The following is a 72,089-nucleotide window of genomic DNA, read 5'->3' on the forward strand; positions in this document are numbered from 1 at the left end:
TCAGATCAAAATGTTGTAACTTCCGATCCGACGGGAAGAGAACGTCGTCCAAGGAGCGAAGTCAAACAACAACGAAGGACTCGGCGAGGCGAAAAGTTCTTCACAGTGAGCGAAATCACGTCGTTGATTCCAATCAAAATGTTGTAACTTCCAATCCGACGGGAAGAGAATGTCGTCCAATGAGCGAAGTCGAACAACAACGAAGGCGCCGACGAGGCAACTAGCAAACTCCCGTCGTAGCTTCGGTGTTTATGATCAAAATGTTGCAACTTCTGATCCGACCCCGACGGGTCACATGAAGAGAACATCGTCCAAGGAGCCGGGAGCGAACAACGAAGGTGACTCACTTGGCGGGTCAGGTTCGGGTTGAGCCGAACCTGAAGCGGGTCGGATACGGGTCCAAAAACCGACTCGTTTCCAAAAAAGAATCGAGTTCAGGTTAGCCCAATAATGTCGGATCAGTTCCGAGTTCAACTCGAATCCGACTCTTGACCCGAAATTAACACCCCCACACATAATGGTGTAATTACGATCATTAGGCTGTATAAATGTTAATCACTGAGATCACGTGCGCCGTCGGCGGGGTAGTGCGGGAGAGAGAGCACAACTTAGGCACGATCGTGTGCGGACTTTAAAAATCGCGGCAGTCGGCAATAAGGCAATAACGGTCGCATATACCGACCAGCAGTTTTATTTAAGGAAAGGAAATATTAATGAGAGAAACAGTGGAAGAGAGGTGAAGGGGGTAGCGGCACATGATCTCGCATGTTTTCTTCATAATTACGATAGTGGAGGGAGTGAGTATTGAATGCTGCCATCGTGCGCTGCACATCGCTTCCCGTGACAGTTCTGTGCAATTTAACCGGATTCCACTACTGCTCTGTACCCTCTAATATTGATTTTCAAATCCAGGCTGCTTATTTTAAAAAAAATTTCTAAGAGGTGAAGCTTTAATTAAGATTTAGTTTGGGACCGATTTATTATTGTTTCATAAATCATTTTTTTAGTACAAAATTTTCGCACTAAAAAATTATTTTAAGACGTAGTAAAAAATCCGCCCTAAACGAAGTATTAGATTTTGTTTGAGACGGATTTTTTACTATTTTTTAAAGTTAAACTTTTTTAGGGGTGTCAATTCGAATCGACGGGTCGGGATCCAAATGCGAGTTTACTCAAATCTAAATGGGTCAATCCGAACTCGACCCGTTTTTTACAAACTGGTTGGATATTTTAACAAATATCGGACTCACGCGGTTGCCAGGTTGACGCGACAAGACCCGGATTTAGGAGATTTGGTTGAAGAAGCGTGAGCTAAGCTCCCATCGCTACTTCATGTTTCTATTCAAAGCCTTCAGCATCGAGTCAACAACAGCTGTCGAAGTCCACGAGTGCGGGCAAAATGCAGTCGACGAGTCATGATTGGGGGTAGCAGGCGGAAATCCGAAATGGACTCCAACTTTCGGGTCATTGTCAGGTTGATTTCAGGTTTCTGAGTCAACTCATACCTGACCCGTTTTTTAAAACGGGTCAAAAATCTGAACCGGTCCCGTTCACTAACCGGGTCAACCCGAATTTGAATTTTTTCGTATCAAGTTTTGGGTGGTGTCAAAAATTGACACCCCTAATTTTTTTTAGTATAAAAATTATTTTCTCACTAAGAAAATATTTAAAAAAATAAAAAAAAAATTATACCAAATAAAATTTCAATTAATAAAATTAAAATAAAATAGACAAAAATAATTTCATCTAAAATGATAATCGGGCAGATAAAATAATAATCTCAACTAGTATATCATTCTTCTTATATAAAATTTATGATAGAAAAATGATAAGATGAAGAAAAAGCAATATTTACAAAAATTCGTTGCCAAATTCACATAAGATGTCATAAAGATGGTAAAATAATAAATAAGATTAGTCCAAAAAAATAATAATAAAATGCAATCCTCAATAAATGAGGAGCAGCTTCTTAAGAAGTTTAAAATTTTCATTCAAGAGGAAATATAGAAGAAGAATTGGATAACCGAGAATTAGAGCAATTAATGACAACAATTAAAATCAGTGCAGGTTTAGGTGATTATAATATAATCAATTAGCAATAACCTGATAACTAACCTCAAAATCACTAGTGAAGGTCTAAAATTTTGCAAATATGGAGCATGCCATGAGCTAAATCAAATAATTTTAATATGAGGGGGCCTGCAGAATGGCATCCATGAAGCAAAATTAAGAAGAGAAGAGAGATAATGTTTGAATATTGAACTATTAGGTTATTGTATTTAGCTTTGCAATTGAATTGGAGTTTGATCTTAGAAGAATAGAAGAGCAGCTTAAGATATGTTACCATATATTATGCTATCATCAGGGGTGGATTCAGCTTAAGCCCAAGAGGGAAATTGCCCCCCCACCCCTAAAAAAAATCTTTATTATGTATTTCTTTAGATAATTATCCTTCTATGTCTATTTTTTAGTTTTTATTACAAGAATTTTTAAGCAATTGCCTCCCTAAAAGATTTAAAAGATTATGATCTTTAGACAATTGCCCCCAACATAATTAAACATATTATGCAAAAGTGTTATTGGTAGAGAACGGTGCACTAAATACAAAAATAAATGGTAAAGAAAATCTAAAAATATCCTTACAATCAAAATTTGTTCCGGGGTCGAACCCCACCAGGTGGCGCTGTCCCCTTGAACCCCTGATATATTTACGAAGCGTACGACGATCAAGTATATGAACAAATAGTAGTCGAGCCAAATTCTACACTTTTACTTATCAGTTTGCCCTCCCAGAAAATTAAGGCTGGTTTGGCCCCTAGCTATTGTGTTCACGCTCTATAGGAACTTTATCCTAATAGTTAGGCTAAGGTTTTATTTGTGACAACTTTTAGTCATTGCATTTTCAACATTTTATTGAATTTTTGTACTAGAAAGCTGCTTTTGAAAGCATTAAGAAAGCCTTCCCAAACGAAGCCAAAGGCTTGGCTTGGGACGACTTTCTTTCTGCTTCTTAAATCAGCTTTTTAATACAAAATTTTTAATATTTGTACTAGAAAGCTGCTTTATGAAGCATTAAAAAAGCCGTCCCAAATGAAGCCTATAAAACCTAAGTTTCATTTGATAAAAAATCAAAGAAAAGGTGGTTGATAGTTTTATTTTCAAGTGAAATTTTACGTGTAGGATGAACCATATTATTTTTTTATAATGAGAGCTTATGTAATTTTGAGATTAATCTTTTAAAAATTATTCAGTTATGAACAAAAATGGGCGATAAAATGCTTGTGATGCAATCATTTATTCCGCTCCAAGTTTGAGAGGTGAGAATAAAGTGAATGAATGAAATATTTTACTCTAGGGTTCGTGCTTTTATCCCATAGTTGAGAATCAACCCCAAAAAGGAAAAATTATTATCTCCAGACAAAAAACTGAAAATCCGGGCGAATACCGAGCGATATTGAGTACTGTACCGAGCACGGTACCGAGCTCCCAAGTGACGTGACGCTTTATTATTAGTCTCTGGACGCGTTCGATGTCCGGACACAATAATTACTCCCCAAAAAGAGTGGCTAATATATCAAAATAAAGATATATAGGATGGGTTGGGGGAGATGGACCAATTTGAAATTATTTGGTTAAGAGGAGCATTAACATAAAAAAGAAAGGTAGGCATTAGCAAGATGATCTAAAAGCTCCGTAAAACTCATCTATAAATTAAAAGGATTATTAGATAAGGAGAAAGAGTTGTCTTTTCCACTAAAACAATTTTAGAGAAGGTCTTGCTGTAATGATAATAGTGTATATATAGTTTCTTTTACAAGTGTGATGAATAAGGAGGTTTGAGCCAAATGTTGTTGTTATGGAGAGTCGACTAACGAGTGATGTTGGGGATGATGAGGCGGACTAAACACTGCAATGATGAAAGAAGCAAGAAATCCACAATGAAAATTGGGAGAAATAAGTACTGTTCTCTCTTCTCTCACACTCTTTCCTTGCTTCTCTTTTCACATGCATTGGACTCAATGTCTCTACTATCAAAAATAAAATAACCCCAATGGACACAATCCTTCAGTAAATTAAGAAAGAAAACCGTCCAGTCCGTCTCCCAGCATTGTGGCGCTCAAAACTTTGTCTTGATTTTTCGTGGTGCCATATATATACTGATGCAGGGCTCTGCTAACTGTCGTTTAGCGTTGGGGCGCTCGAGAACCCATCGTTAGGGTGCTCGGATACGTAGCATCGGGATGTTGTATGAAAGAAATGTTTTTTTCAAGACCACCATCGATCTAAATCTGCTTCAGTATACCTGCACAAGAACCCAAGCAGGGGATAAACCCCCTGCACCCCCCAGTATATACGATAAGTTTTAAGGTTCAAGACAACATAATAATCAAATTGACCAGCACAATCAAATTTCACATATAAGTGAGTGTGTTCTTAGTATTTGCTCAAGAGATAATGTGGATTTTTTTTAAGCATCAAAACTTGCCACAAAAGCATGAAATAAGTTTGTGAAATGATAAGACTCTACTCTAATAATGATGAGGAGGATGAAAGAGACTAACCCAATGAGAATGGCCCAACTTACTATGTTGCATCTAGGTCATCAAAGTTACAAGTTATATTATTACTCTTCATTAGCCAAATACAAAATTCAAAATCGAAAAATGATGCAATAAGGAGAACAAAGCAATATCTACAAAATTTTTTTGCAAAATTCAGATAAGATGTCATCAATACTCTATGAATTTTTTTATCAAATAAAATTGTATCCAATGAAGATAACATGAGAAATTTTTATTTAATAATAAATAAGACTAGCACAAAAAAATTAAAATAAAAATAAAACAATCAATATTTAAACATCAAGAAATGGATAGCAACCTCTTAAGAAATTTAAAATTTTCATTGAAGAGATTAATTGAAGCATTAAAGTGTAGAAGAAGAATCACAAAAGAGGGAACTAGAGCGGTTAATGAAAACAAGTACAACAACATCAAGTCTTTTTCCTATTATCTGGGGTTGGCTACATGAATCCTTTTGTTTTTTTTTTCATTATGTCTTGTTAAGAGTCAAATTTTCATTTAAATCTAATAAAGATAAGTCATTTCTAATATATATATTCTAATAAAATCTTTTTAGGTCTACTTCTACCTCTCTTAACATAACTCAAATCTAACACATCTACCTTCATAACCATGTCATCAGAAAGTAACAGTTTTATGTGCCCAATCCATCTAAGATGACTCTCTCTATGCTTATCTTCCACTGGAGCTAAGCCACCCTTCTCAGGTATATGCTAATTAATGAAAACAAATAAATTTCATTGTTTATTTGGGTTATTATTTTATATAATAAATTAGCAATACCTAGCATAAATAATTAAATAAACACTAGTTAGATGCGATAACATAATAATCAACCTCAAAATCATTAGTAAAGGCCTAAAAAAGTGCTAGTATGATATATATATATATATATATATATATATATATATATATCAAACACTATAAGGAAGATATAAAAAAGTCTAACAAATGACAAAGTCAAAATTTTAAAGCAAAAATCATCAAAAAAGAAACAACACAAGATGAGAGAGCAAAAGCCGTCCAAGCTCAGTCATTGGCAAGAAACTATCCGCACCACCCCAAAGCTAGACAAGGGCTATCCAAAGGAGGAAACGAGTAACAACTGACACAGCGCCAAAGGGTCAATTAAAATCTCATAATCCATACAAAGGCTACAAAACAGAGCAAGAGAAAGCACCACCAGTGGTTGCCAACAAGCCATAGTCAACCAGATGGGAACAGAAAGTCGTCACATCATTGCTCGGACCACAAAACACAAACCAAAGATAGAAACCAACCCAAATGAAGCAGAGCCCGATGAAGGCAATGAAGGCAATGAAGGCCAAATCCAGAGAGAAAATCATTTCTTTTTAGATTTACGACGTCTATTTTTACCACTCGAATTAGAGACACCATCATTAGCAATTTGGAGAATATGTAAATCATAATTATCTTGAGATTCCAATTCTTTCATATTAATTTCTCCCCCACCATCATAAGAATTACCATTATTTAACAAATCACCATGCATCACCACATGATTCCTTGATTGACACGCTAGATGAACAATTAAAGCATCACTGGACATAACGAAAATCGACACTTCAATAAGTGGCACATCAATAGAACAAGCCTCAACAACATGATCAAAACCATCATGAAAAGAATCAGAAAAATGAGAGGGATCAGCCAAAGCATTACCAATCTCACCCCGAACAACAGGCACCTGCTCACTCACATGTGGAATAACCTCGCAGACATCATGCGCAACATCAAGCTCGCCCACAGGTGAAACAACCCCACTATCCTCAGGATGGACAGGATCATAAAAAACAATAGCTCCACCATCACAGACATCACAAACCACAACTCCACCATCAACATTAGAGTCATGAGTACTAATAGAACAACCCTCAGCAGCACCAACATCATCTGCCGGGGAATCGATGGGACTATGTAAAGTGTTCTCCAGACAAGTAGTGGTAATAACGCCCACATTTAATGAATTACCACCCTCCCCAGTCAAACCAGAAGCCAAACCAATCACCCCATAACCCAAAAATACATTAGCAATAGGAGTAGAAACTAAACATTCACTCTCAGCAAAGTCATCTTCAACAACATTATATGAGGTAGCATACAAATGACATTTAGGGGTAAAACAAAGAAGAGAAGAGAGGATAGTGCTTGAATCTATCAGGTATTGTATATAGCATTGAAACTTAATTAGATTTTGATCTTAGAAGAATATTAGAGATCTATTATGCTACCATGTTCACGCCATAAGTTGGATATGAGGTTGAAGGGACATGCATATAACAAAAGTTTTTGCTTGTTTCTTTGAACTCATTGCTAGCCACAAACTTCGAGAGATGAAAGTCACGGAGCCCAATAGGAAGTTATCATAATACTTAGGCTAAGGCATCATTTTGGACATTTTTTTTTATTGATTTATAGTACAAAAATTAAAATTTAGATTAAAAATTCATCTATTTACATAAAATCTTTAAACAATACTTACCAGTGCTAAATTAATAATTTCTATTTGACCACTATTTTTTTATTGCTTTAAAAGAATTATAAAAAAAAAATTATTTACCATAGCAACTTTGAAAAATTATTTTTTGTGCGATAATTTTATAAAATAATAAATAAGTTATCCCAAACAAATCTTTTATTAGCAATGATGAAGAATAAATAAATAAATATATGATTTTAATATTACATTTATAGGAATAAATTTATATTTAAAAAATACAGTATCTTTTTAAATTTCATCCTCATAAAAAATCTATTTGTCATTTATTAGTTAATTTAGGCGTTAAACATTTTCTATTTTTATTTAAAGCTTTAAAAATTAAATATTTTCTACATCAAATTAAACTTCTTAGACATTTTAAACTTAAAAAAACCGCGACGAAAAAGCGCAGAAGGTGGCGTTTCCCGCCGTATCAGCCTATACCAGGCAGATCGGCGCACGGTTCCTGCCTGGCCCAAAAAACATGCCGAGTTGTCCCTATTATCTCCACTGTATTTTCGCAGCAGAGCAGGTCGAACGAAGCGAACTAACCTCACCGACCGGTGAATCACCCCCTCCAGATGGCTCTTTTGCCGCCATAATTCGAACGTGGGAGGGGACCACAAAACCACGCCCCCTCCCCTCCCGCTTTCGCGCCATAATTCGAACGAGCCGTCCGATGAACCGATCCCTCTTGCCGCGTGGGTGGGGCCCACGCTAAGCCGACAACCGCCACGTCCCGTACGTCGCCGGCTTCTTCCCTCCCGTCGAAGTTTGCATGTGCTAAGCTCTGCTCACAATCTTGCTTTAATCAAAGGTACAGCGTTAACAAGAAGATTACGAGCCACTAATGACGCTCGGAGTCTTAAACGTCGGGAAAAAATGATTTCTGGCCATGCGATCTGAGAATTAAGGGACTTTTAAAGAGAAAAATAAGATTAGCACGCCATTTAATGTTCATCCGATGGCTTAAATTAGACCGGACGATATCTGGTATTACGGGCAGTACGAATTGTAGCAGGAACGTGCGTGGCGTCGAGTCACGTGATAAAGTGGGGACCACGGGCCAGCTGTTCTTTTCAAGCGGCGTGGGAGCAACGGTCCTCACGTGATACGTCGTGCGAGGCTGCTCCTCGATTAAGAAAGTAACAATGGATAAAGAAAAGTCAAAGTGAAAACAAATCCCTCGTTCTATACAGATTTATAGCAGAAAAAAGAGTGGAGAGAGAGAGAGAGAGAGAGGCGCCAGCTTGCATGGTACTTCATATATTTTAATTATGTATATATATTCCGCTGATGGGGTTGATCATGCTAATTAAAGCACGAATAATTTATGTTAGAAAATCGAAATAATGTAGGAAATATTTTAATATGTTAGTCTTTTTTTTTTGTTAAGAAATTACAAAAATCTCAAAGGAGAGGCAATCTCAAAGAAGAGACAAAAACATCTAAATCTAAAGGTTGCGAAAAACAACTTCAAAAAATAAGAGAAAGCCCAATTGAGAAAAGAAAATTAGGATATAAGACTCGAGAAATGCCAAACCTACTAACAAAATCACCCACAATGAAAAATCATCACCAAGTTGCCAAGGAGGAAGAAGCCGAAATTATAGAAGTAGAACCCAAATGATCACAACAAAAAGATTAATACACACTTCCAATCATCCTATATTAACATTACATTCAATAGAATAAAGAAAAACACAAAAAATATATCCATATGTAGAAAAAGGTGAGCTCTAGATAGAAGAATCTGTCAATACCATACATGCAGCAGAATAAATGGATTGCCTCCAAGGTTGTCAAAAACAAAGCAAGACCATCCAGGATGAGGGAGGAAGGCATCACATCATAGTCCAAAACATCCAAAGGAAACAGATGTCCCAGCCAGCACAAACCGAAAAATTAGAATCACATCAACTAGAAAAAAAAGATATGAGAGCCAACATATAGTTAGAGAAAAAGATTAAGAAACTTCTCAGCATTTTTCCAACAAATAAATTTTGGCTATGATTCTAATCAATATCAAAATTGAATCGCCACAAGATTGAGAATTTTCAGACGTTATGTTATTCCGTTCATGCCATATGTAATAAATAGTAGTATAAATAATTAGATAGTAACAATTTTTTGTGCTAGAATAGAACTTAAGACTGGGAGAGCAATGTTATCATTTCACTGCGTGGTATTCTATGTAGGGTGTCAAAACGGGTCGACGTGTCAAGTTTGGGTACAACCCAGTTGACTCGAGTCCAAATGGGTCGATCCTAACTCGAAACGGTTTTGTAAAGAGGTAAGGATTGTCAACTCAGACCTGCCCGGGCAATTTTGGTATCACAAGCATTTGTGGGCGACGTGAGCTACAGAGCCATCTAGCTAGGCAAACTGGCGAAGGGTCGAACGACCGAAGGCTCAAACGCAACGAACGGGGCAAAGCTATTTTGGTCTCGTGACTCGTGGGACACGACACGGGCCACATGATGATAGCATGCCTAGAAGACAATGCCAGCACAGTGGATAGGACGGGACTATGACAGGACAACGCGCACGATGACGGGATTGCGTCAGCATAGCTAGACTAGTGCAGAGTGCGGATGGAACTACGTCAGAGGCGCGATGTTCCTGAGTCAACCTAGGTTAGTTTTGAGTTTTCGATCAACTCGAACCCGACCCTATTTTACTAACGGGTCCGAATCCCGAATATGAACTCGACCCATTTCTCAAACGGGTTGACAATAACCAAAATTTTCTGGTCGGGTCGGGTTTTTGAGTCGTGTCAATTATATTGACACCCCTAATTCTATGTAGATCATGCGACCTTTTAAAATTAAAAGAAGAATTATGTGAGCTTCCTTTGATTCAAAATTCGGTAAATGTTTTAAATTAAGAAAGATATTACAAGAAATAATAATTTTAATTGCGGTTTAAATTATTCATAAATTATTTATAGCAATTTTCAAGTGTTATAAAATTGCACTTAAAAATAATATGCTTTTAAAAATTTTCACACAATTTTGTAATTATTGAGAAACTATTTTATACCGAAAAAATTAGTAGTCATAAAAATGTTGATATTTACAACATTTTTAAAGTTGTCCGAAATAGTAGTGGTTTTCAAGGTTGTAAAAACCGGATAAGATAATGAATCTGAAGAATGAAAGGTTCACGATTTGATGGTTCAACTAAGGTTGAATGGGAGTTGAACTGAATGACACAATAAATTTCTAAATTATTTAAATATCATTAAAATATCATAATAGTGATATAATAATTTTGAATTAATGTAAATTTATGAGTTTAAGAAAATAATATTCATGCATAAACAATATCCTATAATTTTAATTTTAGACATATTTTATCTTTATTAATTGTGTCACTTGGAGTGATGGTGCAATATGACAAAGTAAAGTTAGTGCTTATTTAATTTAATTAATTTTTTAATTTAAGTACTTTTTATTAAATTAATTAATTTAATTATATACTATGTTGTTTTAAAAATGATTTATTTCATATAAAATAAGCAAACAAGTTTTGGAAGACTGGCATCGATTCGCCAGTGAAACTGGCGCTTCGAACTGGTTTGACCAGTTCATTGCGAAACTAATTTTGGGAATAAACCGAACCAGCTGTCCGGTTGAACCGATCGGTCCGATCTAATTTTTAAAACATTGCAGTTAAAATCATTGTAGGGCTTCTTTTATTTTTTAAGTGCCAACAACATATTTTTTGGAATGGCACATTGTAATACTTATATTCACCAATAATCACAACACATTTGACACAATAATACAATTATTTAATATATGAAGATAATATTATTTGCTAATTAGATGAAAACTAATAAATCATATTGTTGAATTTGGTGAAATTATTCTGTGCGGACGTCGAATGCCGTCCGGAGGTCAATCAGAATGACCCACGTCACCTCCTGCTTGATATTGCTCGGTACCGCTGATGTGATACATTCTGATTGGTCTCCGAATTTCAGCCTTGAATTATATATTCCGTTGAGAAAGTTTCCTTCATCCTTTCTAAAACAAGTTTTTAGTACAAAAATTTATCATGAATTTGCCCATAGTCAGCATTCGAACCTTACAAACTTTTCAAAAGACCTTATAATGAGAGAGAGAGAGAGAGAGAAAGAGAAACCATGGGCAGGTTTTTTATAAGCTCTGAATTTTGGTGTTGCAAGGAATACATAATAACCCTTAATGGCTTTTACATTTCAGAAAGCTTTTCAGATCATTCTTCGATCAGCAAGTTTCCTGGCGACCCATTGACTGCATATGAATATACACAGTGTTATTCAACATGAATGAATACATTTAAGCATCAAGAGTTCTAAGACTACAATTATCTAATCCTTTGACTCGATTAAATTAATAGACTATAGGCTTCGTTTGGGACGAATTTATTATTATTTCTTAAAATAATTTTCTGATGCAAAAACTAAATTTTTCGTTCTAGAAAGCAGCTTTTAAAAGTAGTACGAAAGCCGTCCCAAACAAATCATAAGACTTTTTCTGGAACGACTTTCTTACTGCTTCTGAAAACAATTATTGAGTACAAAAATTTTTTAAATTAATATTTTCTTACTAAAAATTTACTTTAAAAAGTAATAAAAAAAATTCCAAACAAAATCTAAATTAGGCCTGCATCATGTTGTATATCAACATATAATAAAATCTTACTTATATTTATTTGGAAGAATTTTTGTCACTATTTTCAAAAAAACATTTCTTCTAGGAACGTTCTACAGATTAATATTTCAATTATTATATTATATATGCAATTAATACCTATCCCACCAAATAAAAAAGACGCGATAATTTAATCTATAATATTTAATTTTTAATATTTTTGTTGCATCCTCGAATACTCATGGCAATAGAGAAATATAAAGTTTAGCGTCCTAATTTTGTACAAAGATTCAACACATAATTAGACAAAAGAGATGGGTGTAGCATTCATAAGAGACACCAAAACTTTTACATAGAAACTCTTGAAAAAAGGAAAAAAATTATGAGGCCTTGCAAAATTTTGTCTGGTTCTTCCATTTGGATTCTGCACGTAAAAATTTCTCCGCTCATGCAATGAGGCACGCTCAATCAAATAATGATATTCGGGTGTTGCTTGCTCTTAACTTTGAACTCTCAATTATAGTTGCATGTACTTAGGCTTTTGATAACAATAAATCGTGTAAATCTGACTACATCCTAGAGGGAATAAAATTGAGTTAGATACATTACTGATGCCAATCATTTTAAATGTACAAAATTTAAGCTAATTTTTATGTCAATATCTTTAAAATTATTCTACATATCACAATATACCTACTTCAAAAAGATAAAAAGAAAAGAAAATAAAAGATTATTCTAGTGAGGAGGAAATCATGATCAACTATTACAGTAATGCATGGAAGTGCAGAAAACCAGAAGAACAATCAAGCATATAGCCGGTTCTCTTCATGAAGCAGTAAGAAAGTTGTCTTAAACAATGCCTAAGAGGCGGTAAGAAAGCCATCCCAAGGGTTATTTTCTTACTGTTTTTTAAAACAAATTTTTAATATAAAAATTAAAATTTTGTACTAGAAACATGTCCCAAATAAAATCTAAACCTGCAAACATTAGTTGATTGATGTGCTCGTTGATTTCAATATAAGAAACTAAGTACGTGTGAACTTATATGTTTGATAATTATGTGAAAAAGTAAGGAAAAAAAAAAGAGAAGGATTATTTCCCTCTTAGGACAAGAATCGACATTCTACTTCAAAATATTCTTTGTATTTCAATCACACAAATTTAAAAACTAAAGATCACATTAATTCTTCTCATCAAAGAGACAAATTAATTACACATTGAGCAGATTTCAACAGCTCTTTTGATAATTTGACTATGCATAAAAATTGTTAAGGACGAAGATGATTTGATGACATATAGAAGCCCACATAAAAAGAAAAAAAAGTTTGGATTCATCCTTTTATTAAGTTGGAGAAGCCATTTAAAGGAGTTTACCTCAAGAAATGGATCATTATTTGGCGATGCAATCAGAGCTATTCATTAATCAAGAAAAAAAATTGATTCATTATGATGGAATGAACATGAAAGATTTTAAAATCCTGTATGCAAATAATTTAATACCTCAAAGTTTTTTGCAACCGGTTCTCAAAAGAACCGATATGCACACAAACAGATCCTTAGTGGGGTACTTTAGCTCGTGGCTAGCCCCTGTGCAGGCCAGTCTTGCCAAAGCACCCACACAGGCGACTTGCCCTAGCTAGATTTTCACGTGGCATGCACCTGTGCTGCACAACACACTCACACGGTCCGCCGTTTGCCCTCGCCAAAATCGCACGCGGCACGCACCCGCGCCGCATAACACACTCGCACGGTCCATCATCCGCCCTCTCCAGACTCAGCTCGCACGTGACACACATATGAGTTGCATAGTGCACTTCGTGATCCACTCTCGCTGGATCTGCACACGACACGCAGCCCTTGCCAGTTGGTCCACACTTGAGCGCTTAATGCTTACGGGTCAGATCAGATCAATCCAGTGGGTTAGGTTCAAATCTAAATTTTTTGCCCACTTATAAAATCAGGTCGGGTTGGAGGGAGACAGACTGGGACCCAAGTCAATTATGAATTTAGCCTGAACCCAAATACTTATTTTAACACCCCTACTCTACATATGATGCCTTAGACCAACTCATCCATCTCACTTTGTCTAGGATATGGGGAAAATCTGTCTTTAGATCATATATATGGTGGATCTGATTGGTGATCAGGTGGTCGGCAAGGTTGATAAAAGGCCTTCGGCATTGCGGAACTTGAGGCCAGGAAGTTCTTCTTATGGGCATCCTTCTTGAGGGTTTGCGGATCCTGACTTCTCCATTAGTGAACTGGTAGTTGTTCTAAGATTGATATTTTAGAATATTTTTTAGAAGGAAGATGTATACATCTATTGACATGTTAGAAAGTTGGGGGGTTTGCCTGCATATATAGCTCTCAAATCTTTATCATTTATCATCTAAAATTCACTATGTAGATACTATAACATCCTCATAACTTCGTTAACGATGAAAACCTAGATTTTGTGATGGGGCAAAGGCCAGAGACGAGAAGGCCACGACGGGGATCTTAATGGAGGTCATGATGAGGATCTCGCTAGAGATTGTCATGGGGATCTCAGAGTTTGTGACAATCTCGCTCGACAAGATTGCCTAAGTACGAAGCTGGGGATGGAATCGGTGGTGTGATAAGGGGCAAATTATTTGGTACATTCGGACATCCATTGAAATTATCACAGGTAAAGTGGATGCGTGAATATTCAATTGTATTTATTTTTTATTTTATATATTTAATGTGTCTAAGAAATTTTAAGTCAAGTTCATCAAAAGCGTAACAAAAGCACAGGTAAAATACAGTTAAAGCGTAGTAAAAAAGCGCAACAAAAGAACAGTCAAAGTGCAACCAAAGCGCAGATAAAGCACACAAAAAGTGCAACAAAAGAGCACTCAACATATCACATTTTCAGTGGATGTCCAGACATATCTCAATGTCCGGTGTCTGTACCAAATAATTTGTCGTGCAAAGGTGGCAATGGAATGAACGGCCTGCGAAGTTGGCGACAAGACCAATGACATGTAAAGACAAATAAGTCACAACAGAATTTGGATGAAATGCTAAAATTTAATTAGATGGATGATATTATTGTTGTTATTTAAAGTTCTAAGTGTTCCAAAAAAAAAGTCGATCTGAGTGTTATATATATAAATTGTGAACTTATGTGTTAAATATATAAATGGCGAAGTTTTGAGTGCTATGTCTATAAACTCGCCTAAAAAGTTTAAATGTGTTATTTACATGCTAAATATTCTTTTATCTTGCATATTTGTTAACTAGATTGAAATGTTCGTTGGTCATGCATGACAACAATCATAGCAAAGTGGCAGATTAAATTCAAGGAGTCTCAAGATGAAGACTCATTATAATTTCCAATCAGAAAATATGTGAATCAATAGAGGATAACATCAATCCACAATACTTAAAAGAAAGCTCATCTGTCCATCATCCTGCACATTTCAGTTAGTCTCCAGCCAATATCAATAAATAGCCAGTCTTTATTTGCCTTCGTAATAACAAACACATAACTTTACCTCTAGCTACATGTAACATGATTATCCTAGTCATTGCTTACACATGTACAGCTACAATTCGTCTGTATTATCTATAAATACTTCACTGTAGTTGTATGTTGGGACATTGAATAAAAATAATACTCATGTGCCCATTTCTAGTTTTCATTCTTACCGTTCCTTTCTTTACTTCACACATACTATTATTAATATAAAAGTAATAGCTGGTATATGCACTTTTGCTTTGTTTGATCCACCTTAGCCATGGGCACCAAAAAATAAGGTATGAGAATCTTAATGTAGATTTATTTGAGGAAATGTAGCTTTATTCTTTTACTGTGCTTCCATTACTGTCAATTTTAATGTATAATTTATTACTTTCAGGAAAATGAGGAGGTTGCCATAAGCTAAAGATAACAAGTGCAAGCCGGAGAATGGGTGATTGACTGCTGCAAGCCTTTGTTGAAATATTTTACTTCATTTTGGCTATTTCTCTGATGGCCATAGTTTAGATAACTAAATGAAAAAAAAGTCAGGAAATTTGTTATAATGAATCTGAAGCCATTAAAGTGCGTCGATGTTTACTCCCATATTGATATTCATCTTAGCATGTTCATAACTCGACCAACAAGCTTTTATAAATAGCTCATCGTGAGGTCTTCACCCATATGAAATGAAATGAACACAACTCATATCAAACCTCTATAAGGGAAATCTAAGGGAGCTAGAGATTTACTATCATCTTATTTATTTTCAGTAAAATCCTTCCCTGTAAGTTGTCAGTCGAACCAGTTAAAAATCTTGCGCGTTGTCTCCCATATTTATCTTTGTAACTCTTCACTCGCTTTTTGATTAATCGGATGATTAATACTCAAACTTTGTTAGGAAGAAACCCAATACGGAATATGCATAAATTTCATGTCACTTGCAGCTTTGAGTCGAAGTTACCTCTCTTTACTCTCGCCAACTCTTCTCATTTATTTTTCTTCTTTCACCCATTTCAGCTTTTGATAAGAATTGAAGAAGGTTAAAAAAAAATCTGAGTTGAGTTTTGTGTTGTTGCTGTTATTCATCTGTTTTGACTGTTCTTTTGTGGGGTTTTGTTGTGCTTGTTGGTGGGTGCCTGGTATCTTCTTTGCTGGGCTAAGGGGTTTGTTTTGGTTGGCTTGTGCAGTTGTGGGCCGTAATTATGGGTTTGATTGCCTTGGTGGTTTGCTAGAGTTTTTCTGTCTTGGCCCTTTATTTTTTCTATATTGTTATCTCGTTTCATCTCTATTTTTTTTCCAAGTTGTATTGTTTGTGGCTTTGTGGGTGATTCCTGTCAGCTTGAGCCGTTTTTTGATGGTTTGTTGCTGTGGCTTTTATAGCTGATTTCATTGGACTCTCTCGATGACTCTTTTTCTTTTTGCTTATTTCATGTATTAGATTGAATCAATGACACATATGTTTTACTTTAAATATTATATTTTTTTAGAGTTAATGATTCTTTAAGGACTGGTAACCCCCTTTATTAATTAACGCGTAGGCTCCTAGTGGTTTTATCCAAAAAAAAAAAGTGATCAAAGAAGGTTAAAAAAAACCTGCGCTGAGTTTTGTGTTGCTACTGTTGTTTTTCTATTTTGACTGTTGTTTTGTGAGGTTTTGTTGGTATCTTCTTTTTTTGGCTGGGGGTTTTGTTTTGGATGGCTTTTACTGTTGTGGGCCGTGGTTGTGGGTTTGGTTGTCTTGGTGGTTTGCTCGAGTTTTCCTCCCTTGGCCCTTTATTTTTTTATGCATTGTTATCTTCTTTCTTCTATGTTTTTCTGCAAGTTGTATTGTTTGTGCCTTTGCGGGTGATTCCTGTCGGTTGGAGTCATTTTTTGATGGATTGTTGTTGTGGCTTCTGGCTGATTTCATTGGGCCCTCTCGGTGGTTTGTCTTGCTCATTTTCTTTTTGTTTATTTTATGTATTTGATTGAATCAATGGCTCATAACTTTTAATTTAAATGCTGTATTTTTAGAGAGCTGATGATTCTTTAAGGACTTATAACCCCCTTTGTTAATTAAGATGTAGGCCCCTATGTGTGTTTTATCAAAATGATAATAATAATAATAATAAAGTGATAATGTATGGTGTTATTCTATTGATGCAATTTAACTTAACCTCATTATCCTTCTCTTATATTTTGTGGTTAATATTGATACATAACCCTTAATCAAGTTAATTAAAGATGTTATGTGATCATTAATTAGCTGAGTAAATTTAATTTAACTCATCGTTTTAATGTTTGTTATTGATTTAGTTTGTGTGGCTCAAGTGTTTTATGTGGTATATATAAATTATTCGGTATCAAATGCTTTTATATTCTTGTTTCAGGCTTGCTTCTTAATTTGTTATTATTTTATAAGATGAATTTTTTTAGGAGTATCATAATTAAGGGTCGAAATCATATTGAGATGGACTAATTTGGAGTTTTGATCATATAGAGATGGACTTAATTGGAGCATTCATGAAGACTAAAATGCAAAGTAATATTAATGTTATAGGCATAGATATAATTTTGCAGGTGACTCCAAATAGTATAATTTTGCAGGCATATCAAAGCCCTACATGGGATCCTGGTTGGGTACCCATGCTTTATTCAGACGGGCTTAGCCCACCCATGCCTACCCATGGTGACTTTTGGGATGTTGTACCCCCACCTATACCCACCCACTTTCAATGCTTTTTGAACGCAGTCTGCCACGTGCTGATGACCTTGAGGCTTATTTCGATTGTAAACTTTCAAGCCTTTGCTATGATTGTAAACTTTCAAGCCGTATATCAGAATTTACCGTAGTTTCAGCGTGCTTAAGTGTTTCACACTACATAGTGAGGATTACAGTAATATACGATATACGGTGATTAGCAATGTAAATCGATTTATCTCCCGATGTTGAGTACCCACTTACAAGCTAGGCCACAGGTGTACCCATGCCCACCCATACCCATGGGTCCACGGGTGGGTGTGGGTATTGGTACCCAATGTAGGGCTCTGAGGCATATATACCATATTGTACCATACTTCAACAAATTATATTGTTTTGATAAAATGTATCATATGTACAGTATATGATATTAAGCAAATTCTTTCAGTAAAAAATTTTGGTGGAAAATCTCAGTGAAATGCAAATGTGGGCTTAACATTGATCAATCATGCTTAAATTTAAAGTTTGTTTTATGAGAAATTAGGCTTCGTTTGGAACGATTTTCTTTCGATCTGTTTCATAAAGCAATTTTCTAGTACAAAAATTTTAATTTTTATATTGAGAAGCTACTTTAAGAAGCAATAAAAAGCCGTCCCAAACGAAGCCTTAATTAATAAAGCATCCACATATAATAATACCCATTGATTTTATGTTTTATATTCCTTAGAAGATAGATCATTATAGAAGCTTATGTAGTTTGGTGTCAATGTTTATGTCTTTTTAGTTTAGGAACTTATATTTATTTGTAATGGATGCAACTATAAGCTATATTTTGGTTTGGTTTGGGATAATATTTTTATAATTTTATCTTTCTGATTACAATAATAATTTCTATTTGCCTACTACTTTTTTATTACTTTCAAAAAAAATTTGTGCTAATTAGTTGATTTTTTAATAGGTTTTAAAAAGTTATTTCTACTTCAATAGCTTTATAATCACATTTATAGAAAGTTGTAGCCGTCTCAAATGGACTCTTTGAATGTTTAGCAGTATTGGTACAAACTTTTATTACGAAATGTTAAGTTCATATTCGTTTGATGGATAAACCTATGTGGATTTAGGCTTCGTTTAAGATGGATTCCTTACTTCTTCTTAAAGCAGAAATTTTAATACAAAAATTATGCTTTAAAAAGCAGTAGGAAAGCCGGCCCAAACAAAACCTTAGTGAGTTGTGATACGTTTATTTGCGAAGAGAATCGGCACAAATTGATGCGTTTATTTAAAAGTTTATAAATTGTAATTAGGTTCACATAATCTTATTGTTTCATAGTGTGATCACCAACCAAAATTATATATATTTCATAGATTATTTGGATGATCATCACATTTTTAACATAATCTATTTATTTTAGCATAAATCAGATTTTACGAACTAAAAAAAATATTTATACATACTCCAACAATAGAACAATTATGATGTCTAAACTTTGAAATTTTGTGCTCGAACTCTTATTGCAATTGTTGGAAATAAGTTAGGAGGATGAGCCCGGTTAGAGTGCTCATCTTGTGTAGAAAAATTTAAACATTTTTTTTTAAAGACCTGCCATTTATACTACCCAATATAATTAAGCTGATATTCATCATTGGATTCATCCTTTTTAAAGCGCAATAGGAAGACTAAAAGGGGAGAAATATAAGATATTTCTTTCTAAGAACAAATGTTTCAATACCTCTCAGAAATCAAACAGCGTGTAGATGCTATTTCAGCTGCCGGATCAACCATCGAACCTGAAGATATCATCCTCTACACACTTAACGGGCTTCCGTCTTCATACAATGCCTTCAAGACCTCAATTCGGACAAAACTGCATCCGATTAGTCTTGATGATCTGTACGCCTTGTTATGCAGTGAAGAAACAAATTTGGCAGTTGACGCTCGTCCCGACAATCCTGATCAACCCGCTACAGACAATTCGTTTGCTCTTACGGCCTCTCGCGGCCGTGGTCGCGGACGATCGCGAGGTCGTTCTTCAAATCAACGCGGGATGCGATCTCAAAATTCGACATCTCGAGGTAATCGTCGTAACTCCACGCCGGTGGACTGCCAGATTTGTGGAAAAATTTGGTCATTATGCAGCTCACTGTTGGCATCGTTCAAATCTTGAGTACCAACCTGGAACTACTCAAGCTTTCTTGGCACATGAAGATCCACCGGCGGCGGAATGGTTTCTTGATTCCGGTGCCAGTTCTCATCTAACTTCCGACATCTCTCAGGTTCATTCTGTGCAACCCTATACAGGTAATGCGCAAGTGCAAGTGGGAAATGGAAATCAACTTCCCATTGCTCATTCGGGTCAAGGCATTCTGCCTACACCCGCTCGTAAGTTTCAGCTTAAACATCTTCTTCATGTTCCGCATCTGTCGCATAACTTAATATCTGTTAATCGTCTTATTAATAACAACAAATGTTATATTATTTTTGATATTGACGGTTTTCTCATTAAGGATTCACAGACACATCAAATCCTTCATCGGGGTACCAGTCGTCAAGGTCTGTATCCTATTGATCTCACGCCGACAACTTCGTCTCAATCGGCTTGTACAGCTTTGATGGCTGCTTCTACAAATACATCTCTATGGCACCAAAGACTGGGACATCCGGCGGCTTCTATACTTCATGCTATAGATATACCTGTTACTGTTTCAACTCATAAATGCAATTGTGATTCTTGTTCTCGTGCAAAAATGCACCGGTTACCATTTTCTTCTAATATCTCTAGAACTACTGCTTGTTTTCAAATTTTACATACTGATTTGTGGGGTCCTTCTCCAATAGATTCTTGTCAAGGTTTTAGATATTACAAGCTATTTGTTGATGATTTTACACGTTATTCTTGGATTTTTCCGCTTAAACGTAAATTTGAAGCTCTGCAAACTTTTCTTTATTTCAAGAAGCTAGTTGAAAATCAATTTCAAACAACGATTAAAGCTTTACAATCTAATAGAGGTGGAGAATATCTAAATAAATCGTTTCAACAGTGTTTAAAAACTTAGAAGATAGATCACTATAGTAGCTTATGTAGTTTGGTGTCAATGTTTATGTCTCTTTAGTTTAGGAACTTATATTTATTTATAATGGATGCAATTATAAGCTAGAATTTTGTTTCGTTTGGGATAATATTTTTACAATTTCATCTTTCTGTTTACAATCATAATTTCTATTTGCTTATTAGTTTTTTATTACTTTCAAAAAATTTTGTACTTAGTTAATTTTTTAGTAGGTTTAAAAAAGTTATTTCTACTTCAATAGCTTTATAATCACATTTATAGAGAGTTGTAGCCGTCCCAAATGGACTATTTAAATGTTTAGAAGTATTGGTACAAACTTTTATTACGTAATGTTAAGTTCATATTCGTTTGATGGATGAACCTATGTGCATTTAGGCTCCGTTTAAGATTGCTTCCTTACTTCTTAAAACAGAAATTTTAATACAAACATTATGCTTTAAAAAGCAGTAGGAAAGCCGGCCCAAACAAAATCGTAGTGAGTTGTGATACGTTTATTTGCGAAGAGAATCGGCACAAATTGATGCGTTTATTTAAAAGTTTATAAATTGTAATTAGGTTCACATAATCTTATTTTCATAGTGTGATCACCAACCAAAATTATATATATTTCATAGATTATTTGGATGATCATCACATTTTTAACATTATCTATTTATTTGAGCATAAATCAGATTTTACGAACTAAAAAAATATTTATACATACTCTAACCCAATTTTTGACCTGAAAACTAGCAATTTTTTGTTGAAAATGGGTCATTCGGGTCCTGTCGGGTTGACCCAGACCCGAAGCCAACCCTTGACCTGTTTTCAAAAACGGATAGGGTTTGGGTTGAACCGAATAGTGCCTCGGATTCGACCCGAACCAAACCCGTGACCTGAAATTGACACGCCTAGAAATAAGTTAGAAGGATGAGCCAGGTTAGAGTGCTCATCTTGTGTAGAAAAATTGAAACATTTTTTTTATAGACCTGCCATTTATACCACCCAATATAATTAAGCTGATATTCATCATTGGATTCATCTTTTTAAAGCGCTATAGGAACTTAGGAACACTAAAAATGGAGAAATACAAGATATTTCTTTCTAAGAACAAATAAATATAGTTAATTTCACTTGAGAAGAAGTTCCTTAATTATAATTATTTTTCATATTTATTAATAACTTAGCATTTTTCTTTTCCATTTACTTAAACTTTCCATCATTAGGATACACTTCAAATGAAATATATTACATCAGTCTCTCCAAAGAGCTTTAAACTCAAAAAATTACTCTTATACACACACACACGTGTCAATTAATGATTTTTTTTAAACCCGCAAAGGGGCCTACGCGTTAAAATTAAATAAACGATTACACAGTCTATAATAGGAAACTACAGCTCACTAAAGCTCGCAAGAGCACAAAATACAATGAAAAAAAACCTCCGAGCCGATTGTTCCTAAATCTTACAATTACAAAAATAGCTAAATACAAACAAGGTCAGCAAGACGACAGCACCCAAAAATAAAGGAAAAGCAAGAGAAAATCAATGAATTCCGTCTTCCAAACAACATAGGGGAGTGAAGCAAAATGCGAGCTCAGTAGTTAGTCAAGGCTTCCAGCGTCCAAGACGTCCTGCACGGACCCTCAAGTAAAATGTAGAAAGCGACCCAACGAACAAACCTGAAAATCCACATCTACGGTTGCCACCAGCAAAAACGACTGGGACGCGAGCCCCGACCACATCATTGCTCTTAGCCTCACAATCCTCCAATCGAACAAAAAAGCCAAAAATTCCCGAGAAGTATCATCAATAAAGATCGAATAAAAAATCATCTTCTACGACGACCTCTCCCCCAAAATTTCCCGCGACTATTAATCTTTGAATTACGGCTCATAACAAACTCATGGTCGGAGTGTACAGACTCAGAATCCGAATCAACATCCGACGAATCAATCAACCAATTATTTTGATTCCTAATCTCCAAACCAGAGGAATTACCCACACAGTTAGCCAACTCATGTGTCTCAACCTCACACACAGGCACCTCAACAAAATTGTTGGCATCCGGATTACATTCCTTACCATCCAGCGACGGCAACTCCTTCACAGTCCCAATCGGAACCACAGCACCAGACACAAAAACTTCAACACCACCATCCGAATCCTTTGAATTGACAACACCCAGAACAGGCGAGCCATCCGAACTATTCAACTCAACAGGAAGCACCCCCGACACCAGCGGAATCGAAGGAGAATCCACACTGTCACAAACCGAGGGCAAAAAAGGAACGGCATTAGGAGATAATAAGAAATCCTTCGCAGCCTCAGCTCGATTAACAGACTCAATACATCATTTTGAGCAACATTGATAGAAAGAGAAATGGGTGCCGTATTCGAAGGGCATTCATCCACAACAGGACAATAAGCTTCATTAACAACCTCCAGCGAAACATAATCCCCCCCACAACCAGGATTCGCATACGGCTCAACAACATCAGTAGGAAGACTCTCAGGAACTGAAACATTATTAATCATCTCACCCTCCAAACAACCCTCAGCAACTTTAATAGCATCCAAAGAAGCACAAGGGGGGTTGGGAGAATTCAGATTAATAGGAACAACAGGTTTGCAATTTCCCAGAACATGACCGATACATTTGCAGCCGTTACAAAATTGAGGGAACTCTTCAAAAACAACCTCTTGAGTATAACCTAAGGATTCCGAACCTAACCACACATGTTTCAGATAGGTTTTAGTTATACCAAGTTCAACTAATACTCTAGCAATGGACGGGCGGGATCCAACAGCAGTGGCTTCGTCAATTTTTAGAGGTTTTCCAAACAAACCACGAAGCCCAAACAAAATGCGAGGTGAAAAGAAATGAGGGCGTAATCGAGGAAATGAAATCCACACTGGAATTACAGGCGATTCTACAGCAATATCCATAGTAGGCGACCACTTTGTCAACTTCATGAAGCAGTTAAACACAATATAAGATCGATGAAAAAAAACCCTACATTAGTCAAGGTCGTTGGCAAGCTTGATCAGGATATGAGAAGAATCCAAAACCGTGACAGAGACCTCACTTTTCAGCTTCAAATTGAAAAAAAAATTTGCGAATAGAATCAAGAGACGGTCTTTTAGAAGGAAAAAAACCCACAAGAGAAAACTGAAAGGGGGCAGCGAGATCTTCGATTTCTAGATCGGAAACTCATAACGACGGTAAGCCACGAAAGGTCGTAGCATACAAATCCGGAAACGAAGGTTTAGAACCAGCTAGAGCTTCAATAAATGAACGAGAATGGGTTTTCCCACCGAAAAAACTGGGATCCCGGAGTTTCGCAACCGCCATCCGGCACAGCTCGCAAATACGCGGAAAAACCAGAAGAAAATTAACCATAATAACTAAGAAGAGCCAGATAAGAAGAAACTTCCCTGAAAATGGAAGATCACCGGAGGGAAAACTCTCTCCGAGCGGGAGAAGATCACCGGAGCCACGAGCCCTAGCAGAGCGGCTAGGGCAAAATAATTTTGTCCACTTATTGGATTGTCAATTAATGATTTGATCAGCCAACTCGACTAGGATCTGATCTGAAAAAATTTTGAATTTGGTTAATCCGTTTAATAAATGACTCAGGTGTAGGTGGTGTATTTCGACCGTTTATTAAATGGGTCAAATTTGAGTTGACTCGTTAACTCGATTTTGACTTGAAAATGATATGTTAATATAATATATTATTAAAAAATTAAAAAAATATTTTATAATTAAAATTGATTATCAAATTGGGCCAATTTTTAAATTTTTGGTCCGACTATGATCCTTGACATGTTTTGACATCTATATATATTCATCTTTATTTTCCCTAGAAACTTTTATTACATATATTTTTTTTAAGAAAAAAATTATGTTAATATATTCTGGTTGGAATGTATTTTAAATTTTTTTTATAATTATTTTTTTGATTAAAATAGTCTGTTATAAATTTTTTTTTCATGTATCAGAAAAAATTGAAAAAAAAAAAGAGGCTATGATTCTTTTTGGATGAATGGCTAGGATTCATAGTTGGATAATCAATTAAATATTCAGAAATTTTCCTACTCAATTATTAAATATTTATCTTTTTTAATAGTACAATAGATGTGATGTGAATAGTATAATACAATGATTTCTAATGTCTACATTTATACAGACCTATTAGGGATTTGTAATACCTTTTTTCAAATAGATGTACCCTCCAGGGTTCAATCATTCACAAACAGGTAGACAGCGACTTGTTTTGTTCATTTCAGATCGTTACAGGTTCTACATCATTATTTTATTAAAAAAAAATTGTGACAATAATTAAGATGTCTTTAGCTAAAGTTAATTTAGCTAAATAAACTTCAAGCACCCATGTAACTTTTATTTATTTATATATTTTTTTTTCTAACGCAACAGTACAAACTTCCAATAGTTTGGATTATTAGATAGGTGCAAATAGGTCGAGTCGAGTATTAGCTTATTTAAATTTGACTGAGCTCGAGCTCTTTTATTGAGATCGAACTCGACTTGCTCGAAAACTATTAGCTAGGCTCGATCAAGATCATTTGGAAAGCTCAAGCTTGGCTCGAGAATGATTTAAAATGTTTAGTATATTTTTTATTATATTACTCTAAATTTAATTTGGAGTATATTTTAATTTAAATGCACGGTTCGACAGCCTTAAGGGTTGAGCTAGATTGAGCTCGAGCTCAAAGTTATGGCACATTGGCACAATAAACTCCCCTTTTTTTTTTTTTTTTTAACAGAACTTTTAATTAAAAAACCAAAGAGATTACAAGAGGCTGAAATTAAAGAGAACACAATAAAAGAAAATACAATGAATCAGAAAAAATAGGCTCAATAATTGGCCAAGGCTTCCAGCCCCCCGAAGCCACGCACCGACCCTCTAATTTGGTGATGAACGATACGATAACAGCCGAGTAGAAGACATCAAAATTAAGCACCAAAGGTTGCCAAGATTCATAACAACAAGGAGCGAGCCCCGGCCACATCATCGCCTGTCACAATAAACTCACCTTGTGAAGTTTATACAATATGATAATATTTTACGTGCATCACAAAGTGTTTGTTTACACGGTAACCAACGCACAAGCAAAATCAACGACGGTGTAAATCAATTAATTAGAGAAAAAAATTAGATTACCATTCTTCTTTAATAGGGTAATTATGCCGTTAAATATGTCTATTCCAGATAGGGATTGATTTGATTAGACATTATTTTCATATATTCTGCTCCTATCTGAATTAACTTGAAAAGAACTCTAATCAACGACTTATCCATAAGCCAGATCCTTAATTTTTTTTTTTTTGGCTCACAATCTCTCTGTTAAAGTGTCCTCACTGAAAAGATGAGTGTTGAATGTATCAGATGTTAAATATTGATAGACATGTGGGTGACGATTAATGAAGAATTTATGAATTTAGCTGATTACTTATTCTCCTTAGAGAATAGGGAGATCAATCAATTGAAAAGATGAGTGTGAGATGTTGTTATATGGTAGACATTGACATATACTATTGAAGAATATTGAGCAAAGGTAGATGAGGAACACTGAACCATCAAAAGTTGGGTTATGGTGGATAATGATAATTATTCTTGTAGAGGAGGGGATGCTAAGTGAACAAAAAAAAGACAACAAGACATCAATCATTGGAAAGTATTTCGCAACACTTGGCATGTAATATTAGAAATTAAGTGATGAATTAGATGTATCAGTTTGATTGTTCTCTTGATAAGAAAAGTAGATTGAGCGATTGAAAAGATGATCGTTTGATGTCGAAGGCTAACATATGTAGCTAGTCAATGCCATATGAGGGTTATTGGCAAGTGCATGTGGAGGATCTGGTTAATTGAAAACATCAGACAACTAATGTTAGTGGGCGATCATATCCTACTCAAACAAAATAAGGCAATAAGGTGGCTCCAACATACCAATCCCCTTCTAAAAAGAGACGGGGGAGTCTTACTAAACGTTTCTATAATTCCAACACTGTTTCAATCCATCTTGCTTAATTAACCAAGGCATTGAAAAGGCTTCAGATCGAACACTAATAATCTCATCACTTAATTGCAAACTAGGCAAGACTTCTGTTATGAACCTCTAACTTGTACCTATAATACATTAAGTGGTTGACTTTCGACTCGCCGTTTTAGTGAAATTTTGTCTATTAAGCTCCAATGAATAAGGTGACCACTAGTCTGCTTAAGAAAAATAAGTATTAATTATCTTTAGCAACATAATTTTTTTTAAGAGAATTGACTCTACTAATATGTGGTTATGGGCTAGTTTAACATTTTTAAATATGCATTACATTATTGAACAAACATTAATTTTTCACCTCAGCTACTGAATTGAAACGAAAAGTTACTTGAAACCACAATTACTCTCTTCTTACCCATTGTATTGTAGGTATTTCAACAAGAAATATTCTTTGCTATGACTAAGAGCTTATTCTCTTGCAAGATCTAAAAATAATAACATTTCTTTCCTCTTAAAGAAGTTTAACATCTGATCTCTTTGAAAGAATTTTTTTTCTTCCTTTCTTTTTTCGATGATGCCCCTTCTCTTTCTTTATCTTTCTCTCATCTTTGTTGCTTCTTATTGTGAAATCTATACAAGTGAGGATTATATAATCTGTATATTGAGATGTTCATAATCTAAAACTAATGACGATCAACGATGACTGAAGACTTTTTTAGCCACTATAGGCTTTTATGATAGCCTCTATTTAGAATTTTATGATAACATCTAGTTAGGACTTTGTGGTAGGATCTCCGATTAACATTTTATGATAATCTTCAATATTAAAAAAAAAAAATTAATTGAACATTATAAAATTTAATAATATAAATATTTATGCATCATACTATTATTTAATAAATTTCATCTTTTCTTTTAAATATAATTTACCGTTAAAAGTTCTCTTAGGTTAAAGCTATCGTTAGTTATAAAAAAAGAGTTTTTGCAAGAATTAATGATTACCCGTAATTTGAGAGAACTGTGCTTAGAATAAATAATTTTGACTAAAGGATACAATCATATTGCTTTGAATATGAGTAACAAATAATATTTAATTAATTATATTATTTTTAAAAAAGTAGCTTTAACTAACAATATAAATAGTCATCAATTTCTCTCTCTTTCTCACACGTATATATACACATTAGAAAATTACTAAGAACAAAATATTTAACTTTTTTTTTTTTTTGGACTTTTGAGTCAATTAAGACCTCTTGATTAAGATGAGCTGCGCAAAGAGATCTGTATTTTGCTTTTGTCAATAACCGAAGCTCATAAATGTGAACAGATAAAACCTTCAGGAATTCCTTCTTGTCTATCTATATCAGTATAATTTACAGAAACTTGAAAGCTCTTACAGTTTAGTTCTTGCCTACTAACATCTCCTTCCCATGCAAAAAACTAAGCAGTATTAACCATCTTCTAAAACAGTAAGTAACCATCTTCCTCAATTATTATTTTGTCAATTTGTTATAAACTATATATGCAAAAATCTATAGAAAAACCTCTCAGGAAAATACAAGACAGCGCAGTGCAGTTCGACACTGATGTTTTGTCTTCTTGCAGTTCTTTAGGGATGTTAGAATACCATTCGCTGGACAATGGACGAAACTACTACGAGTTAAATGCACATGTACGCTTTCTTTAATAAGAAACTCAAGAGCTTGTCTTATTATGTGATGATACTGAAAGGAATACCACATAATTTATTCGTCAGAATACAGAATATAAGCCAATGGATTATTAAAAAAGTAATCATATTTTGGACCTTCCACAGAAGAATGAAGAGTTATAATTGAATGACATGTGAAATTAGAAAGAACAATTTGGCTTTTAGGGCTGTTTGCTTGTTCAAAATGGTATATAAAATAGTATTTATGATGTAAAATGCAGTTACTTTGATTGCAATTGTTTTTACTTCGAGTTTTGAAGGAAATAAATTATGAAGTGATTAAATTTATTTTGTTTTAGACTAAGGTTTCGTTTGGAACAACTTTCTTATAGTTTTTAAAGTAGCGTTCTATAAAGCTATTTTTACAAACAGTAAGAAAATCGTCCCAAACGAATCCTAAATAGTAAGAAAATACTTAGTTTTGTTTGAAAATTATGCACTTTGCATCAACTTTTTAACATGACTAATCAATCAGCTTCTAAAAGTGTGGAAAAAAAAGGCATTGATGAGAATTTTAAGAGAAGCTTAAAGTTGCATTAGCAACTTTTTCCTGTGATGAACAACTTGGATTCAATTATTAGGTCTCATTTTAGGTAGTGAGAAATTATTAGGTCCCATTTCAAAGAGTGAACTATTGCAATGCATAATGATTAATGATGTGAAGAATAGCAATCTAGATAATGGTTTTATATTATATAATTATGTTGATAATCACACCATATGTTTGCTCTCATGTAGCAATCAATCTAAGCAATTAATGAAGATTCCACAGATTTAATTTTTTTAAAGGCTAGTCTGGCATCTATGTAGTCCTCTTGTAAGCTTAAAGTGAATTGCACTACTAAAAGTGCACCAAGAAATTCTTTTTGTGTGAAAACTTACAAAATGGGCCTATGCATTAATATAAAAAAGGTTACAAATCTTTAGAGGATCAAACATTCGTGAAAAAATACAACATTCAAAGTAAAACCTATTGAGTCAATGATCCTAAGTATTACAGAAAGCAAACGGAATGAAGCCATGGAGGAAGTATGCCAACCCCCCAAAAAAGCCACAGAAAAACTTCAATGAATTAAGGCTCGATGGACATAAAGAAATCTGACATAAAGCACCCAAACAACCACTGTACAACAAAAAACATATATAAATTTTAGGATAAGAATGAGAAAACAATACATAAAAAAAGCCCGAGGGAATGAGCACCCAAACAAACCACAGCAGCAACCAAAACCCACCAAGAACAACTAAGACTAGGACTAGGAACACAAACCACAACCCACATCAGTGTGAACCAGCCAAGACCAACCAACCATAGAAAAAACCCTAGTCCATGACAACAAAGCACTAGGCCAATAGAAAAAAGACCAAAAGCCACATAAAATACCACTAAACAAAAAACTCAAAACATGAGAACAACCAAGAACAAATAAAAAGAGAACGTAAAAAATTTTAGCTTTATTTTTCGAAATTTTCTTCTCTAAAACTATGGAGAAGCCAATTTTTTCAATATTCATCACATTTAAATCAAAATCATCTAAAGACACATTAGAACAACCACCATATATATCCCTATCATAACGCTTATTACCCGAGAATTCCTCAATCCAATCGAAATGATCAGCAGGGTCAGCAGAATGCAAATCCATATGCAATCTACCATCCAAGTTAATGCACACAACATCCAACATTGGTTAAACATGCAAATTAATAATAGGGATGCTATCAGAAACATCCAGTCCTTCAATGGGCAATCATAATTAATGATGTGACTAGAATTAGAAGCCATGATATTACCCACAACATCATAACCATCATTCGACATACTCTTACCAATCGGTAAAGAAATTAAATGCTTACGAGAAATATGAGAAATAAGATTAATGTTGTTCGTTTGATCACCATCACAATCAAAATTTTTTAAGGAATTAGAACCAAAGGAAGAAACCAGAGGAGATTTGGCAATATTGTTAGCACAAACAAATTCAGAAGGAGGTATAAATGGAGAAATCAAAGAACCCTTTCCTAAATGCACATCATCAAGAACATAATTAGATGTTGGTGGTTGGTGAACATTAGATGTTGTCAATCGTCTGATAAATGTGAAAAATGATTGTTAGAAGTCAAGTGATAGTGGGTGATCAACCTGGTTGATCTTTTACTAGCTAGGAGAGAGATCAAGATGACGAATGTCAAACATGCATTGATCATTTATGGATGTCGGTTGTTGGCATGAGTGGGAAATGATTGATATAGAAGGTTAGAAATTGGGCAAAGGAGATCAGTGGTAAATTTGATCTTTCTTCAAATATAAAAGGTGATTGATTGATATGAGAGATGAGGTTAGATATTGTTGGCTAGTGAATATCAAATATTAATTATTAACATTTAACATGCATTAAGTGATCAGAGATGAAACAATTTCGAAGACAAGCATCAAATGTTATTGGACTAAAAACATCATACATAATTTGTTAATAAGGATTCAACAATAGTAGATGGATGAAATGCCAAAATATCATTTTTCTTAGATTGAGATAGCGATATACATTGTAAGGGTTGAAAAAAAGTGCAAAAAAAAATATTATGTTAAGATTATTCTATGAGGAAGTAGTGAGAAAAAATTATCGAGAAGAAAAGAGAGAGAGATTTGTAATGGTTCATTTGGAAAATCTATGTCTAGTTGAGATAAAATATCCTCTAAGTCTACAAGCAAGGTACAATTCAAGAGATCTCCTATTTCTTGGAGTTTTCCCGAAAGTGCCACAAGAGAAGATAAGAAAGAATTACAATATAATAGAATAATTTTTTTGTTATTATTATTTTACAATATCACAAAAGAGAAGAGAAGATAATGTGCCACTTAGGTCTTCTTAGTAAAGTTGACATGAATTAAGAATACTATTGTAGACTTTAGAAATACTTCATTTTAAAGAATCAATTTGTATCAATTAGAATAATGACTAGTGGCGAAAGGTGGAGAATTCTTAGAGGACCCATAGAGGTAAATGCTTGAAAGGGTATTGAAGAATTTATGATTAGTAGACAAATAAGAATAAAATTTTTTTGAATGATTAGATGACGAGGCTTTCATAATTGGGTTTACTATCATAGTTCATAAATCTATAATGATAACGATCCATAAAATTACAATGAGGATATGATTGAATATGTTTGCGCATTAATGAAGTGAGAAAGTATCATCTGCCCTTCCTATATATAATGAAGTAAGAAATTCAAAATTTTAGAGAATCAAAAGTTGAAACAATCGACCATAAAACTTACCTAATCACATAAGGTGAAATTAGTTGGTGCCTCTATATAACTTTATTATATATATATATAATTCTTTAATCAAATTTCATTTATTATATATTGTGGTAAGTTTGTAAATAAAGAATATTACAACCAATGTATTCCTATTAAATAATAAATAATATCAGTGCTATAGAGCTCTAAAGGTAAAATATAGTTCTTAACATGTGGATTAGTTGCACCAAAAGAAATGATTCTCTACGCCATTAGAAGAATAAGATATATTTAATATAGATCTAGCACAGATTTGGAATTCTACAAATTAGCACTGTGAAATTGGGATAATTGCATTAGTGCTCAAAGCTATTGTAAACAGAAGAAACCAATTCTCATAAGGGTTAAAAATTAAATGCACAAATATCGATATTTTGGTTTTTCCAATGTGCAACAAAACCATCAATATCCTAACTTCTAACCCTTTCCATGGCATGTAGACTGCAAGCTGTGAATTTATAGCATTGGATTTTTTAAATAATAAACTTATATAGGATATTTTTAATATGGAAATAAAATCTAATATAAGGATTTTTTTTTTTGAATCGTAACAATTAACACAATTCATCCTATATAAAAGATAATATTTTTTCCATAAAAACATGTTATATAACAATTATTTGTTAGCGGTAGATTGCAATAATATCATAATGTGTCTTATATATCAAATATTTTGTTGAGTGTGTTATACATATAAAATATTTGAAATATAGAAGTTTGAATTTACTCATACTTGATTTATTATATATAAACAAAACTCAAAACATTTTTTAGAGAGTTTTAAATGCATCCCACAATTTATAGTTGATAAATTTAAAATTCATTCAAATTAGTGGATTCCAAACACCATGTTTGCTTACGGCTCTGAGTCAATCCTAGTGCTCGTGAAGTCCACTGTCCAAGCATTCACAAACATCTTCAACTCTCTCGATTTCTATGATCTCAGATGTCCTCAAACATGAATGATCTCCATCTTCTTAGCACTCGTGTTTAGGCTTCATTTGAGATATCTTTCTTACTATTATTTGTTTAATTTCTTTTTTTAAATTGAACAAAACTTAGCACCGGCGGAACAAAAAAGTCGCGTGCTCTGCTAATGTTTAGGTCTCCTTCTCGTTCTTCGCCTTTGGTTGATTGGATTTGTTTGGATCTTCGGTTGCTTGGATCTTTGCCTTTGGTTGCTTGGATCATCACCTTCGTTTTTTTATTTGGTCATTTTTTGGCTATGGTTTTGATCTCCCATGGAAAATTAAGCATTCGGATCCAAGTTTCCTGGATTTGAAGAATCAATCCAAGTCTTTCAAGGAAGCTTTGTCTAGTTATTCTTCTTCGCAAGCTTTTCCATATTTAGTGCATTACACGCACAAGGGTTTACCTTCTTTATGGATTTCCGAAGAGGAAATCTTTGCTTTAGCCGAGCCTTTTGAGTTCGCTTTGGTTGGTAGATTTCATGTTAGACGTCCTGGTTTGAATAGTATTATAATTTTTTTCTTTTTGCTCAAAATTTTTAATGAGTTTTATGTCACTCTTTTGGATCCCAAATATGTGCTCATCAAACTATCAAATGATCTGGATCATAACAAAATTTTTTTCTAAAAGATCTTATTATGTGAACAATTATTTTATGAAACTGATTAAATGGTCACCATTGTTTGACATTTATGCTAATTCTCCCATTGAGCCTTTATAGATTTCATTCCTAGATTTATGTCCCCATCTTTTTACTCATTGCATCCACCATGGCCTGGATTCTTTGTTTGGTTTCCCCTTACAAACTGATACGACCACTGCCCATTTGTAGCTCGTATTTTAGTTTATTTGGATACCACAAAACAACATCTTGATTGTATTTAGGTTGGGCCTCAGAAGTTTGTCTATATTCAGAATGTTGTGATGAGTGATTTTCCTAGCTTTTGTGATCATTGTAAGGCTTGATACATAATAAAATTGAATGTTACCACTTACATCCTCATTTGAGGAATAGAATATAGTTAAACTGATTAATTCTACAAACCTTGTTTCACATGGATTAGCTATTGTGCTTGTTCCAAATGTTGAAGTCCCCGTCAATGTTCTTCAAGATGTTTCTTCTTCCCTTGTTGAGGCTACGGTAAATATAAATATGGGTAATGTTCTAAACATTCCTAATTCTTTTTCTATTGATCCTTCTCCTATCGATGACCCTATCCTCAAATAAATGGCATTACCCGTTGCATCTGAGAATTAATGTGATACCATGGATATTGTAGGGGATGCTAATCTTTCGAAGGATAACCCTTTGGTTGGTTTTGTGTCGGCCAAGCCTCCCCCACATTTCTAGTTGCATCATCCTCTGTAATAATGGAAAAAAACTTGACTCACAAATTTATTATTGGGAAAGGACTCTTTCATAAAACTGATGTGTCTAATGATTTGGGTGAATCTTCAAAGGCTGCTTCTCACACTTATAGGACTAATTATTATTGGGAGGAAGGAGAATTGCATTATGATTTGGTGGTTCATTCCAAAATATAAAATGTCTCCAAGTATAAAGCTAGGCATAGTTCCTTTCATGATTTTCTCATAGTTTTCAATAAGAAAAAAAAGGAGGAACTCTAATAAAAATAAATTTGATGTGCTAGCCTCTCACTGTAGATATACTATATCTAAAGCGGCTTCAAAATCGATTTATTATGATTAAGTCCATTATTTGAAATGTTAGAGGGGTGGGAAATATCTTATCTCACTCTAGGATTCGTAATCTGTGTAGAATTCATAACATCTCATTTTTATTTATTTTAGAGCCATTAGTTGATAATTCTAAATTGAATGATTGTTAGAGGCAACTTGGTTTTAATTCTTTTTTTTTTTTGCCATTTGTAATGGGAAAATAAGGCTTTTTTGAAATGCTCATATTAATTGCTCTATTCTAGATGATTTAGAGCAAGTCATTCATTATTGTTTTTGCATTAACAATGTTTTAGATTTTTGTTCTATTTGTTATGTTAGTTTCTCTAAAATTAGTTTGATTCCTTTATGACATCAAATTCATGCTTTCTTTTCTTCCTTTAGAGGCCCTTGGTTTGTTGGGGGAATTTCAAACATTGCCAATGCGTCTAAAAGATCGGGAGGCTCTCCTTCTAATGTTTTCGCTATGTAGGATTTTAATAATATAATTTTGGACTATGGTCTGGTTGACATTGGTTTCTCTGGCTCTAAGTTTATGTATTCTAATAATAATTTATGGCAAAAGAAGGATAGAATATTGTTTAATTTGATTGGGTCTCGCTTTTTTCTAACGTTGTGATTCATTATAAGAGGAGAACAATTTCTGATCATGTGTCATTACTTATTTTTGCACATAGGCAATTTTCTCAGGTCTAATCTAAACATTGCTCAGATAGTTTTGGTAATATCCAGCTACACAAAAACTCGAGCAACCGAGAGCCTGGTCCTGTGAGCAATATCATCGTCCTTTTCCAATGGTCTGCCAAATAGAGATTCTAACCCATGGACGATCCTTGGCGAAAATAAGTGAGGTCGTAGATTAGGAAAAGAGATCCAAACCGACACGATGAGGGATTCCGCATGAATGTCAAACATAGGTGACCATTTTGACAAGCTTCATAAAACAATTATACCCAAAGTAAGATTGGTGAGAAAAAATTCTACTATAATCCAAGTCGTTGGATAGTTTTATCAGCACATGGTGGCATCCAATTAAGTTACAGAGAAACCACCAAAAATTTTAGATTGAAAAAGAAATTTTATAAGATCCAGTTTAAGATGCCTATTAGAAAATTTACCAACCAGCCAAAAAGCAAAAGGAGTTGTCGATACAATGATTTCTTCCTTGGAGATTCACAAGGCCTTCAAACCACAGTGGGTAGTTGTCTTGAGATCGAGAAAGGAAGAAGAAGCGGTAGATCCAGACAAAGTATCTTTAAACGATTGAGAAGTCGCATTACCAATGTAAAAATAAGGATCCAAGAGTTTATTCTCTATAAAAGTAAGAAAAAATCATAGCAAATTTGCAGAGAAGAAAAACTTCCAGGGACGAAGGCTAGAGGTGGACTAAGCAACTAAGTAGGAATGCCCGAGATGAGAGTCGAGGTAAGCTAGAGGTGCAAAAGCGAAGAAAAATCTGAGAAAATGATCGGATAATAAGAGACGGGAGGCAGCTAAGGCGATGCCCTAGCAGAGTCCCAAAGGCAATGGAAGAGGAAAAGGAACGAGAAGAAACATTACATTAATTTTTACATCATCATCAATTTGTTTTAAAACCAAAAAATAATAAATAAATATTTCAAATACATTATATTTATTTTATATTATAATTAAAATACACCTATATTCTAAATAAATTCATCAAAATAGCCCCTACCATCAAAGCAAAGATTAATACAAAGAAATTATCCAACCCTCTAAATTTTTATTATCTTTATATATAATAAATATAAATTAATAAGATCCCATTATTTAAAATTTCTAATAGTAAGGAATTAATTTGTTCACCCCATATTATATAATTTATTTATATATCCTCATTAAAAGAAATTTCAAGCTCCACTATTTGCCGAAATGATCAGAGACCCCATTATTAATTGAGAATACTGTTTTAAAATGCACCTATATTTCTAAATCATGAATTTAAATCATCATTAAAAATAATTAATACAATAAATATTTAAATTATTTCATCTTTCTTAATAAATACATTCACTTCAATTTTTAAAATAAAATAATTTTTAAAAAAAATAGTAAAGATTTACACCTGCAAACAGAAGGACTGCACTTGCTCCTGCCATCCCTCTCTTCTTAATGGCGCAGCATGCTTGCCTCTAACAAGAAGAATCCCCTAACAGAAGACTGCACGTGTACTCTACACCCCCCTTATTTATCCTAACCATGCTGAAATTCTAAAATAAAAAATTAACAAAAATAATAATCTATCTCTGTTCATCTCTATGCATGGACGAAGACAACAACAGATAATCATATCATAATAACAATACAGTTACTATTTTACGAGAAAAGCAAATTGGAGTCAAAGATTCTCACAGTCGGCTATGTTTTATCCCAAAAAGAGTAAATTTTAGCAGAAATAGAGAACGGGAATGCTCAGCGCTGTTGGTACGAAGAAATAGATAGAGAGCAATCGTCTTCCTCAACCAGATGGTCACTCAAGCTGTTCAAGTACTTCAATTCCTTCTTCCTCTTCCCCTCTACCTTTCTCTTGCAACCTAGCTAGCTTTCTCCAGCGATCTCTCTCCAGCTTTTTTGACATATACATACTGAAACTGAAGTACTGAAAAAGAAATAAAGGAGAAAGGCGAATGATTCTTCCATTCTCTGCATCTTCTCTGTCACTTCCCTTCTCCCAACAATTATCTCCTGCAACCAAGTTACAGAAAAGAAAAGAATCCTCCTTTCCCTTCCCCGTCGAATACTAGATAGCCAACACCAACAATTCATAGTTCAATTTACACATTCCTTTATCATCTTACACAAAAACCATAACCCTGATCGAAACTAGACAAAAATAAGCAAGAAATTAAAACAAAGCAAATTAAAACGGAGTCCGGCCGCCGTTGGCCCACCCGTACGCCTCACCTTGCATCTGCACGTTATTCAGAAGATTCGGCGCCATAGCCTGAAAAAGCTGCGACGGCGGAATTCCAGAATTTTCCAGCATCTGCTCCGCCATCCCCGGTGACCCCACTGCCGCTTCTTCTTCGTCAAGCGGCAGCCTTTCATACGCCGCGTTCCCAAACGAAGCTGCCATAACCACCACCGGCCCCGACGCAATCAGCGCACCCACAACGCTTCCGCCAACCACCTGTCCCTGTCCGCCTGCGAGGTACACGGCGAGTCCGGAAGCTTCCGGCGGCGCCGGAGCAGGGAGGAAAGATCCCGATAGGGATAGTATCTCGAAGCGGCCGTGAAGGGTGACGACGGAGGCCGATGAACCGGGTTGACGGAGAGTAACGTTGATGACGGCGCCGCAAGCGCTGAGGATGCAGACGCCGCGCTGGCGGCGGGCTGCGAAAGTGGCGAGGCTTTCGGCGACATCGCAACCGGCGGAGATTTCCATCACGTGAGAGCGCAGGGCGTTGGGGCTGTCGCGCGTGATGATTATCGGTGGCTTTGGCTTATTTTTAGATCCGGAAGGGCGGCCGCGAGGGCGGCGAGTTAATTCGCTATCGGCACTTGGTTCCAGCTTCGCCGGTTCGTCGCTGTTGCCTTCTTCGTTGTTCGGTTTAGAGATTAAGCTGGGAGTTGTGCTAAGCTGGTCTTCGGATTTCGGTTGCAGAGTAATCGGGTGCGGATTCAGGTGCGGTGCGGGCGCGTGGTGGATCAGTTGCTGGTGAAACGGGAGGGAGAAGTCGCGGTGGTGGAAGGGAGGAGGGAGGTGGTGGCCATGCGGCGAAGCGGTGACCGGATCCATTATTCCAACTGATCGATCACTCGCTTAATTTCTTTTTCTCTAAGCTTTCAGGTTTAAAAGGTACGTCAGGAAAAGGAAGACGGCGGGCTGTCTGGCTGGCTCTCCCTTTTTGCCTTTTACCGGCTGGCAAAGACGAGCTTGGTAAGTAGCTTGTCGTACATGCTGGTCGTCTTCGTCTTCTTCATTGCAGAAGAATCAATCAAAGCTTCTTCTACGATTTGGGTACGAGAGATTTGTGGTTGGGGTATTAGGAGAGGGGAAGAAGAGCAGTAGGGATTGGAGAAGGGTTAGGTCAAAGTAAGAAAGGGATTAGAGAGAGAGCTAAGGCTGAGAGTGGTTTGGTTTTGGGTGTTTCTCTTTGATTAATTGATTGATGATTTGATAATACGACACCGTGCGTATGGGCGGTGGATGGGCCCACCACCGCTATGCCTGTCTGGCTTTTATCGAAAAATATTGCATCAGGAGGGAAATTTATATCTTGATAGCGAGTTTATGATAAATACTTAGAACTAATATTTAAAATTAAAATTTATTTTATTACCATAAAACAACACTTGCAATTATTATTTCTCGTGATATAAGTCTTGATTGTCTTTATATTTTTACGAAAATGACATTATTTGATGAGGAGTTCTTATTACTTTTTTTTTTAAGAAATTTTTTTTTTCGTGTTTGCAAACGCACGTTCTTAACCTTTCACTCTCAAATAAAATTATTAAAGAGTAAAGCTTCCTTCATTAATAAAAAAAAAAAAAGTAAAGCTTTCTTTTGTTAAAAATGTTTTCTTGAACTCAAATGAAATTTACCGGTGACCGGATCCATTATTCCAACTGATCGATCACTCGCTTAATTTCTTTTTCTCTAAGCTTTCAGGTTTAAAAGGTACGTCAGGAAAAGGAAGACGGCGGGCTGTCTGGCTGGCTCTCCCTTTTTGCCTTTTACCGGCTGGCAAAGACGAGCTTGGTAAGTAGCTTGTCGTACATGCTGGTCGTCTTCGTCTTCTTCATTGCAGAAGAATCAATCAAAGCTTCTTCTACGATTTGGGTACGAGAGATTTGTGGTTGGGGTATTAGGAGAGGGGAAGAAGAGCAGTAGGGATTGGAGAAGGGTTAGGTCAAAGTAAGAAAGGGATTAGAGAGAGAGCTAAGGCTGAGAGTGGTTTGGTTTTGGGTGTTTCTCTTTGATTAATTGATTGATGATTTGATAATACGACACCGTGCGTATGGGCGGTGGATGGGCCCACCACCGCTATGCCTGTCTGGCTTTTATCGAAAAATATTGCATCAGGAGGGAAATTTATATCTTGATAGCGAGTTTATGATAAATACTTAGAACTAATATTTAAAATTAAAATTTATTTTATTACCATAAAAAACACTCGCAATTATTATTTCTGGCGATATAAGTCTTGATTGTCTTTATATTTTTACGAAAATGACATTATTTGATGAGTTCTTATTACTTAAAAAAAAAAAAAAATTCGTGTTTGCAAACGCACGTTCTTAACCTTTCACTCTCAAATAAAATTATTAAAGAGTAAAGCTTCCTTCATTAATAAAAAAAAAAAAAGTAAAGCTTTCTTTTGTTAAAAATGTTTTCTTGAACTCAAATGAAATTTACATGTATTTAACACAAATTGAATAGTCAATTTAGGTATAAAAAATTCAGTTTGTAAGAGGTTGGTGGGCCAAAATAATTTGCTAGAATATTTAGGAAGATTTGAAAAGATAACGCCGTAAATTTATGAAAAAAGTGACATTCATAAATAAATGATTGTAAGTGTAGACATAATTAATGACATAAATAAGAAATCGAGCAATAAAAAACGGAGAGCAACAATCAATAATTCATGGTTGTGTCGGTTATTGGGTTTTGGTTCTTTTTTTTTTGGATCGGACATTGATGAAGTAAGTTCATGCTCGCTCTCTTGGATGGTCATGGCTTATTATATTGACAACCTTGGTGGTTGATTCTTCTGCTTGGTCTTTGGTGGTTGTTTGGTTCTTCTTGTTGTTGTTCTCTCTGCCTCCAATGGATGTCCCAAGTTTGGCAACTAGGTGGCGTTTTTGAGTTCGAATGCCTTAGGGCCTTATTTTCATTCTCTATATTTTTGGAATTCCAATAGTCGCTTTTCGTGGTATTTTCAGCTTTATAATGTATTGTTGTGGACTCCTTTGGCCTATGTTTGTACTCCCCTTTCATCTATGAAGTATAAAATTAAAAAAAATGAACAATATTAAAAGATAAATAAAAATAACTGCTAAAATTGGGTGACGAAAGATTATCAATATTATCATTCAGAGGAGATTATGGGTCATTGGAGGCATGTTAGCTTATATTTTAAATAACAATCAAAGATATTAAATCTTCTATACTTGAAAATTTTATATCAATTACAACCTATTTAGAATTTATAGAAACACTCATATTGATAGATTTTAAGATGGATACATAAATCATATTGGTACTCAAATTGGATTGCCAAAACCCTACATACAACCAAAAAAAAAAAATTCCATAAACAAAATCAACCCACATAATTAGCAGTGGCTTTACTATCACTTCCAACAATAGAAAGTCTCTGAATGTGAAATCTATGAACCTATTTTGAAGCACACAAGAATTCCAATAGGGTTGACAAATCTACATTTTGATGATAGGGTCATCCAAAATAATATTGATAATAATGTGTTGGGATCAATTTTATTTTTCCTTGGAAATAAGAAAATAGCTAGTGATCTTGGTTGAAGTGTTTATCTTTAAAAGCAATCCAACTCCTGAAGCAATTCATAAATTGGAGTTCAATTTGTTAGAGTTGAGGCAATTCTAAAAAATATTTTGAGATTAGATTTGATCTACTGGATTGCGATAGAATGTTATCACTTCTTAGGTTGAGAGTAATTGAATGTCGATAATGACTTGTAAATCAGTCATCAATAGAGACCATAATATATCTGAGACTTATAGATTTGATACAAAGAATTGCATGGGAGCGAAGATATGACATCACAATCTAGTAAGGATGAGGTGGTTGACACTCCCTTTAGGACTCATGATCCATGCGCATTGAATTGTATGGGAGGATGAAGTTAATTAAGGCTTCGTTTGGGGCGGCTCTCTTATTTTTTCTTAAAGTAGCTTCCTAGTACAAAAATTATTAGGAACCTGATTTAAGAAGCAGAAAAAAGCCGTCCCAAATAAAGCTTAAGTCATCACACGGTCCAATCCTAATAGAAAATCATACATTTTTAATATCATAATAGTTAAGAAAATATTATTATTTTCAAAATAATATATTAAAATTTAAACCCCCTCCGCATGTGGAGCTTTGGTATCTATGTTTTTGAGTTGAAATTCACAATAATTTGATGGAATAGTTCAATTCATAAGCCAAAACTATTTATTTTATTGTTATTTGCATAAAAATTATGTTGAAAATGTATTCTCAATAAATAAACTATATTATTTATTATAAAATATATATTTTCAAATGTTGCCTTTAATAATATGTTAACAAATAATATAAAAAGAAAGTTGAACTGATATGATATTTTTAATGATATAAAGAATTATAATATAATATTTAAATACATTAATTTAATGAATGAAGAGAACACTTTTCATTATTAAATATTCTAAGGCTTCGATGCCATTATAATGTAAAATTTGTTTTCCCTCCCCTTTGCTCTCTCTCTCTCTCTCTCTCTCTCTCTCTCTCTCTCTCTCTCTCTCTCATGGTCATTTTCCTGAATGCAAGACTTTTAAATGATTAAATCTGGGTTATTATATTAATCTCTATTACTTTTAAGAACATGTGATTAAGAAATTAATTTCACTTTTTTTTTGTTAAAACCCACGGAGGGGGCCTACGCGTTAATATAAAAAAAAATTACAAGGTTCTTAAAAGGAACCTCCAGCTCACTAATGCTCGCAAGTGCTACAAAATAAAATAAAATAAAATCTGAGAGCCGATGATTCCTTATACTAAGAGTTACAAAAATTCATAAAAATATTATAAGGCTGCAAGTAGACAACACCCAAAAAAGAAAGAACAAAAGTAAATAAATCAACACGAACTTCCTGCGAAAAGAGTACGTCATCGCACACCTACCAAAAGAACCTTGAAACGACGATGTCCCAACATAAAATACGAAGACAAACGTCCCGCCTCGAATTCTGCAAAAAAAGGAACCTACAATAAAAGGGGAAAAAAGCCCAAGTAGGATGGAACCAATAATGATAAAGATATAAAGTCATATAATTGTTATTACACAAATGAGTTAAGGTAGAAAACCAATTATCAATCATACTTCCAGTAGCAATGAAGGCAAGAACTACATCTTCGAACATAATAATTAAGGATCAACAAACTCCCAATCCTATAGCCAAGAATAATCATCATAGCAACCAGGTGTCCCAATTTCCCAGAAATATAGCTTTCAGTAATTAAAACGAAAAAATAGAACAGAGAGTCATACACCCGAGAGGCAGCAACAAGATACATCAACCAGAGAAATAAATACGAGGAAATCTGCCAACCCACCCCCAATAACTGAGTTAAATTAGGGCCCAACACACCCAACAATGCCAGCAAGGTAACGAAACGAAAAGTAACCCAGCCAACCAACTCAGAAAACAAAAGCAATTTATCATAGAGACCCATTAGCACCATCCAATTCCACAAAAACAAGAAAAATAGCCAGCTAAACTTGAAAACAAGGGAAAAGCAACCCGAAATAGAACAAATGGGAACCATAGCTAACAAAACAAAAATAGCAGCAAAATCAACCATTACAGATATAAGGCAAACCAGCTTTGTACAAATTAATCATGCCTTTCATAGGAGGTAAATTCCTAATGTTCAACTCCTGAAATCTGTCAAGCTGACAACCAAAATTAGCCAGCCAATCAACACACAAATTAGCTTCACAATAAATGTACGAAATAGAGTAATCAATAGCAGAGAGGGAATGCTTAATTTTTTTAATCAGATAAAAGTTTTTGGGGTTACCTGACGCAACATTGTTAATGATCTGAACTAAAAGCATCACATCCACCTCAATCCACACATACTCAAAGCCCAAAGTAATACAAATATCTAAGCCATAGGAAAAACCCATAAGCTCGACAGTAATAACACTACACAATTGTAAAGGACCAGCAAAAGCCGCAAGGACACCACCCAACTAATCTCGAATAACACCACTAGCACCAACACTAATGGACCCAACAGACCCATCAGAGTTAAGTTTAACATAAGGATGTTTAGGTTTAATCCATCAAACCACCTTGTCAAAATAATTCGATGGCCCACAATCATTAGGAATACCAAAATCAACAGCCATGTCAATACAATTATGAAAATTCTTAGCATAAATAAGATTGACAGAATAAAGTTGAAAAATTTTATGTCTAACAATATAAATGATTTAAGTAGCATCCATTTTGATGTCATTATGCTTGGCATCATTTCTAGCTTTCCAAATATACCACAAAATAAGAATAGGCAATAAATTGTAGATGTGGCCTTTAGAAGTAGTCATACAAGTCTTTAACATAGACATAACATCATTATTAATATTAACATTACTTTTATTGGCCAGAGCTATAAAATAACTCCTCACCTTTTTAGTAATATTCTCATTCACAAAAAGATGATTAACATTCTCCACGTTAGAATAACATTGACATTTGGAAGAAAAAATAAAACCTTTTTTCTGAAGCAATTCATCAACCGAAATAAAATCTTTAAGACACCTCCAAACAAGGATGGAATAAGAATCCGGAATATTGTTATGCCATATAGCAAAATAAATGTGGGATGTCTCATATTTAATTTTGATAGTGTTCCAAACATTCTTCAAGTGAAATTTATCAGAGGAAGAAAGATTGAACAAAATTTTATCCTTGCATTATAATTGTAAAGGAATAGTCAAAATAGTATCAATTAAAACTATAGGAATGACCTCCATAAGTTTTTTGACATTCTAATTACCATTAATAAGAAAACTATTAACCTTAACATTACCAATAGTATGCGTATTTAAAAAACTATCTATAGAAAAAGGACCCAGCCAATTATCTTGCCAAAAAAAAAATCACCTTTACCCAGCCCCCATTAATGAATTCCTCAGCCTCCCATTTAATGTGGCAAAGCCTTTTCCAGATCATGGAATCGAACTTTTATAACAACATAACACCTGATGAATATCTTTGCAATATTTAGCATTTATATAACAAGCCTATAACTTGATTTTAGATCTAAAAGAGAACTATAATTTGTGAGAAAAAGCTTGAATTGTATCACTTATATTTTTACAACCTAAACCCCCTTCGTTAAAAACCCCACAAACCTTCTTCCAAGAAGCCCAACAAATATCATTGCTATTATAACTAGAGCCTCTTAAGAACTTATTTAGCATCCTCTCTAATCGAAGGCAAGTAGACATCATAGGTTGTAAAGTATGAAATAAATAAATAGAAATAAGCTTCAAAATAATTTTAATGAGCACCTAGCTACCACCAAAAGACAAAAATTTAGAAGACCAGTGATAGAGTTTTATCTGAAAAATAGTAAACATGACTTCAAAAAGAAGTTTTTTTCTTTTTACCTTTATAAATAGGAGTACCTAAGTACTTTATGGGCAACAACTTGGATTGAAAATCACAAATCGTTTGGATAGCATTAATCCTAATTCGATTAATAAACTTAACAACAATAAAATAACTTTTATCTTTATTAATGGCCAAACCACTCATGTCATAAAACTGGTAAAGAAAATTGATTAACACTTTAATGTTATTAATGGATCCATTAGAAAACATAATAAAATCATCAGTAAAGCTAAGATAAGAAATCGGGAAACCCAGCGTAGTACAAAAAATAAGCTTCGGATGCCTTAAATATAACTCTTCCAACCCCCTGGAAAGATATTCCACAGTAATAATAAAAATGGCAGGAGAAATAGTGTCACATTGCCTTAAACCTTTAGAAGATTTAAAAAAATCATGATTCCTATCATTAATGATCACATAGAAATAATAATTCTTAATACTATTCTTAATAAGTATAATGAAATAATCACTAAATCCAAATAAAGACAAAACATTGTACAGGAAATTCCGATTGAGATTATCATAAGCTTTAGTAATACTAAGTTTCAAGATAATATTCCACTTTTACTTTAGAATTAATATCATGTCTAAACTCTTGAGCCAAAAGAACATTGTCAAAAATACTCCTAACCTTCACAAAACTAGTCTAATTATAAGAAATAATTCTATGAAGAATATTTACCAATCTATTAGAAATGATTTTTAGAATTAAATTTGTTAATTAAAGAACAAAGGCTAATTGGTCTAAAATTGTTCCAATTGTTGGCCCCCTCTTTTCTAGGAATGAGAACAATATTCATAGAAGAAAAGAATTTAGGGTAAGGACCACCAGTAAAGAAGACTTTCACTGCTTCAATCATATAAAATTTAACAATATTCTATGTTTTTTGAAAAAAATTGGTAGTGAACCCATCGGGACCGACAATTATGTGACACTACAAGAAATTTATGAATTACCAGCAGTCTAGACCGACAGTTATGTGAAAGCCGGTATTAATGGTGGTTTAATCGTTGGTTTACCATCGAATATTTAATTTACCACCAAAAACCTTTTTTCTAAAGCAATTCATCAACCAAAATCAAACCTTTAAGACACCTCCAAACAAGGATGAAATAAGAATCCGGAATATTGTTATGCCATATAGAAAAATAAATGTGGGATGTCTCATATTTAATTTTTATAGTGTTCCAAACATTCTTCAAGTGAAATTTATTGGAGGAAGAAAGATTGAACAAAATTTTATCCTTGCATTATAATTGTAAAGGAATAGTCAAAATAGTATCAATTAAAACTGTAGGAATGACCTCCAAAAGTTTATTGACATTCCAATTATCATTAATAAGAAAACTATTAACCTTAACATTACCAATAGTATGCGTATTTAAAAAACTATTTATAGAAAAAGGACCCAGCTAATTATCTTGCCAAAAAAAAAAAAAAACACCACCTTTACCCAGCCCCCATTAATGATTTGCTCAGCCTCCCATTTAATGTGGCAAAGCCTTTTCTAGATCATGGAATCAGAACTTTTATAACAACATAACACCTGATGAATATCTTTGCAATATTTAGCATTTATATAACGAGCCCATAACCTGATTTTAGATCTAAAAGAGAATCATAATTTGTGAGAAAAAGCTTGAATTGTATCACTTATATTTTTACAACTTAAACCCCCTTCGTTAAAAACTCCACAAACCTTCTTCCAAGAAGCCCAACAAATACCATTGCTATTATAACTAGAGCCCCATAAGAACTTATTTAGCATCCTCTCTAATCGAAGGCAAGTAGACATCGTAGGTTGTAAAGTATGAAATAAATAAATAGGAATAAACTTCAAACAATTTTAATGAGCACCATTCTACTACCAAAAGATAAAAATTTAGAAGACCAGTGAGAGAGTTTTATCTGAAAAATAGTAAACATGTCTTCAAAATTTTATTTTTACCTTTATAAATAAGAGTACCTAAGTACTTTACGGGCAACAACTTGGATTGAAAATCACAAATCCTTTGGATAGCATTAATCCTAATTTGATTAATAAACTTAATAATAATAAAATTACTTTTATCTTTATTAATGGACAAACCACTAATGTCATAAAATTGGTAAAGAAAATTGATTAACACTTTAATGTTATTAATGGATCAATTAGAAAACAGAATAAAATCATCAGTAAAGAAAAGATGAGAAATCGAAAAACCCTGCGTAGTACAAAAAATAAGCTTCATATGCCTTAAATATAACTCTTCCAACCCCGTGGAAAGATATTTCACAGTACTAATAAAAAAGGCAGGAGAAATAGTGTCACCTTGTCTTAAACCTTTAGAAGATTTAAAAAAATCATGATTCCTACCATTAATGATCACATAGAAATAATAACTTTTAATACTATCTTAATAAGTATAATGAAATAATCACTAAATCCAAATAAAGATAAAACATTGTACAGAAATTATCATAAGCTTTGGTAATATCAAGTTTCAAGATAATGTTTTCCCCTTTCACTTTAGAATTAATATCATGTCTAAGCTCTTGAGTCAAAAGAACATTGTCAAAAATACTCCTAATTCTAGGAAGAATATTAACCAGTTTATTAGAAATGATTTTAGAATTAAATCTGTTAAGAAAAGAATAAAGGCAAATCGGTCTAAAGTTGTTCCAATGGTTGGCCCCCTCTTTTTTAGGAATGAGAACAATGATCATAGAAGAAAAGAATTTAGGATAAGGACTACTAGTAAATAGGTCTTTCACTTCTTCAATCATATATAGTTTAACAATATTCCAAGTTTTTTGAAAAAATTTGTAGTGAACCCATCCGGATCAGCCACGGAATCAACATTTATATCATTAACACTACAAGAAATTTATGAATTACCGACGGTCTAGACCGACAGTTATGTGATAGCCGGTATTAATGGCAGTTTAATCGGCAGTTTACCAGCTGTTATTTAATTTACCCCCACCGAAAATAGCGATGATCCAATAACCGTCGGTTAGCCTACCGGTATTATTTCTTACCAGCACATTACCGGTGGCTTATTAAACCGCCAGTGTAAAGTGAATTTTTCTAGCAGTCAGAACCGCCGGAAAGCCGTCAGAAAATGCCCTAAAATTAGTCGTCCCAAGCCTTCCATTTCATTTACTCGCATCCTCCTCTCAATCATACGCGACAGTCGCCCCAGTCTCCTTGCGACAGTTGCGATCAAGACGCTCTCTCCGACCGCCGATAAGCTTCCTCCGGTCGAAGATCTCGCCCCCACTCCTGCGCGAAGCTGGCGTCCGAGTCCAAATCGTAACCGTAGGTTTGCATTTTTTGTTTTTTGTTTTTTTTTAAATTTTCTTATCTTGTTAGGTTAGGTTGTGACATCATAGATATGAATAGTGTGAGCTTGAATATGATGCTTGAACTCTAAATTATATAGTTGAATAACGTGGCTTAAATAGTATGAGTAGTTGAATAGTGTCATAGTGTGAGTAGTTGAATAGCGTGAGCTTCTTGGTGTACTTATTTTTTATATATAGTCTTTTTAAAATACCACTTTATTGGGGAGGTGACATCTAAAAAATATTATACAAAAGAAAACACTTAGGAAAGTTCCACTCTCTTTGTGAAAGTCAAATGGGCTAGCACACTTTATCTAAGTTAACACACATGACTAAATGTAAGTAAGCAGAATCAGCATGCATATAAAAACACTAAGGTTATATGGAAAAAATTCTAAATTAGATAAAACAAATCATGGGGTTTTAGCATAACTAAACCTTCACTATATATAATAGGTTAGTAATACTTTCTTTTTTGGAAGAGTTCTAGAAGATTAGATATTCAACCAAATATAATTATTGGTATTCATTTAGATGAGATCTATATGCTTACATATACAATAAATTTCAACAAAGGTTGGCCCATAACATTACAAACAACATTGTATAGGGATTGAACCAATGAGGAATTATTTCACTAAATCAAGACTATTGTCTTATAATTAGTTTTAAGAGGATCAATATAACGAAAATGGAGGAATGGCCCTTGAATGCTCCCTATAATCTTTGTTGTCCTTACTTCCCTTCTCTTCTTATCTCCCTATCTTCCTCTATTTCTCTTATTTGAATATTGAGTTTCCTTTATGGATTTATTCTCAATCATCTCTTACTCATAAGTTAATATGTTAGGGACATGCTTAAGCGTAATCATTCCATCAATGGTATTGCAAATAAGAATTATTAAGTTCAAGTTACATGGAAGAAATGAAGACATGACTTTGTCGGAGAAAGAAAAGAAATAATTAAAAAAAAGATATGATTTAAGGCTCAAAATGTGGTTTAATCCCTATTTTGGTGAAATAAATAAAATTCATATCATTAAGACTAATGAATTGGGTTAGAGAGTTATATATAAATTTCTATAAGATGGTTGTGAGTCCTACAATGCTTTATTGTGAGACCTACAATGCATTTCAATTCAAGTAAAGTACACTTGTTCGACCGTATAGTATGTACACTTGTTAAGGGTGCATATCTTTTAATAATGTGGTTCGATCCTTCAAGGCCACCTACCCACAAGATTCGGGATATCATAAAGAATAAATATGATGCTCCTTATTTATTATGAAAGAGGATCCCGAAGAAAATTAGGCTTATGTGGTTTGGAGAATTTCATATATACTTATTTAGAATGAATTAAAATATTTAATTTAATTTGTATTAATATTTTTTGTTATTCCTATATTTTTTTATAGAAATATTTTAGGTGCGAGTAAATTTGATAGTTTTATATCCAATTTCTTGACAATTTTCATCACGATTGATGCATCAACTTTAAGACTAACTAAAGTTATAATCAAGAATATTTTAGTTAGTTCACAGCCCTGAGGCGAGATCTACATTGACTTCCAAGAAGTTGTTGTGCATCATAATTACCAAAAAAATATAATTTGGCATTGGAATGATTCGAAGAGTTTCGACATATATTTTTTGACTCTACAAGCTTCGATGTCCGAAAATAGGAGTGCAATTGATATATCATAAAAAAAAAAATTAAACGAGCACAAATCTCAAGGAAAACTCATATTGGAAATTTCTAAAATTAAATTCGGTCATCCAAACTTATAGTTGAACAAAATGTCTTGAAGCGATGAATCCAACGATACCAAATTCGATCCAATCCAAGTCAAAATGGAACCAATTTGAGGACCAAAAGCACATTCAGATGCTTCAAAGCATAAATTAAACAACCAGATAAATTCCAAATATGACATGCTTTTAGTGGAATCGAGCGGCTTAACGAGACAAATCCAACAAGCCTAAGATCACTATATTCTGACATCATTAAGGCACTCAAATTCTTGATAAATGGTGTATGATCAAGGAAATTAATATCGACCATCCATTCGAACCATTCCCAACGTGTCTTTGATCTTCTCCTTATTTACTGACCATGCCACATGCCACTTTCAAAAAACTATAAATAGACCCCTCATTTTTTATTGAGAGTGGAAGGAATATGGAGGAGGGGAAGAAGGGAGGAGAGGAAGAGAAATATGATATCCCTCTTCCCTCCAAGCTCCTCCTTAACCACCACCTGGCAACCGACCATCGTCGGATCTTCCTCCCAACCTTCGACTGTCATCTAACTTCCGCCCGACCACCAACTGTCACCAAACTTTCGCCGGACTTCTTCCCAAACACCGACTATCACGGGACTTCCACTCGGCAACCAACTGTCGTCAGACTTCTGCCCACCCACCTACCTTTGTCGAACTTTTCATCAGGCCTCCACCCAACCACCAACTGTTGCTGGACCTTGCCGGACTCCCACTCAACCATTGATTGTCGCCAACTATAGCCCTTTCAACTAACATCTCCGACTACGGGCCACTCTTATTGTCATTGCGCTACTACGATCTATCCAACCACCGTTACCTGACTATGGTCCTTCCAACCATCGTCACCCGACTATAATTTTTCAGACCTCTGTCCCCCTCCAACTAAGGTCATTCCGACAGCCATCACCCGACGACAGCTCTGACTTCCGTCGCCTACTGATAATGTTTATGCCAACCAAACGAGCATGTTAATGCTAATTCTTCCAACTTCCACCATGTAATGCACTTTATATAATTTATATTAGCTATATAAAGCCAAGGCCTTCCCCCCAAGGAAAGGCCTCATTTGTAATCAACTGCAAACACTAGTGGATCCATTTAAACGTAGTTGGGCATGACCTCATGGTTTTTTCCCATTTTCAATGGTTTCTATGTAAAAGCTCTGGTGTCTCATATGAATTATGTATGCCTTAATCTTTCATCTTCTTGTGTGTTGGATCTTCATACAAAACTTAGATGTTAAACTTTATATTTCCTTACCACCATAAATATTTAAGACTCAACAATTTTAATGCTCTTATTACCAGAAGTAACACGATAACAATCTTCAATGTTATATATATTTACAATCTCTTGTTGAAAAAACTCTAAAGCCTCGCAACCAAATTCAACTGTCAAAATAAATCGATAAAAAACGCTGCAAAGCTATATTTTTGGAAAAAAAACAAAACAAAATTAGCTCTCTTCAGTGTTCTCTCTCTCTCGTTCGCGTGCTTTCTTAGAAGTTCAAGGAGAAACTTAAAGATTGATGACTGCAATGGCGTCAGACTCGGGCCTTTTCAAGATGTCACATTATGGACCATTCCACAACCTTTAATTTCCTGCAAGAAAAATATTTTGTATATTTACACATAATATTTAATTTAATTATAATTTATTATTCTTATTTTCCGAAAACAATAATTTTATTTTTTATATTATACTCTTTTAATAGAATGAATTTGTTCGTGAACAGAAGGTATTTGTTCGTGAACAGAAGGTATTTGTTCATGTTTGCCATATTATTTATTTAAAGCATTCATGGACGCATTTGTATATAATATGAATCATTTTTATAAGCTCTTTTGTTTGTGAATGAGCTAGTTTGGTAACTCAAAATTTCTTGCTCGGTATGTTTATGAACATGCTCACTTAGTAGGACGAAAATACTCACGGGATATGTTCACAAGCAAACTCTAGGAAATTGTTTGTTAGTATGCTCGATATGTTTTGAAAGGTTCATTTGTTTAAAGCTTGGTAAACACAAAATGAATAGAATATAAATCAAACATAAATATCTATCATTTTAAACGAGCCAAATTTGAAGACAAATAAAAAAGCTCGAATCAAGCTCCAACCAAGCCTGAACAAACTTATAATAAAAACATTCAAATATGAAAAAACACATACTTGACTTGACTCGGTTCGTTTTCTGCCCTTGTTGTCGAGTTGTAGAGATAGTTTGAATATTGGGCGAGCCATTGAAAAAGGAAGGGAAGCAGGTTTTCATGGAGACAAATATTTTTGCTTCCACCAAACTTGACAAGAGACTATTAGAGTTAAAAATCTCTAGAGAAGAGTGCAATTAAAAACAAGATATACGTTCTTAAGAGATAAGTGCACTCAGTGCTTTGAGTCTTCTATTTGGTTCTATTTGGGCTCGGATTTAGTCGATTTGATGTTGTTGTGTTTGTCTTTTTGAGATGTTCAGTTCGACCATAAGTTTGCATAAATAGGAGTTTTGATGGTCCATAATTTATTTTCAGAAGTTTCCACCTTAATTTTGCCTCGAAATTTGTGCACAATCAAGATAAAATTTTTATGAGATATCAATTATTATTATTATTTTATATTTCTGATTATATATACTTTTTTCTGGTTTTGTAATGTCTTCAATATCTAGCGAATGTAACACTACATACTCGTAAGTGCATGTTCGCCTGGGATCACTCTTAAATGCATTATAATCCTATTTTCCCTGCCGAATCTCCACTGCTGATCCTCACATGCGAACCCTGGTTCGACCCGGCTCATCAACAACGTTGACGTCTCGAACCCGGCCGCCCGACAGTCCTCAACATTCTGGCTGCCAGGGCACACTAACTCTAAGAACGTGCTTATTGGAAAGCCCCACACACAGCTCACCTTGGCCTGTTGGTTGAAAGCTTAAGCTTACAACTAAGAGATAATGGGTTCGAGTCTTTGTGTATGAGTTGTGTGCATGAATTTATCTTAAACAACCTAAATGTCTCAAAACAAAATAATAATAAATAAATAAAATGCAAGCTGCTTCGCAGTCAAGTGTCCTCACAAACTCTCTCCGGCCAGGTAAACAAATCTTATGCCGAACTGACGAAAATAAAAATTGGGCCCTCTTCTTAGCCATCCGATTCATGAACAGCATAGCTCTCAATGCTCATGTAAGGCTTAGATTCATGATTTTTTTATTTTCTGTACCACACTATTGGTTTCGATTTTCTTCCTGCAAAGCACACGTGCCGAGCGTCCCGTGCGCCGCTGTGGGCTCTCCAATGTCCGAAGGAAGGGTTCTGTTTTTTTCCGATCTCCTTCGTTGAAGTACAGCAAATCTATTCCCCCCCAAAAAAAAGTACAGCAAATCTTTCTCCCCTCCACGAATTATTACGTCCAGTTACCGGATATCTAGACATCCAATCCAGACGCGCCACGTCACCCGATGTATGGCGCGTCTAGAATCGTGTCCGGACTAATCCGGACACCGGACGTAATAAATTTCCCTCATTAAGAGAGTGGTACCCACCCACTGTTGTTTGTCCGGGTGGTGAAGAGCTGGCTGAGTAAAGCCCAGGTCCCGGATACTAATCCCTTAGCAAATAGTGAAAGTCTTAAGTATTGACCTGTATAAATTGATGTGGCTTACATGCTAGATCCACCGAAATAAGGACAGTACTTCATCGTCACAAAAAAAATACGGTACCCGGTCCCAAGCCTTTTAAGAGGACTGACATTTATTCAGAAGTTATCTGACGAAATTACCCTGCTAGGGAGCGGGAATGTAGGTAAACGGGGAGGGGGGCGTATCGTCCATTTGCTGCTGCAGGCTGGCTTCTTTGAACGAGTGAAAGGCGAACGAAATAAGAAATAAACCCTTTAAAAAAAAAAGTCCTGCAGATACGTACTAACCTAAGCTTAAAGGGTAAGGGAAGGGATAGCTAGGTTGCCAGGGCATGGCTCAAGGCTGCAGTTATAAAGAAGAAATATTGAAGAGGTTTATTATGTGTAGTAATAGGTGTAGAGAGAGCAGTTATATTGTTTTCTTTCTCGTTTGTATTAATGGCTCCCTTCAAAATATTTTCAATTTCTTGGTAGGTCTCAAATAAGATTGTCCGTTTTTTTCTTACTTGTCTTGCATTGTCAGATAAATTATCTTATCTTATGGACTGCTATTCTGGATAATATTTACTCAGGCATTAATTTGAATAATTTGAATCTCTCTTACATCCTTTATTTACAAACACCTCTTCTTCCAATATCATGACCCTTAAGAGCATCTTATCTCACTTCTTGATCTGTTGTCTTTTGTTTGCAAATAAATCAATTTAAGGGGCTATTTGGTATTGGATTTACGCATCGGATTTACATCCGATTTGTGTTAAATCTCACCAAACAGTTTCCAAAGGTGTTGTAAATCCAAATATCATATAGATCCCGGATTTACGAATTTAAGGTGTAAATCCGGAATTTTATAAATTTCATCATTCAACAAACTTATGGACTCAAATCTAACGAAAGAAGCACGTGAAAGGGGAGAAATATCATTATCTTTGTTGCAACTTCCAATTAAACGGGAACAACGTCTTTGGGGGAGGTGGGGATGCTCTAATAATTGTAGAACTCAATTTCATGCGAAGCAAAACAATAACGAAGAAATACATAATATGAAAAGAAAATCGTAGACAAGCAATGGTTGGCAAGTCGTTGAAATCCGTACCTCACGTGAGCCAACCAATCCTCTACCTCAAACGAACCGGCGAAGCCTCTACCTCACGCAAAAACAACAAAGACATAGGAAGAGGACTTTTTGACAAAAACAGGAAGAGGAAAGTACTATATCATGTAACTTTTTAATTATATAATACTTTAATTAGTTTAATTAATATGATAAATATGAATATAATTATTATTAAATTAATTTAATTCATATTTATAAATTATTGGTTAGTGTATTTATCAGTGCTACAATTGTTATTAAATTATTTTTCCTAGTTATTAAATTAGTTTAATACTTAAATATTTAATTAATTAGGATTTGCTTAATCTAGTTTCTAATTTGATAATTAACATCTAAATAACTAATTTGATGATTAACTGTTGCGTCCTGGAGTATTTGAGGCGTTATAGAAATATATAGTTTAACGTCTTAGCATTGTACAAAGATCCAACACACAATCATATAAGAGAGAGGATGTAGCATTCATAAGAGACACCAGAGTTTTTACATGAAAACCCCTAAAAAGGAGGGAAAAACCACAGGGCCTGACCCAGTTTGAAAGAATCAACTAATATTTGCAGTTGATTACAAATGAGGCCCTTCTTAGGGAGAAGGGCGCCTTGGCTTGTTGGTACAAATGTACATCATATAGAGTGCATTACATGTTGAGAGTTACAATAATCAACATATACATGTTTGTTTGATTGGAAGGGCCATAGTCGGCACGAGGCAGGGGTCCGAAAGATCGTAGTAGGCAGGAAATCGGGGTCAAAAAGATCGTTGTCTATTGATAGTGGTCAGAAGGATCGTAGTCGGTAGGAGACATGGGTCCGAAAGACCGTAGTTGGCAGGAGACGGGGGTCTGAAAGATCATTGCTTTGTGATGGAGGTCGAAATGACCATAGTAGGCGATGGAGGTCGGAAGGACCGTAGTCGACAGAAGACTAGGGTCTGAAAGACCGTTGTATGGTGATGAAGATCGGAATGACCATAGTAGGCGACGAAGGTCAGAAGGACCGTAGTCGATAGGGCGGTACTCTGGGCGTCAGGTGGTGGCCCAGTAGAAGTCTGGGCCTCGAGTGGTGGTCCGGTAGAAGTCTGGGATTTAGGTGGTGGTCCGGTAGAGCTCATGGCCTCAAGTGGTGGTATGGCAGAGGTAAGGGCCTCAAGTGGTGGTCCGGCGGAGCTCAGGGCTTCAAGTGGTGGTTCGATGGAACAATGATGTCAGGCGGTGGTTCGGCGGAGGTGAGGGCCTCAGGTGGTGGTCCGGCGAAGGCAAGGGCCTCAGGTGGTGATCCGACGAAGGCGAGGGTCTCAAGTAGTGATCTGGCGAAGGTGAGGGCCTCAAGTACTGGTCCGGTGAAGGTGAGGGCCTCAAGTGGTGGTCCAACAAAGGCGAGGGCCTCAGGTGGTGGTACGGCGAAACTCCAGCTTTGGTCCGACGAAACTCCGGCGGTGGTCGAGGAGCTTCTTCCTTCTCTTCTCTTCTTTTCTTCTTCCTTGGATCCCCTCTCAAGGGAAATGAGGGGTCTATTTATAGATTTCTGGGGTGGCATGGCCCGTAAATAGGTGAGAGATCAAGAGTAAATGGGGTGTGGTTGGATGGAAGGCCGATGTTGAATCCCTTGATCGTGGACCGTTTGATGGACATTTTTACTCCTTAGTGATGTTGGAATTCAGTTATTTTGGGCTCGTTGGATTCATCTCGTCGAGCCGCTCGATTCCACTATAAGCATGTCATGTTTGGAAACCCTTTGGTAACCCAAATTGTTGTTCGAACCTTCCAACAGCGCTTCGGGTCCTTTATTTGGACCCATCTGGGCTCAGATTGAGTCGAATTTGGTGTCATTGGGTTCGTATTTCTGAGACGTTCCGTTTGACTGTAAGTTTGCTGAAATCAGAGTTCGGATGGTCCCAATTTTAAGTTCGGAAGTTTCCAAACTTAATTTTGCATCGATATTCGTGCCCGATCAAGATAATTTTTTGAGGACGTATCAATAATAATTCAGTTAATTACTAATTAGATTGATTAAGGCCAGCTTCGTTATGCAAGAATCAACTTTTTTTTTTTTTTTTTTTGCTTCCTTACACTATAGGAAAAAACGTAGTTCACATAAATGAAATGGTTCGTAATTTCAGCAAAAAATCCGGCAGAATTACATGAAAGAATTTCTGACGTGCAAATCCTCCAGTAATATCAAAATATCATCTAGCCGATCATGTCAAAATATCCATAGTGTAATTCCAATTCCACTTAATATTAAATTGGGCAAATTTTAGTAGAAAAATTCAGTTATATTCTAAGCTTATTGGAAAAAAAATTTAATCTTAATTAATCAGGATCCTAGAGATTATGACAGATGATTTTCTTCATAAAATCTTATGCTCATATTTGAATAAGAATGATCATCATACGTGTCTTCATTTTTTACCATAAAGTTAAAACTTGATTTGTTTTTTAGTTTAATATTAATTTGATTTTCTTAACTATTTAATGCGTTAGAGAAATTAATATAATCTAGCTTGATTTCAACTATATTTTTACATTACTTTTGCTTGAACTGCTGCTGCTCAGCTGAATATAATAAATCTGTTCATCAATTGGCCAGTTGACGAAAAAGCTTGCTTTGTCTTCTCCAAGCTATTCAATATATGGCATGCATTCACACAGGTATACTTTTCATACTTTTTTTTAAAATATAATTATAATACCAATAAAAAATTGCTCAGTTTATGATTACAAGGAAGAGTTTAATATATATAAAAAAAAGAAGAGTTTAATATCTTACAATATCGTATTGGGCAATATTTTTAATATTCATGAAATCAATACATATTTAGGCTTCTTTTAAGACTGTTTTTTCACTATTTCTTAAAGCAGAAAAAACTACTTTTATATGCAATAAAAATGTCGTATCAAGCGAGCTTATATATATATATATGAATTTTTATTATAATTGCGTATGTTAAATTACTCTTTTTTTATTATGTTTCGATGCTGAAATATGAAACATTTTGTATGAAAAAGTGAAGTTATTATAGGTTTGAATGAGTTTACTCAATTCTTTTTCTTACATTCTCTATGTCCAACTTTTGATGGTTTGGATTGATCGTCATCTAATGCTTATCAAATATTATATTTTGTTGGCAACTAATGTCGGATGATTTTTCTTTCATATACTCTTTAATGGAAAGAATGATCAAATAAATAGCTCAACATCGATCATCCAACTTTTGATGTTACTAACAAATCATAGCATGTTGGCAACTAATTTTTAATGCTCAATTGTTACTTATCCAGTCTCCTTTAATATTATGCGAGTGACTTTATCAACGGCTATGAATTACTCAACTTTTGACAATTCGTATTGATCATTAAAGTCGGATGCTTGCCAACAACTAAAATTAGACGTCTACGTACCATTGATTGATATTTGACAATCATTCTCTTGATTGAACACTCAACATACACTCCTATTAAAAGAATAACCAAGATATATAATTGCCCATTGTTGTCCAAATATTGATGTCTCTTATTGTTTTTCATCAATTGATGTACGACAAAAATTAATGTTTGATAATTTTTTTCCTGCCCCTCTCTCCTATCAGAACAATGATCAAACTAGTTATTCTCCTTCGCATAAATTTAAATATATATTATGACCATTGCTTGAAAGATTTTAACGACTAATGTTTGAAATTTTCTATCCACTGATATCAATTGTCCATTTTTTGATTGTTTGATGCCCCTACATATTAGCAGAATAACTAAGTTGATCATCCTCTATCACCAACCAATTGCATTCCCTATCGACCATCACTTGATACTTGCCAATGATCAACATCGAATGTCCGCAAGACATTAATGATGTCCGTAACTTGTAGTCTCATTCGCTCCATCTTCCTTCAATATCAGGAAGAAATTCAAAAAATTGCTTATCATCATCGAACTTTTAATCTTCCTCATCGATGCAGCCCAATATCTCTAAATAATTGGTGTCAATAAAAAAGATCAAAATAAGTGTTTTTTGTTTTTGTTTTTTGTTTTGGTAGCAAATTCTTCAAATTATCTAGAGTGAATTGTGAATAACTTCCTTATTCATACAAATTGAGACTCTTGAAAATGAGCTATTTAAATTCATCACATGTATTCTTGGGATGAAGACCAGGAGTCTAGGGGTGTAAATAAATCAAGCTAAATGCTCTTCGTAATTCTTATATTGGGAGTTTTGGTCTTTGCTGTTTGGATGGCATTCATGTTAATCATTATACTGATATTTCTATTTATGAGTTGCATTTGGTGGCTGGTGTTTGATTTTTTCATGGTTATCTATTGGTTATGCTACTGATCAAATGGATTACTCATTCAAGGGGTTGTTGTTCTTTGCAACATTTGCACTAGCTTATATGGCTACATTAACTATTACTATTTAAATTTACTTTATTATCTATTTTGTTGCAAATCTTTTTACCGTATTACCATTTTGTGTTGGAGTTTTGTCTTCTTACAGGTTTGGAGGTTCGAGAATTTAGGTGATGTGGTTGATTCTTTTTGCAGAAAGATTATACTGATTGGTTACTTTTGGATCTTTATTTTTTAGGTGCTAGCTCTTTGCCGCCCTATATTGTATATAGGCAATTTTTGTATTTTGGGTGTAGGGGACTTATGACTCGTAGGTTTTTGTTTTCTTTATTTAATTTTGTAGCTCTTCGAGCATTAGTTATCTGAAGGTTGCCCTTTGGACCTTATATTTTCCCTTTTATATTAACGCGTAGGCCCTTCCGAGCGTTTCCAAAAAAAAAAAAAATCCAAAAAAAAAAAAAAAAAAATCAAGCTAACTCATGAACGGCTTGGGGTCAGCTCGATAAATAGCCATGAGTTGAGCTCGATGAGCAAATGAGGCAAGCTTGAGTCTATCTGACACAACTCGTTAGCTCATTTAAAAAATATTAATATAAAATGTACTTAAAATATATTAATATTCAAGATTTTAAGTTTAAAACTTGTAAACATATTTAAAATCTTATCTCACTTATAGTTAATTATTCTTTATAATTTTTCTTCTAAATTCTTATTATTTTTATCATTTTATTATAATAATTGTTTAAATTATAATCATTTTTTCTCTTTGAAAATAAACAAGCTGGCATGAACTCTTAGAATAAAGTTTGCATGAACTCATAGAATAAAGTTTGAGCTAGCGCTCAAACTCTATTAATTAACCAAGCTCTAGCTCAAGTCAAAGGTGACTCGATTTCAGCTCGGCTCATTTGCACCCCTAATAAAAATGCAAATGATTTTATTACATTTCAATCTTACAATATAATTTAATTTAACTTATAATTATTTTTCGGTGATTTTGATATATGATATTGATGTTAATTTAGATTAAAAATATATAAATTTGATTCAATTTCAATTATTTTTTCCTTAAAATGTATTTATTTTAAATACAAGTATTAAAATATACATAAATTTTAATGAAATTCTACTAATAAATTATAAAAAAACTTTAGCCAGAATTCGAGAGCTTCATTTTTTATTCGAGTTTGATCTCTGGAGAAATACTTTATATCTTTCTCCCTCCATAATATTTTTTTTTTCAATTAATCCAAATGACCATAAATAAAAAAAGAAAGTCTGAGTATCATCAATAAATTAATAAAAGAAAATAAATTTCTGTTAGAGCATATTAAACTTTATGGTCACCATTATATTATCCTAATCCATTATTTAATACCTCCATTTAGGAACTAATCCAAAGCTCCAAACCCTAATAATAATTGAATCTTCCAGTGTCAGGTCGGGTCAACCCGACAACCCGACGGGTCGGGTTCGGGTCCGTGTTTTCGACCCGTTTGTCTACCGGGGTCAGGTTAGGGTCGACCCGATTGAATTGGGGTCAGTTCCGGGTTCGACCCAAACCCAACCCATGACCCGAAATTGACACCCCTATGCTTATTTGTGTGAAATAAGGTTTCGTTTGGGACGGCTTTCTTATTGCTTATTGAAGCAATTTTTTAGTATAAAAATTAAAATTTTTATACTAGAAGGCGGCTTTAAGAAGCAGTGAAAAGGAAGCTTAAGATTTTGTTTGTGACAACTTTTGATCATTATTCTTTTAACGCTCTCAAAAAATGTTTCTACTCTAGAAAGTTGCTCCAAACAAAGCCAAAGGGTTTTTTGAAGATAGCTTTCTTACTATTTTTTAAAATAACTTTGTAGTATGAAAAAAATTTTAACAAAAAAAAAAATTTTGCTAGAAAGAAGTAGAAAATTATTCTAAATAAAGCCTAAATCTCAAAGCAATTTTATATAATTTATGCTTTAATAAATAATCAATTTAAATTTATATTATACTCATCTAAAATAAATTTAATTTTGTAGACGTATCTTGACCCAATATTGTTAGGTTGTAAGTCAGATTATAATCATATAAAGACTTCTAATACCATATATTTCCTATTTATTTTTATGTGAACTTTATATTTATTCTAAATTAAAGTTTCAAAAGTGAAAAAATATTTTATATACTTAAAAAAAAAAACAAATATTACTATTTACTTTCAAATTTGTAGTTCAAAATATGATGCATGAGATATATTTATTATTTAAAATAGTGAATACTAATTTACGTATAAAAATAATATAAGTAAGCATCGTATAAAGTAATCTAATAATTAGATAAATTTAATAATTAATTATATTCAAATAATAATACATTTATTTAAGTACAAAAGAAGTAAACGTAAGTACTATAATAAAAGAAGGAATTAAAATAAATTAATTATCACATTTCTAGTTTTTTTTTTTTGAAAAAATTTGGGCTTAGCTCGTATATAAATGAGAAAAAGGATTACATGTGAGTAAAAACCAAAAAAGACCCATACAAAAAATAGGCTAGCTCAAATAGAGCTAAAAAAATGAGCACAACCAAAATGCGTAATAAAGAAGTAACAAAATCACCAAAAAAGAGCTCTAACTCCAAAAAAAGCATAGACTTGGATAGTAAACAACACATCACAAAATAACTCAAACCCCTGGTTGCCCGAAGACTGTCCAAAGGGGAGTATGCAGATGGAGCCTCATCATCGTCACAGGTAAGGCAAAACCAACAAAAAACTAGCAGGTAACAGCACACTACAACAATGAGCAACCACGAACAACATGCCACAGGACACAGTTCCAGTATAGCAATTCAACAGCATAAGGCAGAAGCACAAAGCAGTACCCAGCTATAACAAATCCAGATATTTAGTGGAATTCCTCCACTTAATGACTTTCTCAAAGACTGCTTTTTTAATGCATAAAGATATAGTGGTGTTGCTGCTATAATTATTCCTAAATCTCCCGGTGTTCCTTTCTTTCCATATGTAGTATACACAACAATATGAAATGTAAAAATTTATAGTTAATTTTCATTCATTCATTTACCTATTATTATTATTTAATTGAATATACTCAGAGGTGCAAACATGTCGAGTCAATTTTGAGTCATTCCTAACTTGAACTCGACTCATGAGCCAAATCCCGAACTCAAACACGAGTCGAGCTTATAAGGCTAGCTCGAGCTATGCACTTGCCACTAAAAACAAGCTCACGAGAAGCTCATAAGCTTCTGTGATATGCTTTTCACACGTAGTTTGCTTTCTACGAGTTTGCCTTTCGCAATTTGTCTTTCCTGCTCCGATCGTGCTTAATGAGCAGCTCGACGAATAAATTAGCCAAGTTTATTTGATCGTACTTATGCTCGATTATGCAACTATCTCAAAAATCACATCAAGATTGAGCTCAAAACTATATAGGCTCAACTCGGGAGCTAATTAATGAGTCTAGCTTGAGTAGGCTCGCGAGTTAGGTTGACTCGTTTGCACTCATAAATATACTTATGACAATACCTGCGAAATTTATTTGATATAATTCGTAATTAGCACATCATGACGGTATCTAAGGCGTATGGGGCGCGTCATTGCTGCAAGTCTCCGTCAATAGCTTTCAAGCAAGTCCACCGTCAGCTTGCCGGCGGCCGGCGAAGTGGGGCCCAGGATCACGCGAGGAGGAATCGCATTAATTACAATAATTAACTAGATTAATTAAAGTGGAGAATATAATGAGATGGCAATGGCAGCGGGCATCGCGGGTTTGTGGAAAATGATATGCGTAGAAGCTGCCGACCATGGCGGGCGTCCTTTGCGAAAGGATGGCGACAGCTTTGTCCGACTTCGATGCCGTCCCGCGAATGATTGGCCTCGGTCGCCTCAACTAGAGCTGAACTTAGGAGGAGGATGCCTCTTTTATTTATTTATTTATTTTAATCTTTAGCTAATTAACTCATTAATTCACATATATCACAAGTATAAATTTTAATATCAAAATCTCTTAATTAAATTATTTTTAATGAGGAAAAAAAATTATATTAGATGCTATTATATACTTAATTTGTTCTATTCAAAGTAATTTTATAACACATATTTTAAATTTTATGAATCCTATATTATCTCTGAAGATATTTAAATTATTAGACAAGTTTTTTTGGAACAGTTTAATTAATCACTATATTATTTTTATTTGACTATTAATTTTCTTGCTGTTTTTTTATAATTTTTATAATAAAAAGCTTTTTTTAACTATCAATTTGATAGTGCATAGAAGGTTTTGGCCTATCTTTTTTTTTTAATTTTAAGTTATAATATCCAAAATAATTTTTAAAAAAAATTCTTTGAACACAAATTTAAAAGATAAATATAATTAAGTTTATTAGATAATATAACTAATTAAACTACTAGATAATCATAAATAAAATACAATTAAATTATTTTTTTAGATAGTTTAGGTATACTTATTTTTTTAATTTAGTTGAATTGTCAGATAGATTAATTATATTATGAGAATTTTCTAACTAAATGTAAACAATGATGGATATTGAAGTTGTTGGACTTATTTCTAGATGAATATAATATATAAGAAATCAATCAATTTGAAATAGTATTCATATCAAAATAATTTCATTGACACTGGGACTTATTCATGATGTTTGGAACCAATTTTGCTATTATTAATTAATTATGATCGGCAACATATATAAGATGTATATAAGGATGAAATTTCATGCTAATTTAATTTTTTATCAAGTCAAATCATCTAATAAATACGAGAGATGATTGGCCAACAACTCATATATTTTAATAATTCTATCATATAGGGGTGTCAAATCGGGTTGACGGGTCGGGTTCGGGTCAAACTCGAGATCATCCTGGTCTAAATGGATCAACCAAAATTTGACCCATTTTTTGCAAATGGGTTAGGTATTTTAACTCGTTCCTGACCCGTGCGTGTTACCGGGTTAACCCGACCAACCCGTTGACTCGTTTTCATTCAAAAACGGACGAGTGATCGAAATGTTGATCCGTGAGGGCCACGACGTCGCATCTATGTTCGGGAAACCAATGGTTAGACCGTTAGGGCAAGCGCAGACTGCAATCTACGGGAGGGGTAGCAGCCAACATCGAACAGCTGGCCTAACATGACAAGACAAACTGGCATGATAAGACGAGCTAGCCTGATGGGTTGAGTCCGTTGACGTGTATGGTTGGCCTGATGACTGACGTGATTCGACACGTTCACATTCCCGGGTCAAAACTGGCCGTTGATTTCGGGTTTCCGGATTAACCCAATTCAATTTTACATTCTTTAATGCCTAATTAATATGAAACTCAAACCTGAACCCGACCTGTATAGCAAATGAATTGATCTGAACCCCAAATTTTTTGGGTCGGATCCGAGTCATGTCAAATTTTGACACCCCTACTGTCATTTGCACTCTTTACATGCATTTTGCAATCATAGTTATCTTGGCATGCAATTAATTAGTACTATTTAAGGTGAAATTTTTTATGCATTTGATGGATGATTAGATTGTTTGAAATTTTTTTGAACTAATCTTATTATTAAATTTAGTAGGATTTACATTCAAAATCATAAAATTCTTATACATATACAAATATGTGCAACCAATTATCCAAAAAAGATAAGTTCAAGAAAAGTTGTTTAGGTTCAAGCTAAGTCGATCTTGCTCAATTAATTAAAGTTCGACAACTCGTCCTAAGTTTAAATTGAACTTGCCAAGTCATGTATATAGTCAATTTTATAATACTCAAGTTTAACCCTAAGTCTATAAATAGGGAATGATGAATGAACTCAGTTTAATTTACACAAATTGTGGTACTCACTATAGAACTTCTATTCTTCTCTCTATGTATTCACTCTCTTTTTACACAATATTTTTAGTATGATTTGATGTAATTCTCCAACAATTTCATATTTAACAATATTTAATGCCTAATTAATATATATTCAAATCAAGATTTCTAAATCACATTAAAAACATCACTAAAATTAATTCATTTAAAACAAAATACATTTTCTATGTATATATTTTGACATGATTTTAATATTACATATAAACAAATATCAAGATTTGAATATTAGATCTATAAATACATACCAATGCTGTATTTATATAAATTTACTTTAATTGTAATAATATAAAAAAGAATAAATGCATACTACAAAGTTTAAAATACTTGTTTTGAGTTAAATGCATACTGCAAAGTTCAATTAATTAAATTGAAATACTTGTTTTTGTTTTCTTAAAAACTGAAAAATTCATCCCATTTAAATTATTTTTAACCGTGCCAACTTTCATATTAATATATATATTAAGCACGAGTAACAGTCATAATAATATGTGGGCCGTATAAGAGTTATTGTGACGGTTACACATGATTAATATATATATTAATATAACAAGTCTTAGCACATGTTCAACTGCTCATCAATTGGTGGCCAAGTGGCCATAGTGTTCTCGCAATTTTTTTTTTGTTAAAACCCACGGAGGGCTACATGCTAATATAAGAAAATGTTTACAAGTCCTTAAAGGCTCAACTAAAGATACATCTTTTGAAATAAAACCTAAATAGCATATGATCCTACTAAAACAAGAACACATCCAACAAAAGAAACAACAAACAAATAGAGAAAAATCAAAAGGCAATCCAACACAGGAAACCCAAAAGCGACCAGCAACCCAGCATGTAAGACCAAACAATCTGCACAAACAACTACAAGAAAACACAACATACATGGAAGAAAAGTCTGCTCTGAATAAAAGGAGCAAGAAGACACAGAACCAATCCAAGGGAGGAATCAACCAAACAACCAGCAATTAGAAAAGGCCGGAATCGATAGCCGGCCCCCAGCCAGACTCTGAACCACCACCAAGAGTAGCACAGCTGAGACTCCAAAATCCTCGTCCATACAACATACAACTTAGCCAGCCAAACCTATCGAAACACGCAAACAAAAAGCCAAGACCAGAGCAAAAAATCCCACCCACAACACAACCACCAACCAGAAACACCCCCAACCGAGAAAACATAAGCTTCACCCAATGATCACTTAAGCTTTTGATTTGGATGAAAAAAAAGACCATTTACTAATAAGTATACATATAAGATTTTTATTATTAAAGTAAAAATTAAAAAGAATCTATTTATCATGTATATACACCAATTCAAGTATTGAATTCATACTAATTGGAGTAATTGTCAAATCATGATAGACATAAGGTAGTTTATTATAATAATCTATTTATCATTTCCTTCTTGATCTCTCTTATTTAGAAGAACTATCAATTGAAATTAAGGCTTCATTTCTGACAAATTTTTACTGTTTTCTAAAGCAGCTTTCTAGTACAAAAATTTCTAGATCAAGAATTTTTTTAAACTAAAAATATATTTATAAAGTAATAAAAAAGCTATCTCAATTGAAGCCTAAATCTAAAAAGATGAAATTATACTGTGATATAGAAATAGAAGAAAAAGTTATAGAAGTAGTCACATTTGTAGGGATCGCTTAAGAGATGTGGTTTGAACCTACTAAAGATGGGGTATTAGCATCAATAACCTTGTTATTTTAATGATCATTAGTTCATCAAGATAAATAATTATCATATCCAACTAAGTAATAGTGTTTATAGATTATAAGCCACATTTTAATCATGATTTTGTTTGTAATCAGATTCATTATGGTTAATTGATATATATTTAGTAAATTGTTGGGTTACATCTACTTAAATGAAGACTTTGATTGGGAATGATCAAGATAGAGCAACAGTATGAACGTTAATATGAAGAGATTAGTTAAATAATGAAGCCTTTGTAAACATAGTTATTTGACAATGAAGATTGTCCCTAAGGTAAGAGAAAGAAATTCATATTCGAACAAATGAACATTAAAAGAAAAAATAATCTTAATGTGGCGATCATTTGTCTTTCATCATATAAAATCTCTCAATACTTAGGGCCCTACATAAAAACACAATTAAACGTATAGTTTTTATGAGTAAGAAAATGAATTAAGATCACATACCAAAAGCAACAACCCTTCAAAGAACTCTCGATTAATTACTTACAAAGTACGCCTACAATCGAGAAGTTTATTAAAATTAGAAATATGAAAAGGGAGCTATAACCTTATCCAAAATATTATTCAATCATATCAATGAAGGCTAACCTAATGACGAAAATGTAAAGGGTTGGATATAATTCTGAAAGAATATATGATTTGTGGATTTGCTACTAATCAAAGGAGTTGAGACGGATGTTAAACCAATGCTCAACATTAAAACATGAGATTTCTTATAGGAAGGGGAGAAGGACAACTTAAGGGATCCCGAATAGCTCCATGGCAATAAATTAAAGAGCCACCCTTGTAGGGGATGACATTGAGAAATTAAGACGACACTGGAGAATGACAATCGAACGAAGACTAAGCTCAATGATGCTTCTCAAGAAAATAAGTTGTTAAGCGACTAGACCAATAAGATCAAAGGCAGAACTTAGAAAGTAGTAGAACAAAGAAGCTCCAAAAAATTAGATTGAGGTTAACACCGAGATTGTAGAAACCATCATGAGAGAGAAAATTATTTGAGACACTAGCACCTCTTCGTGCCAACTCTCAACATGTTATATAAGAAACAATGTCTAGCTATAAATTTGTGAAATAGAACAAGAACTCACACAAATTAGCTAAAAAATAAATAAATTTTATTTATTTATTTGAAAGCGCAAAAAATATTTTAAAATAAAAATTAAACTTAGTAGACAGTTCTCTACTCATTGAAATTTAGAAATTAATTAAATTATTCTGATTTTATCCAAATAAAAACTTTTAATATATGTTTATTAGTAGTATTGTTTATGCTTATACTTTTCAACAACGCCGTACAAATGTGTAGGGCTTTCTAATCCCCTCATAAAAACTGTCAGTAGTTTCTGATTACGATATTAAAGAATCATTACTTAATAATTACTTATTAAATAATGGAATAAGACAATCTCTTTCGAGCACTTTAAAATGACATAATGGTTAATAAGTGGATGACATATAAAATAGTAATGTTATTAAGAAAATAATTAGTTATAGCCACATTTCATTTTGATCAGAAATTAACAAATGATAATTTTATCAAATTTAATTGATATAAAATTATATGATTTTAATTTATAATAAATTTAAAAATAATAAAGGCAGTTGTTACAAAAATATATGTCAACATCATAAAAGATGAAGATATTTATATCAAATTAGCAGAATAGATATCATAAGAAAATTAATACTAGTGAATTTTATTAAAATTATTATTGTAAACAGGGCGGAATTTTTCAAAATTCTCAAAAAATTAATGATTTTAATTTTGAAATAGATGAAAATTAAACGCTCATTTTTTATTTACCTGTTTTACACCTGCCAGCAAATTAAAGATATATAATTTTAAGTTTTGTTTGGATTAGGGGTGTAAATGAGTTGACTCGAGCTTGATTAGCGAGTCAAATACCGAGGTTGAACTCGAGTTGAGCTGAACTCTTGACATTGAAACGGGCTAGTCGAGCAGCTCGGTTCGCCTGCCGTTCGAAATCGCAAACCTTCGTCAGTCCGGCGTCTCATCGTCTTCCGCGGCCTGTTGTTTTCCGCACTTAGTTTGGACCCATTTCACCTTCCACGCTCGTCCTAAGGGTATGTAGCATGAGTTGATGCGACCGCCTCAAGCACCGTCCTCCTCGACTTCGAGCGGGATTAGGCGGGATTCAATATTAAAACATTTAGTATTATTTTTTAGGCGGGATTAGACTGGTTCAAATTTAATAATTAAAATAAAATTTATATTAAAAATATTATTAGTGAAGCGAGCCGACTCATGGCTCACGAGCGCCCCATTAAGCTCGAACTTGAGGTCGATTCGTGAGGTTGATAAGCTTAGCTCGTGAGCCCATAAATAAGTCTAGCTCGAGCCGTCTCCGCTCACTTACACCTCTAATTTTATTATTATTTCTTTAAGCAATTTTTTAGTAATTTTTTTTATTTTTATACTAATTTTTTTTTTAAGAAATAGTAAAAATCATCTCAAACGAAATCTAAGTGTGCAGAAGAACTTAGAAACGATGAATAATTAAAAAAAAAAAAAACAAAATAGATTGATTCGATTTTGTACCTTTATTTAACGAAGGTATAATAAAACGAAAGCCCACTGATTTTGTTGAAAATTCTTATTGACGGATGATTCTACGCGTTAAGCTAACTGGTTAACGGGCTTTTTTAAACACGTTGCATATTAATCCGTGCGCGAGTTATACTAATTGGAGGCCCAAAAATAAATAATAGGAGTGTTTTTATTTAGTTCAGTGTTTATGACATGCATTTTTTAAAATAAAAACTAATTCTTTTTAGGTCATAAGATAAATTTTATTTCATGAAATTATTAATTCAAAATTATCTGAATTTTTATGTATATTAAAAATAAAAATAAGTATAGTCTACGAAATGTTTATATCTTTTGGATTACATTTTTAGAATGAAAAGTTCTCTGATGTATTAGTTAAAGCATAATATTAACCAGAACAAAAAAGTTTTAAATTTATCGCTAATTATTTTCTTTTTTAAATAAATTAATTTTGCAGAATAATATCTGAAATTAATCTAGCATTCTACACTTAGCCCATTGGATAAGAGGCCTTGACTTTTCCAACTTGTTCAAGATATTTTCCAATATATATTGATAAAAGAATTTCTATTATTTGTATATTTTTAAATATATGAGAAAAAATGCCTCTTAAATTAAAAAAATAAATTAAATGTATTTTCATTAAAATAATTTCATATTGATAAGAAATACTCCATTTATTATGTCATTTTAAGAAAATATAAAGCAAATTAAAACTATTTTTTATTTGTATTAATCGTCCATATTTTATTCTAAAGCCTCATCACCTTCTGTAAAAATAGCTTAGCCCAATTATGTTGGCTCGGCAAAGATCTTCTTTAAAAATAGTTTGATGGGCTTTTTGGAGCAATTTTTAAGCGTCCGAAAAGTCTTTTCTTATAGTGATTGCAAATTATATCATTACATAACCAATTTGTGGCATTATCTCAAGAATCATATTAAGGCTTCGTTCAGGATGACTTTCTTACTGCTTCTTAAAATAATTTTTTAGTACAAAAAATTTAACTTTTATACTAAAAAATAACATTAATAAGCAGTAAGAAAACTGTCCTAAATGAAGTCTAAGGTTTCGTTTGGGACGGCTTTTTTATTGCTTTTTAAAACGGAGTTGTAGTACAAATTTTTTTATTTTTGTACTAAATCTCCGTTTTCATAAGCAATAAAAAAATCGTCCCAAACGAAGCCTAAACCTAAGCAATTATTATGTTCTTACAGTAACAAAAATAGTAGTGTGAATATAAGCTATTATACTGCTAATTTTACTTGCTTAGTTTTTAAAAGTATCCCATAGTAATGACTTTAATAAATTGTCGATTTTTTTTTTTCCTTCACACGCCTTGCTTTATAGTTGATCCAAACATGCTAATTCATTGATGATGATATAATTATAACACACATATGCATACATAGTACAACTCAAATGGTTCTTAATCGAAACTTAATAAAGCCTTGATCGAACATTAATTATTCGAATATGGATTGAATGACATTCGAATCTTATCCAAATAACTTCAAACTTGATCAAACATTATTTGAACCTTGGTAAAAAATGTGATGAATTTTTTAATAATATTCAAGCAAAGTTTTATCAAGGTCCAATCATCCTATGTGATTTCTTTATATTATGAATGATGTTTCCAATGTCACTATGGCTTTATTGGATGCAAATGATGATTGCTAGAGATGAGATAGATATAAAAACTTTGCCTTGGAAGTTTGCTACGAACCAATCACACATAATTAACAATCATCCAAGATGGGATAGGTGTTGGGAAGGGGAATTTTTTAGCAGGGCTGACAAAACCGGGTTATGGGAAAGGTTCAGGTCGAATTCAGAACTGATATGGCACTATTCAACTCGACCTGAACCGACCCATTTTTGCAAACGGGTCAATTTTTTTTCACCCGAATCCGACCGATTTAAGGTTTGGGTCAACCCGACTTGACCTGTAAGTCTACCATTCATGCACTTATTTAGCAAAATTTAGTAAATCTGCCCTTCTCGCGGGCTTATTCAGCCAAATTCCATAAATCTTTCCGACCCGACGGATGGCTGAATGGCGGAAGGCGGACAGCGTGTTGACGGTGACTAGCGGGCCATGCAGCATATCAGGGTAGCAGGCAAAGGTGGCGCGCCAGCAGGTAGACTTGACTAACGCGGTCACCCATGCAACGCGGTCACGCGACTTTGTCACGCGGGCAGCATGATCAAGCGGTTAGTGCAAGGAGCGCGAGTCAATACGGGTCATTTCTGGGTTACCGGGTCAACTCGAACTCGACATAATTTTTTAAACGGGTAAGTTTGTTGAACCCAAACCCGACCCATTTCACAAACGGGTTGATCCTAAACCGAAATTTTTAGGTCGGATTCGAGACGGATTTTTGGGTTTCGTCAAATATTGACACCGCTAGTCTTTAGGAAGAGGAATATGGGGAAGGCACTAGAAAGTGGAGAACTCAAGCAGATGTTTAGTCAAAAGTTCAAAGGGATATTTGGTGAGGGTATCTTTTGAATTCTATTTATGTAAAGAGATGGTATTTTAGTCCGAATGTAAATTTGGGCAGATAGTCCAAATAAAATAAACATCAGTCATGTTTCTCTAATTTATGCTATTATGGGGAATATAAAATTATGTTTTTCTAGATTTATTCAAAGCTATACCTA

At 34.0% G+C, this 72,089-nt stretch overlaps 1 protein-coding gene across 1 annotated transcript; it reads right to left on the reverse strand.

Moving 5' to 3' along the window:
* Positions 1–36,790: 36,790 nt before the first annotated feature.
* On the reverse strand, positions 36,791–39,575 carry LOC110106780 (AT-hook motif nuclear-localized protein 16-like). The gene is made up of 2 exons (XM_020836796.2): positions 39,302–39,575; positions 36,791–38,476 (listed from the first exon to the last, which is right to left on the reverse strand). The coding sequence occupies exon 2, from the start codon at positions 38,405–38,407 to the stop codon at positions 37,529–37,531; it is 879 nt and encodes a 292-aa protein (XP_020692455.1). The 5' UTR covers positions 38,408–38,476; positions 39,302–39,575; the 3' UTR covers positions 36,791–37,528.
* Between the last annotated feature and the right edge of the window lie 32,514 nt (positions 39,576–72,089).

This window comes from Dendrobium catenatum, unplaced genomic scaffold (genome assembly GCF_001605985.2).
Source record: "Dendrobium catenatum unplaced genomic scaffold, ASM160598v2 fragScaff_scaffold_1656, whole genome shotgun sequence".
Lineage (NCBI taxonomy): Eukaryota > Viridiplantae > Streptophyta > Magnoliopsida > Asparagales > Orchidaceae > Dendrobium > Dendrobium catenatum.

Excerpts from the sequence above, each read along its gene's own strand:
- LOC110106780 (XM_020836796.2), bottom strand. The coding sequence starts at position 38,407 with ATGGATCCGGTCACCGCTTCGCCGCATGGCCACCACCTCCCTCCTCCC.